We start from the raw sequence: 72089 nt of genomic DNA, 5'->3' as shown, positions 1-72089 counted from the left end.
TTTTATCTTGATTTTGAAAATAATGCTGCAGTTATATGAGAACAGCTTGTGTTTTAGGAAATAGACACTGAAACATTTAAGAATAAAGAGGTTTTTTGGCTGCTAGCTATTCTCAAATCCATTCAGGGGGAAATTATATAGAGACAAAGTAGAATAAAACAGATATGGAGAATATTCATTTAGCATTTGTTTTTTTGTTTTGTTTTGTTTTTCATTTTAGCATTTGTTTACCCTGAGTGAAAGGCATAAGAAATTTTTTTTTGTATTCTGGTCATGTTTCTATAAATCTGATGTGTCAAAAAAAAAAGAAAAAAGAAAAAAGAAAAAAAAGAAACGAGATACAAGGAGAGCAAAGATACCCTTTCACAGTTCTCCCCTGAAGGCAGGCTGCCTGCCTACTATAGGCCTGAGCTGGGAAGTTAGGGAAAGCCCATTTTCTGAATACAGATTGAAATATTGTTCAATATATTAGTCTTGACAATGCAACTTGAGTCAAGATTGTTGACAATGTATAGTGACCATAGGATTTTCTATTTCCTCCAAGTTACCAGGAAAGTCATAGGTCCTGCCAGGGTTTTTTCTCTAGCAGAGGAAACTTTCTCCACTGAATAGATTTTAAATATATGGTAGAAGACAAAAATAAAGTTACATTTAGATTGCGAAAATAAATACATAAAATATCTAGTACATGTCCTTTCTAGGCTCTGTCACTAAAGTGATAGTACTTTGGAAAATTTCCCTAAACTTGTGTACAAGTTGATGAATTATTCCAAAAGAAGTTGCTATAACTGTTATCCACACAGTTTATATTTTTTTTCACAGTTTATATTTATATCAAATAATGTGGATTAATTACTTTTCCCCCATGGAGTAATTAAATCCATACAGTGGAAATTTGACATTTTATTAAAACTAAGGTCCATCCATCAAGTCTGGATCTTTTAAGAAGGTGTTTATTCAGATATAGTCACACGTGTTACTATTTTAAAGTATACTTATGTTTCTCACTTCCACAGCAGGTTTGCCAAAAAAAAAAAAAAAAAGCCTCCTTTCTCAGAAAAATTCTCCTTAAAATAGAAAGAAGCAGTTTCCCACTCATTTTACTCATAAAGTAACTTAAGCAAAATTGGACTTTTCCAAGAGTAGGTAGAGATTGTCATTAAATCTCTTGTTTCTTGTGTTCTTGTTTTAAAAGTTGGTTTTGTTCTATTTCAATGTCCTATTTTGAATAAAATAACCTATATCCCAGTTGGTGACATCACCTTTAATGTTTATGTTGTGGTTTATTTAAATGCAGTTTTAAAATTGGGAAGGAAGCTTGAGAGATGGAGGTATCTTTAAATAAAAAGGATTTATTTCTGGATGTTGTTTATCTAAATGTAAAAAAAAAAAATTCCATGTTTTCATTAATTACTACATTAGCCATCTGTCCATGTCTTGGCTCAAAGCATTCATTTTCATATTAAATAAAAAATCTTAATCAGTTAGTTTGCATTCTAATTTTGTTTGATTCTTTTAAAGATTGAGGCAGTTGGCACATCAACAAGTCTTAAAATATGGGATGGGGAAAATAGACTAGCTCACACATGATTTTAAATATATTGTGTTCTTATTTACAATACTTTGAGGAATATCATTTTAAAAATCTCATCTGAAAAATAGGATAACTAGAAAGAAAATCTGGCATATTGATAATAAAATCCTGTTTAAAATTAAAAAATGTATTCTGAAACTCAAATCTTTTTAGTTTTTACAAACGTTTTATTGACAATATAGTTAGATTCTATCTTAAAACCAATATAAGGCTCTTTTATTTATTAGTACATGCAATAGTTACAACAAGAGGGGTGATGGAAGTATTAACATGGAAAAATATTTGGAATACCTGAATACAATTTCAAAAGGAAAAAACTTCTTGAAGAATAAATGTGCCACTTTTCCAAAGTGATCTGTATAGTTACCTTATTGCAATGGAACTCTTTTGGTAATCAAAATACTTATGGAACCCATCAATGAAAGAGGCTGTATAACTAGTATAGTTTTATAAATAAGATTTTGGTTGACAGTGCATTCATTGTTATACCATTTTGAATTTTGGTGGTGATGGTGTTCTGCTTGTAAAGTATAATTTTCCATATAATTCAATTAAGATGAGGTGATAATGGATAATTAGAAGTAGGCGTATAGTAACTGGGGCAGGCTGTGATCATCTGAATCCTGCCAGTGAGTAGCAGAGTCTACCCAAATGGTGCCAAGAAAAATATATCCTCAGCTGTCAAACATAAATAAATTCATACAGACAAACAAAGGAACATTTATTACTAGGTGATATGCTATTCTTTATTCTCAGAGCAGACCTTTAATGAGCTAGACTGGATCCTAGTGAAAAGTCTTTTTTTAGTTTAACTTCCATGCCACCCCATGTATACTAAAATTCCTTTCAATGCAATCACTCTCATTGCTTCCTGCTTTTGGAACACTACAATCTGATTCTGTTCTCTCTACCCCAATCCCCTTACATACACACACACTACACTGCAAATTTCTCAGACATGTTTGCTGATTTCTTCTTCTCTACCCAATTTCTAAATGTTTGAGTTTCCCACCTTGGAAAGGGCTATGCCCTGGACAGTTTTTTCATTTAGTTACATTCTTTCTTCTAAGATTACCCCCTTCTCTAGTTATCTGATATTAAATGCTACCTCGATGCATACAACTTCCATACTTTTATGAAGTCCTAGTATCTCCCTGGCATCCAATTTCCTAATCAAGTTCAATGCCAAAGAGATAACTTCACCCCCATGTTTCAAAAAGAAACTCTGGATGTTTTCCTCCTCCATACTATTCTCCACTATCCTGGTTTTTCTGTGTTTACCTGACTCCACAATCCACCTGGAAGTTTGAGCACAAACAGGAGTTTTTATTTATTCCTTTTCCTCATCTCCTAGTGACAGTCTAGTTCTAACAGCATTTAATTCTATTTTCAAAATATATCTCCTATCTGTCTTTATCTCTACTGATAAGATGCTAGTCCAAGCCATCCTCATCTGGACTGCCAGAGTTGCTCCTTCATTTATTGTCAACTTAATTGCTGTCAGGGTCCATGTTACATATACCCTGTATGTTACATACAACCTGCATGTAATGAGGTGTGAATATGGCTAAGGAATGGATAAATGTTGGAAAAAGATGTCTAGGCCAGACCAAAGTCATACAAAGCAAGGCAAGGGGGTGGTCACTTGAACCAGGTATGAGCAGTTAACTGTAGGAAGAGTCCCCATCTCCCCACCAACAGCAGTTGAGGCCTTTGGGAAAGAACTGGAGGCTGCAAGCCTCAGCTCAGTAGGTGTGTTGTTACAGAGAAAAGCTCCACCAATTTCTCTCTTCTTCCACCCTCTGAACTCTTCAATTAGCCAAATCGAATTGAATCTAAAGGGCTAGAGGGTCTGATTGACACTGGCTGTAAAGATCAACCTTCAAGGACATACTAGGAAGGAAATGGATAAGGAGTGTCAGAAAAATACCCAACACACTCCACCACAATCCTTTTTCCACACAGTTAAGTAATCTTTCAAAAACTCCATTCTTACCTTGTGTATTAAACATGTAAACAGCCTTTTGCAGTTAGAATGAAATTCAGACCTCTCATCATGGTTCCTTTTGCTTCTCTTTGCATTTAGACTAAGTAGGATTTTGTAGGCCATGTACAGATGTTGGCTTTTATTGTGAATGAAGTGGGAGGTTGTTGGTTGATTTTTATCAGGGGAGTTATATGACCTAATTTAAATTTAAAGCAGATTACCCTCATACCTGTATTGAGAATAGGCTATTGGAAGGCAAAGAGTTAGAAGCCTGGTGACTATAGTAGCTACTTAACTACTCTGCTCAGGTTAGAGATCATGGTGGCTCAGACAAGGAAGGTCATGAGATGCATTTGGATTTGGGATGTTTAAAGGAAGAATTGCAGTTTTTTGATGAATCAGATATGGACTGTGAAAAAAAGATGTCAAAGATTGGTCTGTGTTTTAGCACCAGATCACAAACTGTGCTTGGTTTATGTATTCTCTTTTTAATACTTTTTAAATTATTTCACATGAGTGGATTATTATCTTCAATATCATAGCATCTTGAAATAAAGGTCTTAATGAGATTGGCTTCAATTGCTTCTCAAAGTATCTGGCACCTCATAGGCACTCTAATTATTTGCTAAATGGGTGAATGTGCTTTTTTTCTTTCTTTTTAATGTTGGCCTCCCTTCTAACAGTCCTGACATATCAGTAGGGCTGGCTCAGATTATGAGCTAACAAAGAAACAAACACAAATTTTCAGTTGATATAAAGAGAAGACATGGCAATTGCCAGCTCTTTCAGGATATAGGAATTATCCAGTAGGGGAAAATGATGCTCTAAAAGTATGACTTTTTTGTTTCTCCTAAAGCATCCAGCAACATACCTGTCTCAGAAAAGGAACTCAACTATTATTTGGTTGCATTTAAATAAAGGAGTTAATATTTAGAAGTTTTAAAATGTTTTCAGCACATAGTCCAGTGAGTTCCTTTGAAATAAATTTTTTGGCTTCTTTCTGGATCTCTACCTGTGACTCATACTTTGTATTTAAGTGCTTAAGGGACAAGCAATGCATATGTCATCCTGATCTGATTATATAAAATTAGCATTATGGGTGAATGCAATTGTAATAGATGAAGAGAAATGTTCTATAAAAAAAATCACATAGATATTCTTTGGAAAACAGAAGATTCTAACACTTTTTTAATCTGAGAAAGTTATTATAGCCATTAGTGAAACACATCAATGTATCTAAGATTTTCTTCAAAGTATTCCATGGTAACTTTGAGTTGTTAAAAAAATATACTTTCTACTTGGTGCTATCGAGTATATAAGCCTCTTAAAAATTTTAAAATTCTGTCCCATCTTTAAAAAGAAACTATAGTCTTAAAACTATACATAGTTTAAAAATATAGAGTTATATATGTACAAACAAAATATACACAAAAATACATATGCATATAACAGCAAAAGAATATTGTACACATATTAATGTTTATTTTTTATATAGTTAATTCAGAAATCATGTAAATGACATTTCAATTTCAGTTAAAATTGAGTCATTTAAAACAAAAAGACTTGATGTGTAAATGAGTTTGGATTTAGTTCTGTTGAATAGAAATTAATAATACATAATACATTTTTGTTACTCAAAATAATCTCAAGAGTTTTAGTCTAATATAACAAGCACATACAACTCTTGTTACTAAAATTACATGAGATCATTAGTTTATTTAAAATAAATAATAAATACTGGCAGTTATATCTCTTCACTATTTTATTAACTATTTTTGATAGTATAAATACAACTAACTTGAAATTTTCAGTACACAGTATAATGCTTTTCCTTTTTAAAACATATTTATTTTCATAATGCAATTTTATCATATAGCTATGAGGGGGGATTCATTTAGTGCCAATCACTGCTTACTATTGATTCTAGACCAGAGACTTAGTGAAGTTACATGTGAATGTCAAGATTTTTTATCCCACAGAGATGCATCATTTCTGTCTGGCAGGGCAGCAAATCCTAAAGGTTGTAGTTTATGACTCTGGAAAATTTAAACAGTTTGGTATCTAAATCAGCAGTCTTATTCTAAGATTGTCTATTAATATGAAGCTTCACAAATGCTCTTTGACTCAAGTGTGTATGTATGTGTGTGCCTGTTTCTTCCAATGAAGCTATATTTATGAAGGCAGGCAGTGGGGTGGATTTGGCCCATGGGCTGTAGTTTTTCAACCCCTGCTCTGTAGTATTTCACTGTAGCATGAGGCTTTTAGCAACCATGTGAAAGTATTCATCTCACTGCCCAGGTTTTTTTCCCCTGTTACCAAGCAGGTAGGGTACTTTGGCTTTCTTCTGGACTCACAAGCCCAGAACACAGTCCCTTCGGCAAAAAGGTGTTGGGTAGCTCTGGGTCACCATAGATTTTTAGACACTAAATCTCCAAAGTACCTTGTGTTAAAGTCTGTCTTGTCTGATCATCTCAATCCATTTCAGCTGTATGAGGGCAGTGTCATCTGTCCTGAAGCTTGGAAATATCTTTGAACCAGTTTTAACATCTTATTATTTCTTCTCTAGATGAGTTAAATAAAATATTTGATGTAGTCATTGTGCATTTACTTAAGATTTGTGAACTTACCTATTTAAAGTTATTCTGTGATGCTATTAAAATATTGCAAACTTTGAAATAAACTGTTGTAAAATGTATCATGCATAATCTTGTAATAGATAGCCATTTTTTTTTTTTTTTTTTTTTTTTTTTAGGATTTTTCTTTTCCTTTTTCTCTTCTCTTCCTACCATGGGTTGAAAGTGTCCTACCAAAATTCATGTCCATCTGGAACCCAGAATATTCTCTTTGGAAATAGGGTCTTTGCAGATGTAATTAGTTGAGAGTCTTGAGGTGAATTTATCTTGGATTTAGAGCGGGCCCTAAGTCCAGTGAGTTGTGTCCTTCTAAGAAGAAAGAAAGATGCAGAAGGAAAGCCATATGAAGGCAGAGGAACAGAATGAACCAATGCTGCCTCAAGCCAACAAACCCAGGAGTCTTTCCTTGAGTTTTTTTCAGAAGGAGTGTGGCCCTGCCAAAACCTTAATTTTGAACCTCTGGCCTCAGAGGTTGTTTTAAGCCTCCTCAGTTATGGTAATTTGTGATGGCAGCCCTAGGAAACTAATATACTTTCTATTTTGATTCTTTTTCTTTATGTAGGTTTTGTCGAGAAGCTTGAAGAACTTCCTTCTCTAAAATAATCCCTACATACCTCAGGATAGCCACTTTTCACATTTAAAAATGACTTCCACTTATCTTCTTCAAATAAATTTTTATAGCCCAGGCTTATAATTGTGAATTTATATATAATTATTAATTTTTATTTTTTTAAAATGAGTTTCTCCCAATAGTATTGAAACAATTTTGTTTAATATCATTTTAATATCTATAAACTAATTCCTCCCATAAAGTTACTTTAGTTCCTTTATTTTCTCCTTCTTTTGAACATTCATAGTTTTGCATTATTTGCTCTTTTAAGTAATGTCAAATGCCTTTGTCTGCCTATTTCCTTAAAGGGATATTTAGAGAAATAGAAAATGCCCAGTCAAGAAATAAGAACACATTTTTTTGTGGTCTCTTGATTTATGATGAAAAACTATTCCCATATATATATATATATATATACCCCGAATCATTCAATATTAGCATTTTAATTGCCAATTTATTTTATGAAAAAAGAAAATTGAGTTACTTAAATATGCATTTAAAAATTATTAGCAAACTTCAATCATTTAAAGACCTTCATTAACTATTTGTATGGGTTATTTTTAAAATTTATCTGCTTGTGTCTCATTTGTGATTTGGGATTTGTATCTGTTTGCTGCCCCCAACAAAGTATCATAGGCTAGATGGTTGGGACAGTAGAAATTATTGGCTCAGAGTTCTGAAGGCTAGAAGTCCGAGATAAAGTTGTTGACAGGGTAAGCTCCCTCTGAAGACTGTGAAGGAGAATCTGTTCCATTCCTCCCTTCTAACTTCCAGTGGCTTGCTGGCAATCTTTGGTGCTCCTTAGCTTGTAGAAGCATCAACCCGACGCATGACTATGTGTTCATAAGGCCTTCTTCTTTTAGGCATATCTGCCTTTGTGTCCAAATTTCCCCTTTTTATAAAAACACTAGGGACACCTGGGTGGGTCAGCAGTTGAGCATCTGCCTTTGGCTCAGGGCGTGATCCCGGAGTCCCAGGATCGAGTCCCACATCAGGCTTCCTGCATGGAGCCTGCTTCTCCCTCTGCCTATGTCTCTGCCTCTCTCTCTTTTTCTCTGTGTCTCTCATGAATAAATAAATAAAATCTTAAAAAAAAAAAAAACCACCAATAATATTGGGTTAGGGCACACCCTAACAATCTTATTTTAACTTATTACCTCTATAAGGATCCCATGTCCAAATAGTCATATTCTGAGCTAATAGGAGTTATGGCTCCAACATATTTTTTTTAGAGGGACATACTTCAGTACAGAATAGAGTCTTAGCATTTTTGTTTTCCTTATAAATATTAGACATATTAACTATCAGTAGTAGTTTTCCAAATATATTTTCCAGACTTGTATTATTTTTTACATTCTTTTTGTAATTGGCAATTATTTTGTTCTATTGTTGCTTCATTACCTTATTTATATATATTTTATTCAAAGGTGTTTTATTTTTTCATTGTCAAATTTACTTTTTCTTTATTGTTTTATCAGTTGATCTTAGAAAGTCCTAGTTTATTTAGAGATTTAAAAATTATTAATTTCTATTTTCTACTTTGTAAATAAAATTTTAGTTTTTGTTACATTTAAAATTTACCTTTCTGTTCATTTACAACATGAGACCCTTTTTTTAAAAGGTGATTTTCCTGAGCATATTTTAATATATAAAAATTTATACAAAGCAATATTTTTCTCTGTCCTGTACAAAATCAAATGCCCTTAAAGTTAAAATATTTTCTTTATTAATAACAAATAGAAGCTCTCTTCCTTTACCCTACATTATATTTTTTAGTCCATATTTCAAATGAGCTGACATGAGAATTTTCACCTGTTCCCATGTAGGTGTGTGATTTTGAGTAGGTTATTTAACTTCTATGGATTTTGATTTCTTCATTTGAAAAAAATGTAGACATTAAACAGTATTTTCACTAGGTATCTCTCAAGACCAAAACCTCTATGACTCTACAAAGCCAACCTCAGGTAGAATGGAGATCGTGCAATAGTCTGTAGCCAAATGCAGAAGGAAGCTATTGTGAAATATGAAAGGATTGGAGTCAAGTGGCAATTTCAACTGTCTCCATATCAGTTTTCAGAAGGGATATCCCTTTTAGAGCCTCATCTCTTCCAATTTAATAAGTGGAGCTGTTTAAAATATAATCTTGGGATGCCTGGCTAGCTCAGTCAGAAAAGCATGCAACTCTTGGTCTTGGGGTCATGAGTTTAAGCCCCATGTTGGGTGTAGAGATTGCTTAAATAAATAAACTTTAAAAAGTATATTATGACCTAAGCAGATTAGGAATATTACTGGAAAACATGGGGAAAAGGAGATGTGATGAAAGCATTAAGTGTTTTAATATCACTATGGGATGGTTGATAAAAAATTGAAACTGATGGACAGTAGACAGAAAAAAGACATTTTCAACATTTTAACGGTTGAGTTCATTTCAGCTACAGAATTCATGGGTATTACACTTTAGGGTGGCATATTTATTGTAAATATATTTCTCCTGTGTGACATTATTGGCCAAATGTAAGCAATAATAAACAAAATTCAGTGGGCAGATTATGCCATGTCTGTCAGAAAAGCTATTAGCAATTATGAAATTAAAAATTCAAATTACATAGATTTCCTCTAGTTGCTGAAGGGAAAAGATACAAATGTGAATATGTTATCTAAATGGATATTCATTCTGTTTTTTGTCTTGTCACCGTTAGAAAGAGAATCTCAAACTTGAGGAGCACCTTCTGTGCTCTTCTAGGAGTAGGATCTCAGCATCCCAGCTTTATCACTGGCTGTCAGTCCTGACTCACTTCCCCTGGTAAAGCCAACTCCATGCTCTTCCCTGGGTTTTTTCCTCATGAAAAGGGTGACTCCATGGAAAGCCCTTCAAATAGAATAAATGTGATTAAATGGAAGAAAAATTTGTGCTATGATTTGTTACGTTTTCTCCTTTCCCATTTGAATTTCCAATTATCTCTGAAATAATATTTCTGAATTTTTTTTTTATTTTCATCCACTCAAGTGATGGAAAAGATTGATAAATCAAGTAATTCCCATTTGCTCCTTTATTTCCCTGGGCACATGACCTACTCTTTCATCACCATGAGATCCATTATTTTTTTGTGGCTGGTGAGTTGGGGGTAGATTAGGATTTATTGAAGCAGAAATGAAGAGAAAAAGAAATAATTCATATTCAGCTTCAGACACCCAAAATGGGATTTTCAAAAACTTTAGCAAGAAAATCGGCTTGGATTCCAGGGTGTATAAATGTGACTTCTCCTCTAGTAAATGATAAACAGATTTAAACTATGGCCTTTTGTGTTAGGGAGGTTATATAGAGAAAATAAAATCATGTCTGCATAGGTTGTAGAAATGGAAACTAAGTTAAATTTTGGAATTAATCCTATTTGGGCTAAATTATGAGATAGTAATCCCTAGAAACTTAGAGATATTTTAAAGTGATTTGAGAGCACACATCTTCCTAGTTTTCTATAGGGAGTTACAGCCTCCAAGAGAGGCCGCTGTCTGGAGACCCTTCCACATCTGTGCAGAAATTTAGCTGCCTCTCATTAAGACTGCTATCTCAGAGAATCTGAAGCACTGCCTTTGCACCTCTAAGGCTGATGTGCAGTGTGGAAAAGGATCTTCAATGCAGCGCATACCCTCTTGATAGATGTTGGGGGACTAGAGATGGCTGGGAGAGCAGAGGAGGATTGGGGTTGCAATAAAGAGAATAAAGTGGCCATAGTATTAGAGATCAAGGACTCCTGTCGTGGAGCCAGCAGGTTGTTTCCAGAGGCCAGGTAGGACTATTCACACTAATTTATATCAGGAGCCCTCCAGCTCAGAAAGACCCCATAGATACTTGAGGGATCTTTTTAAGCTGGAGCTGTGAGTTCACATTAACCACACCCAAGGGAGGCTTCAGGCTTTGTGTGGCCTGAAATTTAAATGATTTTTGGAACTTTCCTGGAGGGAATAAAAAAGAAGTAAAAACTTAGAGAATGAAAATGAACATGTACACTGGGAATAGAAAAGAATTTACAAAAATACGCTTTCAAAAGCTATCAAATGCTTTTGAAAAATATAGGAGGAACTGGATATAACTTTTATCAATTAGCTACATGACTCACCTCTGTAAAACATTTCATCCCTACATTGTCTACTGCTTTTACTTTAATTGCTTCTCCCTAGGCATTTGTAGCACCCCTCCATAGAGAAGAGAAAAATAACTCTGTCCTCTGGCATGGATAATAGAAATTGGCTTTTAAAAAATTAACAATTTAAAATTAATTTCTTAAAAAATAGTATTCATTTAAGGAAAGTTCCTTTGGCTTTACAACTTATCGTGAGTAATACTATATGCATTTTTACCATTGCTGTAAAATCTGGGAAGCTCTCTGTCAAGCTTATGTCATATGTGCACTTTAAAATTTCAGGACATTTAGAATCTCCTTAAATACTTAAATACTGTTTAAACGGACTACTTATTCCTAGAAGCCTTCCAAGACTAGTGGCAATAATTTAATTTACACAGAAATGATTACAAAGTATGAAAATGCTTACTCTAAATTTAGGCTATATGTATTTTCAATTAAACATCCCCATAGGCTGATTGCAAAATTTCTCACACCCATGACAACCTACCAACAAGAGGGAATCCATGACAGAAGAAATCAGGGTAGAAATGGCTACTAACTTCTTCATCATTTGTGGTTAAAACTTTTAATATTGCACATTTTGTAAAATGCATTACATTGCTAATAGATTTCAGAGGCCTGGAAGCCACCTGTGCAAGGAAGGGACTTCGACATATAAGCTTGGTGGCTCTTGTTGTCACTGCAGGTCTAGCTTGAAAAGGAGTCCACAAATTTGCAGAAGGTCAGGGGGATAGGGAAAGGTAGAGCTGAGAGAACCAAATAACCTAAAAAAGAATATGTAAGTTTAAAATACTTTCAATTTATTATAATGGACCATGTTCTAGTGAAATAAATTTACTATTATCTACTTTGCCTTAATAATCCACCCATTTTCAGTCTCCCAGGAGGTGGGGCTCAGGTAAACATCACATCTGTTAAGACAAAGAAGCTGCACTTTCTTTGTGCCTCTTAGTAGGAATAAATATGGGATATTATTACATGTGGTTTTCAACTTAATATTTATTTACTTTTGATGTGATTATAATATTTAATTATAATTATAGTATCCAATAAATTTTTTAAAAAATTATTCATGTATTTGTTTCTTATTATTAGATTTATAGGAGAAAGGCCTTTTTAAAAAGATTTTATTATTTATTTATTCATTCATGAGAGACACGGAGAGAGAGGCAGAGACACAGGTAGAGGGAGAAGCAGCCTCCCCAAGAGGAGCCCAATGTGGGACCTGATCCCATGACCTGGGGATCATGCCCTGAGCCAAATGCAGACACTCAACCACAGAGCCACCCAGGCATCCCAGGAGAAAGGCTTTAAATGGTTCAATCAGAATTTCCTTAGATTATTCTAGAGTCATTGTCAAGGGCTGGTACCAAATAACATACCAGAATTGTGGTGGGAACTGACCTTGAAGATACAAAAAGTCCAATCAGGCCTTGATGAATTCATAATGTAGACCAAATTGTTTTGCCCAACTTTTCTCTTTGCTACTCTGAACTTCTTTGTGCCCATGGACTTGACAGGTAGTTTAGACTCCAAAATACAAAGATAAGCTTGTAAGATCACGTAATTCTCAGAAGTCTTTAGCTTGGGCTGTTGGCTCAGCACATTCTCTTCACAGAGATAATAGTGTGGGGATGGATTCAGTTAACAAGCTTACATGTGCTCCTCTTTATCAAGAATTGACTCTCCCCAATGATGGGAGAGTAGGAGATAGAATTTTAAGTTTATTTTGTTTGGGGGAGGACATGATGTTCAGGTAAGACCTGCTAGAGCAGGTATTATCTAGGTTGAGCTGGAAGGTGGAGGAATTAGGTAATAGGAGAATATATGATTCAAGGCAAAGGCAATAATAATATTGGAGAAGCATGGGGGTGCCACCATGACACATTGCAGTTATAAAACTTGGACAGTGTTTCTTTACTTACTTGATTAAGTAACTAAAGAAAAAGCAAGGTAACACTTATAGCTTGCCACTTGGTTGTGAGGATCCTTCTTTACCTTGAAATCCAACATTTTTCCACATAGTTTAAAAAAAGGGGGGGTTAGGATATATTTTTTTTTCATGAACTCGAAGTTCCCTTGATATTGGTAGTTTACGTAACTTGTGTAGCATTTGGACAGATTAGCATTGTTCAGGAAAAAAATATAGAAACCTCATACCAAACAAGCCTATTTGAGGCTAGGTACTTTCACATTCATTATCTCATAATCCCCACAAAAAATATTATGAATTACTATGAGATTTTCTAGATTAGCAAAGAGGCTTAAAGAGATCAAGCATGAGGTTAAACAAGCCCAACAAAGAAAAATGTAAATTTTGAATAATGTTTAAATTAACCTGATACCATAAAGCAAGTCTCTAGTACTTGACTTTCTTGGTGTTTTATATGCATGTGCTTATGAACTGCAGAGTGTCCATAATAATAAGATGCCAGTTAAATAATTTTTGAAATGTTTGCATTTTGACTGCACAACTGCAAATTCAAAAGAAATCTTAACTAGAGAAAAATGCATTATATATACAAGGCTGAGTCGGAAATTTCCAATTATTTTGATGCAGTAGGCACTCTGTCTTCAGAACAATCAATTAGACTCTTGCCTCCGATGTGAATATCTGAATACAAATTAAAAATGAAGGGCATGTACACAACATCAGAATATAGATCAAAATCATTACCCAGGTTAGTTTGTAATGTTCCATTTAGAGGATAGATAATCAGGGAAAAAATTACATGTACTCTTGGGAACAATGACAAACACCTGTAATCACTTTTGGAAAGCCATAGTTATAAATTTGGAGCTATTTCAAAGATGGCTTAAAGTTCTCAGATAAATGACATAATGTAATACTTAAATGTATATATTAAGGAAGTTTCATAAGATATATGTCATTGTAACCTATTTCTTTAATCATTGGGGAAGTATTTATTTCAACTATGAAAAATATGAGACTATTCATAAAATTCAGTGACCTGGTGTGCCTAAAGCACCTCTACTCATGTCTGGCATACAGTAGTCACAATAGAGCTAGTTTCCTTCTAGCTTGATAGATGTTAAGAACAACATTTAAAAATTATCTAAAACTAACAAACTAAATAATAAAAATCATCTCAACTACAAAAATAGCTCAATTACAAAATGTGTTTAAGAAATTGAGTCTCTATGTAGAATTCTATCATGATGAAATTTATTACCTAAAGTTCAGGCCCATCTCACACTCACTTTATTTTACTTAAGAATTAAAGACAGCTTGAAAAAAATATTAGCCATAAACATAAGCCCGATTAATATTTTACTGTGTCCTTATGTTTATTTATTTTTTTACATGAGTCTGATGTGAAAGGCAACCAAATTTAAATGGCTTCTTCTAACTTTTCATTCTCTTCCTTCAAGCTATTCAAAGTCAGGTAATTCAGTCAGTACAGATAGGCTTCTCTGCTGCCTAATACTGGTAAGTCACTTCCGGACCATGTTTCTTCATCTGTATAATGGGGATTGTACTAACCCGATGCTGATGAATATGCAACACAGTATGTTGACTGGCATGAAACAAGTGTTCTCTAAATGGCTGCATTTGGTGCCTTGACATGGTTCAGAAATAAAGTGTAGGAGTGCCTGGGTGCTCAGTCAGATAAGTGTCTGCCTTCAGCTCAGATCATGATCTCAGGGTCCTGGGATCAAGCCCTGAGTCCAGCTCCCTACTTAGTGGGGAGTCTGCTTCTCCCTCTGCCCCTCCCCCCTCTGCTCATGCTCTCTCTTTCTCTCTCTCTTCCTCAAATAAATAAACCCTTTAAAAAAAAAACTCTAAAGAATGTCTGAAATTCACTGTATCCTTCTAGTAATTTTTTTTTTAATTTTAGTAATAAACTGTTGAGGATTAAGCCACCTGTGTTGCAGGAAAGTAACCCTGCTGGCCTAGCCACAGATGATGGGGTCAGGACAATAATACCTGATTTAAAGATGGCCACTGACAACTACTCTTGAAAAAGGACAATTGATCCTATGGTAGCCAAAATGAAATTTTGCTTAGCAATATGCTCCCTATTGAATGGAATAAAAATGATCCTTCTTAAGAAATATAACTACTAAACAAACACAGAGAAGGCAGGCTACTTGATCTCACTCTGAACAGTTCAGTGCATATCTTATCTCTTATAAAAACTGTGAGGCAAATCCAGAATAATTGCACAGCTAAAGAGACCTATCAACATTCTTGGACACTCTTATAATAAATCTCCCATGCCAAAGGCACCCAGGTTTTGTCTCTTCCATACAGTCTTTATGCAACATTTTGGTAGTATCCAATAGTGAGGTTTTCAAGGAATAGACCTCAGGCTTGAAATGGAGTTGGTGGAAAAAGAGGGAGCAGTAGGGGTCCCCATTCATTTGGGTTTGGGGAGTAAATCAGAAATTAAAATATCAACCCATTATGCTGTAGTTTCAGGATGACATACCCAACAAAGTCAAGGCTTCAGGCCACATAGTCAGCACCATATTAAGGTAGTTTGGAGGGATTAGGATGCAGAAGAATAATAGGATGAGTAAGCCATTCTGCTGACCCTATGTTTTCTATATGGAGAAAGCAGTATACCCAGTCTGATTGTAGACAACCTAACAAAACTGAGTTCCAGTGTCGTGTCAAATATACCCAAACTAATAACTTCTCCCTTTCTGCATTTTTAAGATCTGATCTTACCAAAGATTAAAATGACAAATACTTACTTTTCCTGCTTTATCTACGGCCAGATCATGGCTAAGCATCTCTGCCCACTGAAGCTAGAGCCTGGTTTGGACATGAAGGGTAGTCTGCTTGGCTTATATTTTCGTCTATAAAATTATAAATCTTGGATAAATACCTCTTTCTTTTGACTGGAGACTATATTGGCTATCATGATGCTTATAACTGCAGTGGCCATCTCCTGGCCCTAAGGAGTGAAAGTAGAGCCAGTGGGCTGAATATGGTAGAGAAGGAAGATGAAATGAACCTCAGTCCTTAGTAATGCAACTGAGCTCTTGGACTAACACTGGAACCCCTTTACTTCAGATTGTCATTGTATAAGACAACAAATCCCCATTATTGAAGCTCATTTAGTTAGGTCAATAGTCCTTTGCACTTAAAGGTGTCCTAACTGGTATAACCAAGTGATTATGCAGAAGGAAATGCTTTCAGCCTGAATTCAGTGCTTACACTACTCTTGTCCAGGTAGCAATGGCAGAGGGCACAGAGTATAACGTAAGGGAAAGCCAAATTCCCAGTTGCATTTGCTTTTTATGGTTAAAGTTAGGGTTCTGATTGGTAAAAATTATGATTTTGCTTTCACTAACATGTGGACTTTTACTTGGATTAAGTGCACTTCAGGCTTGAGTACCTGATATAGCAGGACATTTCTAATGATTTCCCTACTATCAGAATCCTTCCCTACACCTTCTTTTTTTTTTTTTTTCCCCAGTTGAAATGAACTTCCCAATTATGAGACCTATTCATTAACTAGAGTTGGAATTTATCACTGACCTTAACATCACTATGCAAAACCATACTCGGAAGGAGTGGAAATGTACTCAGGAGTTGTACAAGTTGCCAGAGTACTGACAGAAGGTAGAAGAGATGAAGTGGTCTTTGATTTTAAAGATACTTTGTCCAGGGACAAGAGCACATACTTGAAATATGCTTCATTTGTGTTTTTTGGACCCATCGAGAATGCACATTAAAGCATAGTCATGGACAGCTCTCAAGAGTTTTAACAGCTTGTGGTTTTAACTGATGTGCAATTATACTAAGCCTTGATTCATGATGACTGCTGTGAAGAGTCAGTGTTTGACATAAGTTAGGCAAAGAAATTCAATGGATTGGAGAGAAACGACTTATAGAGTAGATCTATAACCTATTGCTGGAGCCCATATGATGTTCTCGCCACAGTGCTTCCTTACTATTAGTGGCCAGAAAGAGAGAGTAATAAAGGAAAGTGTCAAGATGCCTAAAATGACCTTTTATCCTTTCTCCACTGGTGGAAAAGGCTGTAACCACCCAAGAGTTGTTAATTATAATAGGAAGGGTCAAAGTTGGTAGGTACAGGTAGTGACTATCAGCAAGAGAGAGAACTGGGTATAGTACTTTAAGAAATAATAATACTGGAGATTGTTGGCTGTGATTTAGATAGCAGAGGATAAAATTTTAACGTATTTCCTAAGACTTCATTTGATATATACAATCAAGCAAATTGCACTGGCCTAATAAAAATGGGAACTGTCCTTCTTTCATACCAACAAGACATCACATCAACAGTGCAAATAGCCTGGGTTCAAATACTGCCCCCCCCATCCCTTTTACTTGTTATGTGATTTAAGGCCTAAGTTTCTTCACACAAAGTGCAAAATAGGATAAGACTACTACTCAAAATAGTTATTAAGAGAATAAATATAATATATGTAAAATGCTCCAGAAAATTCTGGAAATATTAAATCTCATTAAGAAAGGGATACTTGGTCTCCTTGGTTATAAGAAGACTGGAGATAATTAAAAAATAAAAAGAGGATCCCTGGGTGGCTCAGCGGTTTCATGCCTGCCTTTGGCCCAGGGCACGATCCTGGAGTCCCGGGATCGAGTCCCGCGTCGGGCTCCCTGCATGGAGCCTGCTTCTCCCTCTCCCTCTGCCTGTGTCTCTGCCTCTCTCTCTCTATGTCTATCATAAATAAATAAATAAAAATAAATCTTTAAAAAAAATAAAAATAAAATAAAAATAAAAAGAGCCAGAGAGTGAAGAGTGTGTGGTAAAGGCTGATATAATCATTTTTACACATACTATGCCTCTTTATTCTTTTTCAGAAACAAAAAAATTGTAAAGACACAGGATTATTATTTAGAGAAGGGACACTTTAATTGACCCCAGTGGTCCACCGGAGGCTTACAGTATCAAATGATAAATGATTGTGACTGAGTTTATCCCACAGTAGGTGGGGAAAATGGTGTATATTTTATTTCCAACAGCTGTATTCAAATTCAGGAGTATATACTTGGGAAATGGATTTATTAATTTAAAAAAAAAAGAGTGATGGTTCCCTAACGCACAGAGTAAATGGTGTTGGAGTTATGATGCTGTTGAGCAGGAGGAAGCCCTTGGTACTTCTACTTACTCTTTTGTGAACCAGTCACACTCCATCTTCTGAAATATCCTTGAAGTTTCAGTCACTACCAAAGATTTCCTGGGTACTGTGATTCTATTAGCTCTCTTTTATTTCTCTAGTTTAGCTTGGGAAAACATTGAGTTCTAGAATATTGACCTTGTTTTTTTTTTTAAGATTTTATTTATTTATTCATGAGGGACACAGAGAAAGAGAGAGAGAGAGAGAGAGAGAGAGAGGCAGAGACACAGGCAGAGGGAGAAGAAGGCTCCACGCAGGGAGCTCAATGTGGGACTCGATGGGGGACTCGATGTGGGACTCGATCCCCGGTCTCCAGAATCAGGCTCTGGGCTGAAGGCGGCGCTAAACTGCTGAGCCACCCGGGTTGCCCAATATTGACCTTGTTTAACAATGATTTAACTTATGTGTAGTTCTTTATGCAGGTGTTTTTAGACATTTCGTTTCTGAACAGTGTTAAATACCAAACCCATATTATGGCAAGGAAATATATCATAAATTAGTGATTAAAAAATGTCCTCTCCAGGTCATCACACTTCTCTATCAATATGATGATGTCATATTTGGCCCTAGACAAATGTAAGTTGTAAGTATTCTAAATTTAAAAAAAAATAAGTGATGTTAAAAATGAAGCTTATAGAAATATATTTCTTAGTGAGGTTTTTATCTCTAAATATATGGAGTTAATTGTAATCTCCTCCAAGGTTAAGGATGGCTTTTACTCCATTTAATTCAGAAAGAGGTATAGCATTTAATTGATTTTTTTAATTTTGAAGGTGTCTTATGTTTCATCCTAGATATACTTCACTACTTAATAATTTATTTCAGCTTTTCTACCATACTTTACTTTGTATACTTTATAGAACCATTGAAGAATTTTAGACTGGCCTACTATGAGTTGCCTGTCCAGTTCATATTATACTGCTAATTTTGAGAGGTCTGAAGACTCTAACAGAGCAGAATTCTTAAGTGGTAAAACCTCAAAGGACACTTAAATGTGATCCCTGAAGTGTATCTGTATCTTCTATCATCTATTTATTTTTTTTAATATTTTATTTATTTATTCATAGACACACAGAGAGAGGCAGAGACACAGGGGGAGGGAGAAGCAGGCTCCATGCAGGGAGCCCGACGTGGGACTCGATCCTGGGTCTCCAAGATCACACCCCAGGCTGCAGGCGGCGCCAAACCGCTGAGCCACCGGGGCTGCCCCTATTATCTATTTATTATATGATCCACCAAATTATAAGTTTGAACATGCCCAGATAAATTCCATTATTAAATGGAAGTCTATTAAGGATCAGGCCCCTGTGTACATGAAGTCAATAAATTCTCCCTATATTCATTAACTCTGTGTAGGTCATGTTTCCGTTCTTCCTCACTCAACCTATGCCTATGGCTTGATAGAAAATTCTGTGTCCAACCTAAAGAGGATAAAAGACTTAAGAGATACTTGTAGGGAATTCTGAAGGGTATGTAAGCCCTACCTAAAAGTGGATTGCTACCGCATTAGAAAGCTCTTTAAGAGTGAGTTTGCAAGATAATGGAGTGAGAAAATCCTCCTATTTGGCAGAACTTCAAGTAAGACATTTTGAAATTTTTATGCCTGGAAGGAAGACTAGATTGTGACCCAACTTTCTTGATTTGGGGAGAGCTGCAGCCTTTTGGCTAAATTGTCAAAGACTTGGGAGAAGTACAATTGGAGGAGTTGTGCCCTAGGGTTTTGGATAAACCGTGAATGAATCTCTTAAAAGAGAGGTCTGAACCTAGTTATTTCACCCAAAAAGAATAGAGACCATGTTTGGGTCTAGTGACTTGTCCTTTCCTTACTCTAAGGTAATTTGACTATAGCCATTACTAAGGACAAAATTTGCCAGCAACAACAAGATTTGAATTTCTAACAAAGTGTTATACCCCAGTTGAAAATAGCTAGCTACTGATAGCATCGGGATTTTTGTAGCATTAATATGACAATTGTTTACCCTCAATGAAAAAAACACTATTTGGAATCTAAGTTTGCTTCCTGTGGCCATCTTCTGTTCATGACATGAACTTACGGAGTATTTCATGTACACCAAGTTTTTCCATCAATATGGCTTCTGTCCATGGCACTCACTTTCCAGGAATAGAAGCAATAAGTTGAAGCCTGTGAAAGGAACAATTCCTATCATGCTCACACCATGCATATGTAGCTGGCCTTAAATAACTTGATCTATTGAAAACTCATTTACATTGTTCTTTCATTGACCATAATGCACTGAACATTGCCTTGTCTTATGTGTAATACATGATTTGAGACAACTTATAAATAATGCTACATCTTTCATAGTTAATTTCAGAGGTCTGAGAATTGAAGAGCAGTACAAACGGTATTTTTTAAAATCTTACCTGATAAAAAAAAATAAAATAAAATAAAATAAAATAAAATAAAATAAAATAAAATAAAATCTTACCTAATGACTTTCAAAACATTTTTTGAATCTGTTTCATGGGCATGAAATTGATAATATACGAAGGAAGCACACTGAGAATTAATTTATGTAAAATATAAAAATGGTTCCACTAAATTGTAAACTGTGGTTGGCATGTGGCAATCTTGGATATCCCATGTCATAAGAATAGTTAGTGGGATGCCTGGGTGGCTCAGCGGTTAAGCACCTGCCTTCAGCTCAAGGAGTGATCCTGGAGTCATGGGATCGAGTCCCACATCAGGCTTCTTGCATGGAGCTTGCTTCTCTCCCTGCCTGTGTCTCTGCCTCTCTCTCTGTGTGTGTCTCTCATGAATAAATAAATAAATAAACCTTAAAAAAATAGTTAGTAAAAAGGATCATCACCATATCAGCAAGAGCAATACGTTTTTCACCCTACAATCAACTTTGGAAGAATTACAGATGAACTAGGAGACTTTGGGGGCACCTCTTTTTATATACTGTTTAATGGCATTGAGAAAATATGATACCCCTAGACCTCTTAGAAATGATTGTTCATGCTATCCCATGAGGTGAGGATCTCAGGCCAACTAAGAAACTAGCAAAAGGCAAAAGAAATAATAGAAATCTAACACTAAAAACTGGCCTGGTGATAACAAGTTTACATAAGTAGGTATTATCTAAAAAATTTGAAAGTAAATGGATGTCAGGAGAGTAGATTGTGACATTAGAAATTAGCTTCAAAATAAGTTGAAGATAACATCTTTGGTTGCAGAAATAGTGACAGTTTTCATTGTTACTCATTTGGGAAGGGGATGGGTGTGATTTTGGTTAGATGTGAGCTAGCTATATTATAAAAAATTGATGTCATCTTTGGAGGTGTAGACTTAGAAAGATACTCAGTCCAGCAAGTGAAGTTTTTCATGTAAAAGAAAAGATGAAATATCCACCAATTACACTGCTCCATTTTTAGGAAAAACTCCAAAATGGAACTCTTCTGTTTAGGCAACTAAGATTCTTGTCATGTTTGTGTTGAATGAATCCAAAGTCATAGTCCTAGGCAAAAGTGATTTAGAAGGGTATCAGAGTGAGATTAAACTTGATTCAGACAAATTTGATTCAACACCATTTCTCTGTATTGGTTGGCTTTAATGTCATACAGGTTCTCTTTACCTAATGAGAAAGGTAGCTAGGAGTTAATCATACCTTCCTCTACGACACTGCACTTTTCTGGTTTGCCTCCCCCCCATCAATGGCTTCTTCTTTATCTTTTTACTTTTTCTTCCATATCTCCTTAATCTCTTATTGTTGAAGGATTAAAGATTCAGGTCTTTGTCCTTTCCTCCCTCTTTCATATCATTTTGGTCTCATAGTTTAGACAGTTGACATCCAGATATCTCCTTCACCTCTTTCAAGTCATTGCTCAAATGTCACCTTCTTAATAAGAGCCATCATAACCATTCCACTTAATATTGTATGCTGTCAATCCTATTTACCTTGCTCTATTTTCCCTTTGTCTAGGGCTCTTATTCCTTTCCAACATACCAAATGTTACTTTTACATTTTATTCATTGTGTATTATCCATCTCCCTCCCCAATTAGAAGATAAACACTATAGGATAGGAATGTTTTCCCTGTTTGATTTTACTGTTATATTTTAACAGGCCAGACCAGAGTCTGGCACATTAAGAACTCAGTGACATTTGTTAAATGAATGAAGCAATTAATGAAGAGCCTGAAATTCACCCTGCCCCCCTAATACTCTGCCTTTCTGATAGTAAAGTTCCTGTCAAGGATTCCACCTCCTAGGATATGGCCACATGGTCATCTCTGGACTAATCAAAGGCCAGGGATATTGGTTGGGCCTAGATTGCACAACTACTTCTGCCATTGGGGTAACAGGGCCAATTATAGCCAAACTAACAATATAGAATGATTTTACTAGGGAAGCGTGGGAGGAATGACACCGCAAAGAAAGGATACTGGGCAAACACCTTTGCAATCTATGAGGGTTAACTATCTTTAAGGTAGCTTGAATGACAGGGCATCTGGGCGGCTTAGTTAGTTAAACATCTGCCTTTGGCGCAGGTCATGATCTCGGGGTCCTGGGATAGAGCCTACATTGAGCTCCCTGCTTAGCACAGAGTCTGCTTCTCCCTCTGCCTCCGTCCTCCACTCATGCTCTCTCTTGTTCTGTCTTCCTCTCTCTCAAATAAATAAATAAAATCTTTTTAAAAAGGAGTTTAATGAAACTTTATACTGGTACATAATATGGGCTGGTAAAAAGAAAAATTCAGTTAAATTATCTGCCCTGAAAGTTAAAGTAGTAGATGAACAACAACAAAATTAAGGACTCTGGTAGTAACCTAAATATCTCCAAATTAGTCTTTTAATTACTCACAGAGCTTGTTATACGCTTCAGACTCAGAAACAGGGTCTATGATGATATTACCAGAATGAACATACAAAAAAGTATGTATTTTATTGTATTACATATGTATCTTGGTAATATCTAATACAATAAACTGTGTCCCTTTGAAACTTAAAGGAAGATATTCTCAAGGTAGTCTCCAGATTATGTTTTAGTTTTAAAAGTCTACAAATTATGTTTTAGAGTTTTAAATGACTTATTTTTATGCATCCCTTCCTTACCACACCAAAATCTCCCATATTCTTTGAAAACTAAAGGAGTTTATTAAAGTTCTTTCGGTGATGATCTTGCCTTGGAAGGTGAAGAAATGTGAATTTTACAATTTATCACATATTGAACGTACTAGGATAAAACAACAACAACAACAACAACAACAAAAAACTGGTCATCATGGGTTGCTAGCAATAACCTGGGTCTCTAAACTTTATCTCATAAATTAAGATAAATCCGTGGGAGAAAAAGATAAATCAGTGAGACAATAAGAAGCAGTTACTAGCTTCTAATGAGTCAGCCTTAAAGATAAATAGAACAATTGGGAAAAAAAAAAAGATTAAAAAAAAAACTGTTATTGCAGTGATGATCTCACTTTGGGATAAAGAGATCATGGAAAGTTAATAATGCTTTTGGCTAGAGCACTCTTTTGAATAAAGGCAACGGAAAAATGTTTTACTCTTTAGCAGATGCCTCTGTAAAAGCTTTAGTTTTGCTGAATTTTCCTTTATTATTCAAGATAAAGCAGCTGAATGCTAGTAAGTTAATCTTAGGTTGAATAAGCCAAAGAGGATCACACTTCCCATCCTAAAATATCAGTCTTACGGGAGATGGACCAGCCCATGATGCTGATATCAGAAGTGAGATAGAGATGAAACCAAGGGTCAGCGATCTTTTTATGTAAAGAGCCAGAGAGCGAGTGTTTTAGACTTTCCAGGAAGTCCAATTTTTATCTCAGCAACTTAAATTTATGTGGCATGATCATAACCATATTTGCTATATAAATGAATGGGTTTGGCTGTTTCAATAAAACTTATGACATTGAGATTTGAATTTCATATAATTTTCACATATTATAAAATATTATTCTTTTTGACTACAATCCAACCATGTAGAAATTGAAAAACAATTTTTAGCTAACAGGCAATAAGAAAATAAGCAGCAGACTAAATGTGTCCCACTGGCCATAGACTGCCAACCTATCAATTAAACCATGGATGGTCTCAGGCAGAGAATGATTGCACATCCTGCTTGTTTGGATGACTTTCCTAACTTGAAAAGATAGGAGTTTGAGATATACACATTATTTGTGCAAGATGAGTCACTGTTTTCCTGTTCATACTCAGTTTCTTTCCAAAGAAAAATGTTGTGGAAGCAAGATGGGGAATTGAAGGAAATAGGTAGCTTCCACTTGTTTGTTTCCACCACTTGTCATTCATCCCCTCCATCCATACGACAGGGCTTTGTGTTGAAACCAGGTACCTGAGTGCTTATTTTGATCAGCTGTATGGGAGGCTTTGGCATGCCTTTAATTTCAGGTTTACTCAGAATGCTGAGAAAAATAGAGCTCATTTCTGATTATTTATATGGTCAAATCATGCAATTCTTTGCTTTTAAATATAAGAAACATTATGCATAAAAACTAAATAGGAATGTAAACAGAGGCTATCTCTGACTATTAGGATTATGGTTCTAGGTTTCTATCTTTCTTTTTTTTGCCCATTTTTATTTTTATTTTTAGTTCAATATATACTGGCTAGTAATCATTAAATTAAAGAATTAATTAACCAAATTTGTTATACTCCAAAATATCAGGTTTTTTCCAAAAGTTAGAAATCTTTCACATATTTCTGACAAAATAATAGTTGTTTTTTTTTTCTCAAAAGAGAAAGACAAGCACCCTTACCCAGAGGAAAGCCAAGCAAACTATATTTTATTTTGACTTGCAAATACCATCTGCACAATATCTCATATCTTAGTCTAAATTGAAATTGATCTCAGCAAAGGGGGAAAGAAGCCCTGGATGCAAAAATGTAGTCTATTAAATTTTTTCAGAGAGATTTTTCAGGTATTTAATATCCTTTCTTAAAAGTGAAATACGTGCAAAGTTGTTATCTGGGAACCATGAAAGAGATAAGGGTAAATAAGACATGGCCTTTGTTGTGAAGGGATTTTTCAATGTCATGAATCATGATTGATTAATTAGGTAGCTCATGAGAGCTTCCCAAGCATTATTGTTTCTGAGCCGTAGAAAGTGAAACTGCAGAGAAGCAATCAATAACACTTTTCATTTTCACCATTGTATAGGAGTTTTTGTTTTTAGCTCTATTAAGTTATTTATTTGTATAGACAACATGTATTAATTTTCAGAGTTCAAGTCTTTATGTAGTTTTCTCTAATGTTTGTAAACACCTTCTGGAAAAATAGGAGCAATAATTAAAGAGATATACTTGGCTCTTGAACAGGAAGCTTCATTCCATTAAATGGTAAACTGGTTTTGGAAGGTGTATGTTACCTTTCGATTCCTTTGTTGTAACCTCTTTATTTTGCTGGATAAAATCTTGAGACCCTGGGTAGTTTTAACAATTAACTTTAGGTCAGTGAGATAAAATGAGAACAAATACGTCAATTAAGAATATATGCTTTAAGAGTGATTACCTCAGAGTGATGAGCTTCTAGACAGGTTTTTTAAATTTTATTATTTCTATTCTTTAAAATCTAGATGTTTTACTTTAAATATATTAATTTTATTAAAAATATACTTCATATATAAACCATAATTACAATTTCAAAAAAGTAGAGTCAATATTTCCCTTTCTCCTTTAAAAAAATTATTCCAAAGCATCAAGGAGAACAGAAATATCAATTCTAAATTCAGATAAAACTAGGAGACTTCTGTAATTCTTTTATTCCAATGTATGATGATGATAGGCAGATGGGAGCAGATACATGATTTATCAAAGTTCCTGCTATTGCTGGACTGGTTTGGTGAGAAGCAAGGCATCTGCTCCATGGAACCCTAGAAAGCCACAGGAGGTTGATAGAACATGCAATGCAGAATATGAGACCCTGTAGGCACCTTCAGGCTTCTGCTCTAAACATAGTTAATTAACATCCCGTAACAGCGCCCCCCCACCTGATTATAAATCTAGACATAAAGAGATAAGCACACAGGAGGGCAAAGAGCAAAGTTGTATACAGAGAATTTAGGTATAGATGTGCATACAAAATCATGAGAAATTTTCCTCTCATTCCTAAATTATCTTTAAAACTTCCTGTGATAATACTAGGTCTTTCTCCGAAAAATCATTGAAAGGAAGCAGTGTTTACAAAAAATTACATGGGAAGATAGAAAAAAAGCCAGCTGTTCACACTGTCAGCTGCCAGCGAAGACTTGTAGTCCATGAAATTTATCCACTGATACAGAGCTACTGATTAACTCTGGTGTTTCAATCTTCAGTATAACGAACACCATATTACCAGACAATTAAGGAAATCCCTCAACATCGAAGATTGCTACAAAATAAGTAAACATAAAACATGTTTGAAAAAATGTAAAACAATTTAACTATAACTAATACCCTTGAGAGGTAAGAGAAAATCTTGCATCCATTAGAACAAAAATGGTATAAAAAAGGAATAATAACAAAATAAAAATCACTGAAAATTATAAAAATAATTTACAAATAAGGACTTGAGTACAGAAAATGAAAGACAAAATTAAGTCAGCAAAAAAGAACAAATCAAGAAATTAGAAAAAAAAAAAAAACAAAAACAGAAGACAAAGTTCTGAACAGTAGAAGAGGCCGAGTCATAGATTTTTGACTTCAAGCTCAAAGGAGAAAAAATGAAAAGAATCTCCAGGATGTCTCAGCCTGAGGAAAAAGAAGCTACTTTATCTGCCTGTGTCCAAAGTTTGTCTCCTTTTCTTAGTAGACCTATTGATGTTGAGTACCCAGTCCCTCCACTCTGGCAGGAATAGATCCTATAAGACAATCCTAATACCTAATAGTAAATTTCCCTCAAATCTACCATGTTCAGGATTGACTCTGGGGCATCAACACTCATTGGTTTAGAACTGTTGTAAGAGTAATTGGAAGATGTCTGTTTAATAGGTGTATATTTATAAAAATTTAAAGTACATCCATTTTCCTAATTCAAAAGTGTATGCCTGGAATCTCGAATGAGACTTTTCCAACTTCAGCCATTTTAATATTCAATCCTAATCAGGCAACTTGCCATATTAAATACAAGCAAGAAACTTTTTATAATATAGTTTCTAAACTAGGGGTGAGTTTTTTTTTTTTTTCAAACCTAATTAAATTAAAAACAGTAAAAATCTCCCAAATTTCCCATGTTTTCCACCTCACCTTAACCACTCTGGTACCTCCAATAAGATGGCTCCTGGAAAGAAGAGTGTAGCTTTTACAACTTCATGGAGGAAAGGAGAAGTAACAGTTCCAGGGATTTGTGTATTCTGGCCTTGTATCATATTGTATTTCAAAGATGGCCTCACCGTGATATATTCCATCACATGTGGTGATCTCATAATGTTCCCTCTTCTTGAACCAAGTGGACCTTTGAAATTGTCTTGACCAATTGTGTTGGAAATGAAATCAGGTGACATCTAGTGGCTAGTTCATAAAGCAAAGTGGGTTCTTTCAGGTTCTGTCTGTCTGTCTGTCTGTCTGTCTCTCTTGATGCTTGTCTAGTTCATAGAACTTAGCCATGAGGTTATAAGGAAATCCAGGGCACATGCAAAGGTCACATATAGATCTTCAAAGTGACGGTCCATCTATGCCTTCAGCTCACAGCTAACATCAGTTACCAGACATGTAAATACAGGAGCCTTCAGATGATTACAACCTCTAGCCTCAAGTGTTAGATTTCAGCTAGGGCTCCAGACAACAGGAGCATAAATTATCCCTTCTGTGCCTTTTTTGAATTCTAACCCTCAGAAACTGTGAAAAGACAGTGAATGATTTTTGTTGTTTAAACTAAACTGTAATTCGTGATGTAGCAATAGAGGGAAAAAAACAAACTCTGTGCTCTCTTACTTCTCATAGTAGCTGCTTCTCTGACTGACACATGCATTGAAGTCTGTGGCTGACTTCAGTCTACCACAGTCTAGTCTACCACAGTCTAGAGCACTGTGCAGTCCTGACCTAGGCAGCTGCCCTTGGGCTCCCGTGAATCCTGTAGGCCTAGCTGTGACTTCTGTTCAGCTCTGACCTTACTGAAAATCTCTGATATATATTTCTAAGTACTTCATGTACTTTGTTGCATATTGATCCTTAAAACACACCTGAGAGGCTGCTATGACAAGTATTATTTATCCAACTTTAAAGCTGATGAAAAGGGTTGGTAGATGTCAATGCATTACTTGAGAGACTCTAGTGATAGATGACATTGCAGGAATTTGATCCAGATCATCTGACCTTAAACACAGTACTTCCTCATCTATTGCCAACTCAATAAAACTAATATATTAAAATACTAATATATTAAAATACTGTATTATGAAATAGTAAAGTCACTACCATTTACCTTTACTTTTTTAAAAAATATACTATGTCTTACACTTTCTCATCAGTAAATTCCTATAAACAGACTTTAACAGTTTAAGTGATGAGAAATAAATCTTAAAAATGTGCATAGCCTTGGACCCAGAATTTGTACATCTGGGGATTTATTTGAAGAAAATAGCAATGTATGAAAATATTATGACTATAAGAATGTTTTGGGGCTAAAACATTAAAATTTGAATAATAGTTTGATAGTTAAATCAATTATGATCCAACCCAGGCTCTATAATGACATTAGAAATTACTGATGAGGGCAACCTGGGTGGCTCAGCAGTGTAGCACCACCTTCAGCCCAGGGCCTGATCCTGGAGACCCGGGATCGAGTCCCACATCAGGCTCCCTCCATGGAGCCTGCTTCTCCTTCTGCCTGTGTCTTTGCCTCTCTCTCTCTCTGTGTCTCTCATGAATAAATAAATAAATATTTTAAAAAATAAATTATTGATGAATAATTTTGGGAATTATAATATATATGTTCAAAAGGTTATAAAACACTAGATATTGTATTATACCAATCTTAACATATATTTATATCTATATACACAAAGTCTGGAGACCTATACTAATATTAGTAAATGTTTTTATCTCATGTTGAGATTTGAGTGTCCAAACTCACTGCACATCTTTGCTGCTTTGACTAATGATTCCAACACTATAATAAAACCAGAAACAAATTGTAATGGGCTATATTAAAATTAGGCCAGAGTCCTAGCCTGTGCTATGTCATATATTATATATTTATTATTACATATTATAGTTGTATCTGAACTTACAGTTTGACTCCAGGCCCTTAGAGTTGGAGTCAATAAGCCACCTGAGCTCAACAGCTATGTGACTTTGTCTAATTCCTTATTTTATAGCTTCAAACCAGACATCCCCCAGAGCCACATGATCCACTCAAAAGTGGATCGTAAACACATGTAGTGAACTTTATTTTTAAAAGTCTATCTTTATCTTAACCATGGGAGTTTGAGGTTGAGTAAAAAGGTTTTAAGGATTTTGACCTTTAACCATACACCTACAGGTGGACATCACTGCACTGTCCAGTTTCCCAGGTAACTCTCTTATCTTCTTCATACTGTACATGTAATTTGCAATTTTAAAATAATTTTATATTTATTTTGGGGGTTGGAATTTAGCCTTATTCTGAATTTTAGATTTCCTGTCTGGATTCTTCTGTCATCCCATTGTATCACATTCACTGCTGGTAATCTTCCTATGTGCCCTTTAAAAATCCAAGCTCATCAGTCACAAATATCCCTATTTGTCTTTTGGGTATTCACCCCAGTGTTTCTTCCCCTCAGACCGTTCTTGACTGAATTTATCTCCATCTCCCTCATTTTTGTTTGGATAAGCTCTATATAATCTTGAACATTTTTTTCCCCTTTGGAACTTTGGTTCATCAGTTCAGACATATTTTCTCATGAATTTTTGAAATTTGTGTCTAAAGCCAGGCACAGGTTTAGAATTGAGTTAGAGTAATATTAAGCTATTTCAGTGTAAAAAGTTTATTTCAAAGGAAAAAAGATTAAGCTAAAATAAATGTCGTAATTGCCTAATTGCCAAATATAATATTTTCCTAATCAGCTTAGAACATACATTAATAGATGGGAACAGCTCCAGAATAGCCCCTAATAAGGAAAATAATCGAGGAGTGTGTATTTTTGGAAGTCATACAATGCTTAAACAGGTAAGGTTTTTGGGAGAAAATGCAACTTAGAAATTTTTGACAGGTGAAGGTTTTGAACCAGAATGTTCTGGGATATGAAAGCTTGCTGCATTGGTAGAGCTCCTTCAAGAATAAGATCATTTGTGGACAGGAAAAAACAAGAGAACATTAACTTAAGTCATCTGTGTGTAGCTAGGTAGTTTATGCCTTTCAGTCAAATTCTGTATTTTATTTTCTCAAATGTAGTGGTTGTTATATAATTCATGCAACTAACTGATGCTAATTTAACAATAACTTCCAACTCATCAAAAATACTTGTTGATCCCAAGCAAAGCTATGTTTAACAGACATACTGCCATGAGGGAGAATACCACCTTGACAGACTCAGAAATTTTTCAAGGGAGGAAGAGTCAAGGAAGATATTAGGGCCCGGGCTAGGAAATTTAAAGGTCAGTTTACAAGGTAAGAACTACTCAGGATTGAGACGCCTGGGTGGCTCAGTGGTTTAGAGCCTGCCTTTGGCCCAGGGTGTGATCCTAGAGTCCTGGGAGGAGCCTGCTTCTCCCTCTGCCTGTGTCTCTGCCTCTGTGTGTGTGTGTGTGTGTGTGTGTGTGTCTCATGAATAAATAAATAAATAATCTTAAAAAAAAAAAAGAACTACTCAGGATTTAGTAGATTTTATTACATAACAGCTTTGAACCTGTGGACACAAACAAGGTAATGGTCTTGAAGTCACTTTTGATGAGTAAACTGTTAGTATTGGAAAGTAAGCTTTTTTGGTGGGTTCACAGACTTTTCTTCTAAAAACAAATACTTCCTGGAATAAGTAGCTAAATTATTTTTGCTTAATCACAGTATCCCTTAACATAGGGATAGGAAAGTATGCCTGGTCCCAATATAATTTAACATAGGGAGAAAAAATTTTGTTGGTTTTAGTTCTCACTTGTATTCTTAAGAAAAGTTGGTCTACACATCAGAATCACTTGTGCCACTCAAAGTGTGGGTGTGGCCCCTTTGTGAAGATTGTGATTCAGTAAGTCTAGATAAGACTTCTGTATGCTTAAAAACCTCCATACTTAATTCTGATGAATGACCACAGTTGAGACAAGCCAGATACTGCAGTTGGTGAGCTATAAACTAAGAAGTAAGCTCTCACCCAACTGCAAATCTGCTGTTGCCTTGACAATGGACTTCCCAGCTTCCAAAATTGTAAGCCATAAATTTCTGTTACTTATAAACTACCCAGTCTGTGGTATTCCGTTATAGTAGCCCAAAGCAACTAAGACACCAAGCCATACCTAAGATTGCTGCAGTATCTGGATATTCTCAACTCTGGTTTTTCATCAGAATTAAGTATGGAGGAGGCCCTAATCCCATTCATAAGGGATTCCACTTTCATGACCTAATCACTTCGCAAAAGCTCCACCTCCAAATATCACTGGGCATTAGGATTTTACATATGAATTGTGGGGGGCCACAAACATTCAGTTTATAGCACTGGGTGTCAGCTAACTCACTTGCAGACAGACATGGAGACCAATCAGCCTCTATGAAGTATGCTGCCATGGCCAGGTGCATTTAAGTGATGATGTATATAAACTTGAAGAAAGATATATTTTGAAATGATAAGTACTTCACATTTAGTACAGAAGATATATCAGTTGCAATAACATAAGCCATTACTGGCATTCCTTTTCCTAAAAATTAAGATGAAGATAAATGATAGGTGGGTGTTTTCTATAATTTCTTTTCCAGTAAGCGTGACAGAAATTTTATGAATCAAAACATTATGGATCAACTATCATTCCATTCTTTCATAATATTTACCTACTCCTAAAATTTTATCAGCTTCTGCAATACAAATTTTTTAGTTTTTCTTCTTTTAGAATCTGACTTTATTCCTCCAAACCTAAAGATCACCTACAGAAAAATAATTAATGAATACTCCAGATTTCAGAAAAGATGCACATACAGTGGTTAAATGTTCTCACCACTATGTTGTTATACGTAATAAGTATCTTAAAATCTATTTAAATGAAGTGACTTGGTTTAATGCCAAAAGTTCTCATCAACTAGTGTTTCCCATTCTTTTTTTGTAATATGTTCTATAATAGCAAGGCTTAACGTGCTGCCTCTAGCAATTATTTTATACTCTCTCAATAGCCTTACCCAGGTTGTAAAATGTTATACTCTTGGAAGGTATAGTCCTTTCAAATCTACAGAGGGCTGAGAATTGAATTCTGTGAATGAGAGTTGCTTAGGGCCTATTCACTTCAAATTAATTAGTAATGTCTAGCATATCTACTGGGAAAGGGAGCTTAAGGCAATTAGAAGCTATCTGCCCGGGAACTAGTTGCTTGGAAAAAGACAATCACAGAGTTTTCATTCAGACCAGAGGCTTCATGCTGCTACATAATTCTTTTCTCTTTCTGTTTTGCCAAGAGGAGAGGGAAAGAAACAAGGACATCAGAAGGAACACAGCAGGGATGCTTGGTATTCAGCAATCTAATTGAGAATGCTAAAGAGACAAGTTCATGACTACTCTGATTAAGATGGAACTGATCAGTTCTCTCCCTCCAGTGAAGGATAAAGGAAGAGAAGCTACTTTTAGGAAGTTGAAAACAGGTTCTGGGGACCTGGAAGAAGTCAGGCAGAGAAAGGATTAGGAAATAAGGATACATTTTAAAAGTTAATGCACTTAAACATGTATAGAAATAAGAACGTGATTTAAAAATAAATGAGTGAAATTCAGGGAGTACTTAAGTATTCATATTTTTACAAAGCTTATTATATCTGTTTGAAAATGAGTAATTGTTCTATTAATAAATGTCTGTTTTAACAAAATAGCACCATATCCTTATTCTAGTTGACATCTCATTGTTGTTTGGGTCCTCTGCCCCCACAATGCTGGCTCTAGTGCTTTACACATAGCAGAGGTTCAATGAGCATTCTTTTAAGTGTTTGTGTGTAAACTTGACATACAGTCACATACATATAGATGTTAAACATACAATTCAATGAGTTCTCAGACGTATACCCTCACCGAACCAACATTCCAGTCAAGAAACAGAACAGTTTTATCACCAAACAAGTTCCTTCCTGTCCCTTGCTAGTCATTCATCACCATCCATAGGCAACAACCACTTTTCTGGTATCTACAGCCATAGATTAATTCTGCCTCTTTTTGAGCATCATCTAAATGGAGTGATTAGTATTTTTTTGTTGTTTTTTTCACTCATAGGTTATTGAGTTATATCCATAGTATTGTTTTCATTAGTTCTTTATATTTTATTGCTGAGTAAAATTTTGAGGTAAGATTATACCACAACTTGTGTTTTCATTGCTTATTGAGGGCTATTAGTTCAGTAGTTTTGGGATCATTTTAAATAAAGCCACTGCAATACTTCTTGTATTTTGCATATGCTAACACATAGTTTCATGTCCCCTTAGTAGATAGCTATGAATGGAATTACTAGGTGATAGGGTAAGTTTATGTTTAACTTTATAAGAAGCTTCCAAAGAATCTTCCAAAGAGGTGGTGCCATTTTACCTTCCCATTAACAATACAAGAGAGTTCCAGATTTTCCACATACTTGCTAACATTTTTTTTTTTTTTTTGGCCGTTCTAGAGGTTATGGCATAATACTGCATTGTGGCATTATTTTTCAAACCCATGATGACAAAGATATTGAACACCTTTTCAGGTGCTTAGTGGCCATTTCAATAACATTGTTTTGGCAAGTGTCTTTTTAAATCATCATCTTCTAATTAGTTTATTTGTCTTCTTGTTACTGAGGTATAAAATTTCCTAATATATTCAAGAAACCAATCTTTTGTCAAGTATGTGTATTTAGGTGATTTTTTTCCTATATGTGCCTTGCTTTTTTATTTTCTTAATGATAATTTTTATTGAACACAAGTGATTTTTTAAAAATATTCATTTATTTGAGAGAAGAGAAGAGGAAGGGCAGAGGGAGAGGGAGAGTCTCTGCTGAAAACAGAGTTCAGTGTGGCACTCAATCCTAACAAGCTGAGATCTTGACCTGAGCCAAAATCAAGTGATGCTTGACCGAATGAACCACCCAGACACCCCATGAGCAGCGGCTTTTATTTCTAATAAAGTCTAATTTAACATTATTTTTCACTGATTATAGTTCTTCTTGTTCCTCTCTAAAAATCTCATAAATTTATTCTATGCTTTCTTTTGAAATAATTAAAACGTTTTTTATCTTTGGGTCTATGCTTTATACTGAATTAAATTTGTATATGGTATGAGTTAAGGAAATCTACTTGATCCTGTACCATTTGTTAAAGAGATTCATTTCTCCTCTGACTTTGGGTCAGTGCTTTTGTTGAAAATCAATTAATCATCTTTTTTCTCTTCCACAAATCTATATCTATTATGTATTTTGCCAACATTACAATGTCTTGATTACTGTAGATGTATAGTAAGCCTGGAGATCAGGAAATGTAACTCTTCAATTCTGATCCTCTCTTAGAGTTGTTTTAGTTACTTTTTTATAGATTTCTTTTCTCTACTAATTGCTTATCTCTTCATTTATTAATTTCTTTTTATGTACCCAAAAATGTTTATAATTGCTTTTTGAAAATATTCATCAACTATTTTTTTTTCTTGTCTGCTACTTCTAACATCTGTGTCATCCCAATCTCTTTTCATTGACACCTATTCTCTATAATTATGGGTCACCTTTTCCTCTTTGAATGTCTAGGAATTTTTATTGTAGACTAAGCAGTGAAACTGATTCATCAAAGAGAACATTATGTTTTCTTTAGTTTTAAAGCTTGCTCTTACAAGCAATCTAATTACTAAAAATGCTTTCAAGTCTCTGGTTTGATTTTACTCTTTGTTAGGGTAAATCTATTTCAATTCTTCTTAGTTCTAGGGTGTAGCTCTTTCTTCAGGGTGTGATTCTCTAAGGCATTTTTTTGGGGGGCGGGGGGGAGGTTCAGCGAAATGCCCAACTTGGTCAGTGAGGAATCTTAACTCTAACTGAGTTCAGACTCTGATCTCTTTTAGTCCTATTGTCTTCTGGTATTCAGGTCAACTCTCAGATCAACTGTAATCACCCTATGCCAGGCATTATAGAATCTTATTCTGAATATGTGCAACTGGCTCTCAGAACTCACAGAGGACTCACATCCACATTTTTAGAGCACACTCTACGAGGATTGCTCATCTTTGCTTTATATCCCACATAGCCTAGCCACACCCCCAGCCCTGAATTCTGATCTGTGCCTCCTCCTCCAAAGGAAGAATTCCACTCACTGCTTGAGACTAGCCCCCCTTGTGCAATTTGGGAAATTGCCCTCAGGTAGAAAGCTTGGGTGAATGTGGACTTTATTTCTTTTATTTCCATTCTCTTAGAAACTAAACTGCCCACATTGATTGCCTGTAAACTAGAGCCTCATATACTTTGTCGAGTTTTTTGCTTTTTATCACTTTAAGAATAAGTCCTTTGCCAGTGACTTTCTTCTGGTGAGAGATAGATTGATAAACATTTTTAGCATTTTAAGTGAATCAGTGCTCTACTTGCAAATGGAGACTCCAGAAGAAAGCAGCTAGGCTTCTAGGATCATCCATTACAAGCACATTTATAAAATAGCTTAGTGTCCATTGGACTTGTCTTGCTTACCCTAGGCATAATTCTCTAGTATATACTGTTTATCTAGAAACTAAATTTATGATGTAAATTTATCTTTGCCTTCAAGACTTAAAACTGAAAGTCCATCTTCACAAATATCAATAATGACCACTTTCTTATGTTGCATTATTCTCATTTTTCCCTTCCCTACAAGTCATAGGACTGATTTTTATCTGTTTCATACATGGGTGGTTGCAAAGTTAAACTGCAAAGCCATAAAATAAATTTGCTTTTTATAGCCTCTACTTATCCATCAAGAGTAGCCATCATATAGAGTATTTGTCAAGAGGGTAGTCTAATTCTTTCTCATTCCTATGACCAATGTAATAATTTTGGATGCTTCCTTTGGCTAGAAGCAAGTGGAAGCAATTCCCTGTGTTTAACTAGTGCTGATAATTAGAAATTCAGAAGTGTTTATCACTAGATTGCACCTTTCTCTAGAGCGCAGATGGAGATTTCTAAATATGCTGGATGTTCTACTGGCATATTTAACTCAAAAGCCCAAAACCAAAATTTGCTGTTTCTACTTTCCAAAATTGTCTTTCCTCCTGTGATTTCTATTACCTCTCCTCAAAACTCAAATTAGAAATCACAGAATCTTTTTTTTTAATTTCCTCCCCTCTTGCAGTGTGATTTATTCATTGTATTTTGAATTATTTTTTCATCCATTCTCTTTCCATTTCTACTGACATAGTCATATTTGAAACCTTATCACTACTCTCAGCAGGATCATAGCAATAATTTCCTAAATAAATTTGTACCTCCATCTTCCACATGCTGCCAGAGTTATGCTTCTAAAATAGATTTATAATATCTCTTCATATAAAAATCATTGCTAGCTCTATGTTATGGGGAAAAAAGGCCAACTTCTTGAGCATGCGTATTATGTCCTTTGTCATCTTGCATACATCCCACTTTCAGGCTCATCCACCTGGGTACCCAGTGTTCCTTTCCCTGTTTGCAATGACACATTCTTGGCATGCCTGTCATCAGTCTTAATTTTCACTGCCCAGAGCAAGTGTTATGCATCACAGCACACTTTTCTGTATTCTAGGAATCTGCTGTCAATGAGTTAATTTGCCACTACTTGTTTTGTTACAAACTACACCCAGGCACTCTACCCATTCCTCTACTCTGGTTAAACTTGTTCAGTTGATGCAAATGTTCTGGAAATTTTGCCACTGCATTTCTACTTGTGCTGTCACCTTATACCAACAGTGTTATTTCCTCCATGTATTCCTCATCTAAACAACTCCATAGTATTTTTAAATGTTTATAGCTTGTTTATGGTTTTCATTATTTTTTAAAACAATAATCACTACATTTATTGAGCTTCACGTATATGTAGGTAATATACTAGATGCTTCACACACTTTTATTATTTCATTACATGCTCAACAGAATTGAGGGCACCTCAGTGTCTCAGTCAGGTAAGCATGTGACTCTTGATTTCAGTTCAGGTCATGATCTTGGGATCCTGGGTTGAAGCCCAGCATCAGGCTCTGTGCTCAGTAGAATCTGCTTAAGATTTTCTCTCTCCCTCTGCCTGTCACCTACTTACATTCTTTCTCAAATAAATAAATAAATCTTTTATTTTTTAAAAGATTTATTTATTTATTTATTCATGAGAGACACACACACAGAGAGAGAGGCAGAGACACAGGCAGAGGGAGAAGCAGGCTCCCCACAGGGAGCCTGATGCAGGACTCTATCCTAGGACCCCAGGATTACACCCTGGGCAAAAGGCAGACGGTAGAGCACTGAGCCTTGCATTTTTCTTTTTAAAGATTTATTTATCAAAATCTTTTTTAAAAATGCAAGATACCCTCATTGCTTTTTATATCATAGTTTCACTAGTAAATGTCTTTATTGATTCCTCAAAAACAGGATTCATGTCAAGTTCATATTTTTTCCTCATTGTCCATTGTATGTTGTAACATTCTGACCCCAATTTTTTCTCCCTCTTTTTCTTTGCTTCTTTTTGCTTTCTCTCTTTCCCTGTATAATTTTTTTCCTCTACCCTTAATATATTTACCATTTGTGGGTGTTGTTAATTTTAATCAAAGTTTCCTGTGGTTTCATGGGATGCAATCTATGGGTGCAACTCAAAGCATTTTTTTTTTCAGTTTTATTGAGAAATAATTACATGCATTGCTGTATAAGTTTTAAAGGCCTACAGCACAATGGTCAGATTTACATATATTGTGAAATGACTTCCACAATTGGTTCATCTTCTCATAAAGATACAATAAAAAGAAAAGAAGTAAAAAAGGAAAAAGGAAAAATAAATTCTCCTTGTGATGAGAACTCTTAGGATGTATTCTCTGAACAACTTTCCTGGATTTTGGGCAGCAGTATTAGTTACAAATATCACATTGCACATTCTATCCCTAGTACTTCTTTATCTTGTAACTGGAAATTTGTACCTTTTAACCATCTTCCTCTAATTTCCCCTCCCTTAACCCTCTGTATCTGGTAGCTACAAGTCTGATTGATTTTTCTATGAGTTTTATTTTCATTTCTGTTTTTCAGATTGCACATGTAAGAGTGTGCAATTTTTGTCTTTCTCTATCTGACTTAATTTACTCAATATAATTTCCTCAAGGTCCACCCACATTGTTGCAAATGGCAGGATTTCCTCATTTTTTTGTGCCTGAATAATATTTCATTGTGTATATATGCACAACCTCTCTGTGCATTCATCCATCAGTGGACACTTAGAAAAATTCATGACTTGGCTGTTGTAAATAATGCGTAAAGCCTAAGTACAGATATCTTTTCAGATTAATGTTTTTGTTTCTTTTGGATATAATCCCAGAAGCTGAATTACTGGATCATTTTGTAGTTCTATTTTTATTTTTTCGAGAATCCTTCATGTTGTTTTCCATGACGGCTGCAACAATTGCCACTCCCACCAAAGTGCATAGAAGAGCTCCCTTTTTTACCATATCCATTCCAAAATTCATTATCTCTCATCTTTTTAATGATGGCCATTCGGACAAGCATGAGTTACCATCTTATGGTAGTTTTATTATTATTATTATTATTAACATTTTATTTATTTATTTATTATTTATTTATTTATTTATTTATTTATTTATTTATTTATTCATGACAGGGAGAGAGAGAGACAGAGAGAGAGAGAGAGAGAAAGTGGGCTCCACACAGGGAGCCCAACGTGGGACTGGATCCGGGGTCTCCAGTATCACACCCCAGGCTGAAGGCAGCGCTAAATCGCTGGGCCACTGGGGCTGTCCGTTATGGTAGTCTTAATTTGCATTTCTCTACTAACTCATGATTTCAAAACTCTTCTACCTATTGGCCTTTTCTGTATCTTATTTGGAGAAATATTTGTCATGGTCCTTTGTCCATTTTTTAATTGGATTATTTGTGTTTTTGACATTGAGTTTTATGTGTTCATTATATATTTTGGATATTAATCCCTTATTATGTAGCTGGTTTGCAAATATTTTTTTCCATTCCATACAACCTGAGAAACTTTAAGTTGATAAATCATTTTTCATTGGCTCTTACTACTTCCTGATTGAAATCACCAATTTCTGGGAGTATCAGCAAAGACTTCTCAGTTTTTTAATAGTCCTTTCATGTTCTCTATTATTTTCTTTGAAGCTGTTTAGGCACAACTTTCTACTATAGATGTTTCCAGAATGTTTCATTTCCTGACTCTACTCAAGCCACAAATCTTTGTTTTGCCAGTATAAGGCTGCATTTCTCAATCTTTCAATGTGGTGAAGCAAAAGGAATTCTGAGAAGATAAGTGGAAAGTATGTTCTACTCTATCTGTTAGGACCTACTTTATCACTTGACACTAAAATGGCACAGCTTTTGCTTCTTTAAAAAAGTGCCCTATTATAGGGCACCTGGGTGGCTCAGCTGGTCAAGCATCATACTCTTGATTTCAGCTCAGGTCATAATCTCAAGGTCATGATCTCAGGCCCCATATCAGTCTCTGCACTTTGTGCAGAGTCTTCTTGAGATTCTCTTTCTCCCTTTCCATCTGCCCCTTCCTTCATTCACATACACACACACGGACACACACACACACACACACACACACTCTTCCTAAAATAAAAATAAATAAAATCTTAAGAAAAAAAGTGCCCTATTAGAGCAGCTACTCCACCTACCTATTACTTTTTCTCCATAAGGTATTATTCATAGACAGACATTTATTATTTGTTTCCCTAGCCTCCATTCCACCATTTTCTGACTGTAACCCCAGTTTTTAGATGAAGATCCATGCTTTAAAAACCTTTCAGGGGGACGCCTGGGTGGCTCAGCGGTTGAGCCTTCGGCTCAGGTCATGATCCTGGAGTCCCAGAATTGAGTGGAATTATTGGATCCTATGATAATTCTATTTTTAATTTTTTGAGGAAACTTCACACTATTTTTTTATAGTGACTGTACCAGTTTACATTCTTATCAACAGAGCACAATGATTCCCCTTTCTCCACATCCTCACCAACATTTATTTATTATCTTTTTGATAACAGTCATTGTAACAGGTGTGAGATGATACCTCATTATGGTTTTGATTTGCATTTCCCTGATGATTACTAACGTTAGGCACCCTTTCATATATCTGTCAGCCACCTGTATGTCTTTTTTGGAAAAGATATCTATTCAAGTCTTCTGCCCACTTTTATTTTTGTTTTCTGCCCACTTTTAAATCAATCTTTTTATTTATTTTATTTTGCTATTAAGTTCTATGAGTTCTTTATATATTTTGGATATTAGCCCCTTATCAGATGATTTTTACATATTTTCCCTAATCCCATAGGTTGTCCTTTCATTTGGTTGATGGTTTCCTTTGCTGTACAGAGGCTTCAGTTTAATGTAATCCCACTTGTTTTTCTTCTGCTGCCTCTGCTTTTGCTTTCAAATCCAAACAAACAAACAAAAAATCATTGCCAAGATTTACGTCTAGAAGCTTACCACCCATTTTTCTTCTAGGAGTTTTAAGTCTTTTAGGCCACTTTGTGTTCATTTTTGTGTATGGTGAAAATAATGATCTAGTTTCATTCTTTTGCATGTGCCTGTCCAGTTTTCCCAACATAATTTATTGAAGAGATTGTCCATTCCCCATGATATGCTTTTCGCTTCTTTGTTATAATTAATTGACCATATGAATATGGATTTATTTCTGTCTCTCTGTTTTGTTCTATTGTTCTTTATGCCAGCATTGTAATAAAGTTTGAAATTAGGAAGCATGGCATTTCCATTTTTGTTCTTTTTCAAGATTACTTTGGCTCTTGGGTTATTTTGTGGTTCCATGCAAATTTTGGGATTATTTACTCCATTTCTATGAAAAATGCATTGAAATTTTGATAGGGATTGCAAAAATTCCTTATTCTTATAAATGCCTTACGCTGCTCTCCTGCCCTCAACTCCCAGATAGACATTTGTACGTGAGTTTAGTACCTGATTTAAAAATCAAGCAATGATAAACCCTTTCCAGAATTTTTAATTAAATACCAAACAAAGTGAAGCAACAGCATCCTCTGAGGCAATTTTTTTCAGCCATATAGCACAAGCCAATTTAAGTGAATAAAACCTGGAAGTCCACAAGAAACAGCTTTAGAAGCATGTGAACTTTTCAATAAATTTCTCCTTTTTTTCTTAATAGCTTGAGTACACATTAAGATAAACAACAAGGAAGTCATGTCAAATCCAGATTGTTGGACTCCAGAGTACAATCATACCTCTACTGTTATGTATTATGATACTTTTTCTTTTTTTTTTATGATATTTTTTCTTATGGTCCCTTAGTGTCTGGTATTGTGTTTTATATAGTGAATACATTTTTGTTGGTTAGACTCATAATAAATTCGTATTTGATAAATACTTTTCAAAGAGATTTATTTAAAATTGAAGAGGAATCTCTTGAGCCAATGCGACTTTATTTGTTGTTTCTTATAACCAACTTCATTGAAGAAGCTGCTTGGCTATAAAAGGATATCATTTTGCGTCTGTGCTGTACTGAGAATGCCCTGTTTGGCCTGTTTGCTCCCCTGTGCTGTAAGCTGGATCCTGCTCTAGGTAAAATTTCAACTATTGAATAGGATGAAATACATCTATTGAGATACAAATCCATGATAATGAGAAAAATGTCTAGAAAGAGAAAGATCTCCATGCCTGGTGCTGAAAGATCATAAGTTTTAATAGAGCAGTATTTCTTCACAAATCTTTTTCTCCTCTATAAATAATTTTTAAAGGTGCCTTCAGTCTGAACTTCCAACTGTGGCAGATTCTTCATGGATGTGCATGATTTTTATGCTCATGTTTCTGAATCCAGTTATAAGGTATAATGTAATTTCTGAAGGTAATTTTTTTGTTATTTCAGTCTGTGATGATTTGGTGAAGAGAATTAAAAACTCCATTTACTTTAAACTTCTAACCTACATCCCTATTGATATTCTCTGGAGAAAGAAAGAAAATCACTGGAAATGACAATGATTAATGCTTCCAAGAAAGGCATATTGAGGGGTCAGCTCACCAACAGGCATTTTTATAGGAAAGGTCTGGAATATATTTTCACAATCTCTTCCTGTCTCAATTTTAATAGTCACAGATCGGGTTAAGTAATATATTTAGTCCAATAGGTGTAGACCTAGTGTCTCTTTATTTGCTGTAGCAACTTGTAAATGGTTTTGAAAATGAACAGAAGTAAATATAAGTTCTATATTTCCGGCCACCTGGGTGGCTCAGTAGTTGAGCCTCTGCCTTTGGCTCAATTTGTGATCCCAGAGTCCTGGGATCAAGTCTCACATGTAGCTCCCCACAGGGAGACTTCTTCTCCCTCTGCCTATGTCTCTGCCTCTCTTTGTGTCTCTCATGAATAAATAAATAAAGTCTTAAAAGAAAGCTCTATATTCCCTGCCCTTTTGATTAATAATCCTCACCCATTCCTACTTAAGAAAGAAGTTGTCTCTAAGGAAACCCTTTTCCTCTCTAAGAGGGTTAGCAATAAGAGTGTAGAGTCTGGGGCTAACAAGTTAAAGTACAAAAGCTGACAGGAATCCTCAGGATGGGATCTCACTTTCCATGAACTTATCAACAGTCAATGTGTTGAGTTGATAATTTGAAGATAGTGTTTGATGGAGGAAAATCTATGAGGAAGGAATATTATCTAACAAATTTCAAAAGATAAGACTCATATTTTCTATATTTTTCTGCCAAATTAACTTTGAGCAGGCTTGATGTAAGAGATAACACGAATTAAAAGAACTACTGACTTGAACAGAAACCAGGATATATGTGTAGTTTAAAGGGAATGTTCCCGTTTCTCATTGCTGACTAATCTATGTTAGCTACTTATTTAATATCCTCTTTCATTAAGTCTTGAAATATCTCTATTAGTGTAACTGAAATGAAATTATAAAGAAGAAGATATTAGAAGAGACTTTGAATGTGCTACAGAAGCTATTTTCATTGTTGTCAGATCTTCAAAAAAGGAATTGAAAAGTAGAGATGAGAAGAACATATTTTTGCTTTCTGAATTCTTAACGTCTGCATCTTAAAGCAATTAATTTTCACCTAATGGCAGTTTTAATTCTGGCCTAATAAAGATCATAAAACTAATTATTTACTGTTAAACTTTAAATTTTCATAAGTCTCCCTTAAAACAGCCTATGTTGCAGTATGCTTGCTCAGTCCTAATTTCTGCTATTATAATTTAGAATTAAAAAATACAGACTGGGCAAGAACATTAAAAACAGGCATTGAACTCTTTCACAACTCCTACCTCCAACAACCCCAGTCTACTGACAGGATTAAAGCTATGTTTCTCTCTGGAGATGGAAAATTAATAAGAAGATCTGAAGGCACATATTCAATTCCTTCTGTGTCACAACCCTCTGGAAGAACACTCAGCTGCACTTTTTCTCACGCAAAGGAACCAAGGGCTTCACTGAAGCCAAAGCAGGTCAGGAATGGGGAGCACATCTGCCTCCTCACTGTTTGCCACTGCTCATCTTGACTGGGGGTTCATGGTGAACCTCCACTGCTAGAAAGTGGAAACATGTAGATTTCACCTGCCCACCTGCTGACAATCTCTTCCAGAACCCCAGTCTCTTCCAGACATTTTAGGGACTTAGAAAATTATCAAAATGTGCTAAAAGAACTCATATGGTTAATGGTAATAATTCATATATATTTTTGTCTAGAAAGATATTACATATAACAATATTAGCTAATATTTATAGAGCTATTGCTATGGGTCAGGAAATGTTCTAGCATAAAAAAATTAGAGATTTTTAAAAAAGTATTTGGAGTTTACTACTTGGCATGACTAAGATTAATATGGTCAGCATCCATCCCGCCCTCTTTTAGTGGTTTTCTGTATTGTTGAGCCCAGAAAGTTAAGAACTACTTTTGCCACATACCTATAGCCAAAGTTTTGGATGAGAACTAACTTCTACCAGTAAGATGCATTCCTATGAGACTATAAAAGCATATTTGAGGCTGAAGTCTTATTTTTGTTACTGCTTATACAAGCAAACCAATTGTGGGGATCTATATATTAATGACAGTTGTTCCTTTGATACTTGGACTGTTGTCACAATGGTACACTGCTGAATTCAGGAAGTCCAGTGGTACCCTCCTGATCCCTACTCCTCCAGTCTTATAAGCAACTTATTCTCTGTATTAAATTCCTTCTTAATGATTTCAAGTGGTTTCTACTTCTTGAACTGGAACATGAGTGATACCATATTTGAAGCCATAAATACCTACATACAATAGATATATGAGGAGAGAAACTAGTAATTGTTCTCTTACCTGGTAGGATCTGAAGACAACAATGATCTGCTTCTAGTGGGAAAATGAAATACAAGTACACCTCAGAGATATTGCAGATTCAGTTCCAGATCACCACAATAAGAATAATATTGCAATAAAGTGAATCAAATGAAGTTTTTGGTTTCCGAGTGTATTTAAAAGCCATTTTTATATTATACGTTTGTCTATTAAGTGTCCAGTAGCATTATGCCTAAAAGCAGTATACTGTATTGATGGTCCATAGATGGCAAAGGCAAAAATATTTACTTAAATTATCATTACAGAGTTATTGCCTCCAACAACATGTCCATGGAAGGCAGGACTTCCTCCACTGAGTGATGGCAAAAATAGGACACAGTATGAATGAAGATTACAGACACTGTGGAGGGGGCAGACTAATTCTGATAGCACTGGGTACATTATAAAGTACTTAAAAATAAATTACTTTAATAGAATGAGAAAACAAACCACAAATTGGAAAAAAAAATACTTCCAAAAGATACATCTGAATAAAGGAATTTTATCCAAAATATACAATAAATTTTTACAATAAGAAACTGAACAACCTAATTTAAAAATTATCAAAATTTTGAGCGAAGAAGATATACCAATGGCAAATAGATGTATGAAAAGATGCTCAACATTCTTGACCATTAAGGAATTGCAAATTAGAACAACAATGATATACCACTACTCATATATTAAAAAGGCTAAAATTCAAAACACTAACAATACTAAATGCTGGTGAATACGCTGATTTATTGTTGACGGGAATGCAAAACGGTACAGACATCTTGAAAGATAAAAGTAAAGCTGTGCAGACAGTGAAAAGATCAGTAGAAGGGAGAAAGGGATCAATAGGTAAAGCAGAGAGCTTTCTTGGGGAAGTGAAAAATATACTCTAATAGTGGATTCACATCACTATGCATTTGTGAAAACCCGTAAATACCCAACTCAAAGTGTGAACTCTAATGTAAACTATTACCTTTGAGTGATGGTAATATATCAATGCCGGTTGATTGGGACAAATGTACCATTCTGATACTGGCTATCAATAATGATGGATGTTGTGCATGTCTAGGGCAGGGGCCATATGAGAGTTCTTTCTTCTTTCTACTCAATTTTGCTGTGAATCTAAAACTGCTATAAAAACGATGTTAAAAATAAAATGAAACAAATAATAAATAAATTCTTACCTATAGGCATGATCAGAGGACTAAGGAGCTTCTATTACTGGACTAAAAGAATTTCAGAGCTAATATTTCTGCAAATGAGATAAGAGTCTGCTCCTATGGGTTAATTAAATGCTATTTGAATTCATAACTTCATTAGATCTTTTATTGCAAGTTAGGGCATCAATTGGGAAGGATAAAAATGTTGAGTAATGGAATTTGAATATTTTTATAAATTTAAAAAAAATTGAATACTATGAACTTAAAAACTGTATTGAGTAAACCTTGCTAATAAGAACAGGGTTTGCTTGTTTGTTTTCCCTTTGTCTTAGCATGCTAGTCCTACTTTGCTTAAAGACTCATCGGTGGCATTAAGGGCTATGTTTATTAAATGAGACATGAGTATTCCTATGCCATTCCTTATGTTGGAGACAAAGAATTACTTCTGCCCTTCAAGATCCTTCTAGCTGGACTAAGAATTAAATTGATATGAGACAGATAAATGTGAGAACATAAAATTTAGTTTCATACATACGGAAATCCACACAGAGTTGGAAATCCCAAACTCAGACTAAATGAGGTATATTTATCATTCTGAATTGATAAGGGGATAAGAAGAAAGGGGATAAGGTCTGGGACTTCAAAGGGAAGGAATGTAATTCACAGGAAGATGAAAAAGAGTAAATGTTTAGTACACAAACATTTGCTGGGTCACTTAGAAATAATAGTTCAGAGACGACTTTGATCAAACAGGCCCTGCCAGGTTCATCCCTGTCTACCATACCTAGTTCATATCATATGGTGAGAGCTCTCTTCCTGGGGCAGGTCCTTTAAATTCTTTTAGGCAGTGGAGGGAGAAGGTGAGTTTTTCCTGAATCTGCCAGATTTAATTGCTTTTTAACTCAAAATAATCTTCATGCATCTTGGGGTGGCCTACCTTTGGCCCATCTCATTGCATCAAATAAGCTCTCACACATCCACACCAGAGGCCAAATACAAAATTTGGCCCAAAAAAGAATTGTAAGAGTTTGCTAATTTGTATCACTAGAAACTTGGGAACTGTAAGTGACAATAGATTCTAAGGGTGCTAGGCCTAGAAGAAAGAAACATATTTTTAGATTAAGTTGAATTTGTTGGTATTGGAGCATAAACCAGATTTATTTGGAATTATTGCTCTATCCCAGGTTACTGAGAGTGGTTCTGGGTGCCTGACTGGTGAGTGAAGCCTGCCCTAAATGTTGACCTACATGAAATGGAGCTCAACTGTGGCACATCCCACTAGGAGAATTGCAAGACAGACCCAAGGGTTATGGAAAAAATCCATGAGTTCTTTGTAGATAATTATTTTGCTTTTGAGAAATAGCTCCTGACTTGATACGAAGCCCTAGGAGAAGCCAATTCCTTTAATGTGGGACATTAAGTTGCCATGTGACTGAATGGGGCCACTATCTGACCCATAAAAGTCACAGAGTTAGGTGTCAGCAGCACTCCACTATCAAGTAAATCAAACAAGCATTTAAAAGTTTGTTTAACCAAATAACAGGAAAGTTACAGAAGCCAGGATTCAAAACTAGTAGTTTGACCCAAGAGTTCCTATTCTTAAAATCTCAGAATGAAATTAAGAATACTTTGTTCTGGGATGCCTGGGTGGCTCAACAGTTGAGCATCTGCCTTTGGCTCAGGGCATGATCCCTGAGTCCCCAGATCAAGTCCTGCCTCGGGCTTCCTGCATGGATCCTGCTTCTCCCTCTGCCTACGTCTCTGCCTCTCTCTCTGTGTGTGTCTTTCATGGATAAATAAATAAAATCTCTTTTTTTTTTAAAAGAATATTTTGTTCTAAGAGTGAATAGGAAAGAAAATCATATTTTATTATATTACAGGAAGAGGCATCCTGTCCCCACCCCAGAGAAAAATCTTTTATTCAGATGATTGCAAAGTCTTTGTTAGAAAATTTGCAGGAAACCAGAGCCAACCTAGTCACATGATAAGATTGATAAGTTTTTTTTTAAGATTTTATTTATTTATGAGAGACATAAAACACTGATTTTCTAAAAAGCTGGTAGTTCACTGGGACAGATAGAGGTATACAACTAAACCAAAGTGCAAAGAAGGGTTGGAGCCTAAGTAGAAGACAAGTGTGTTTTCCCAAGAGGTCGGATTTTGTTGATAATAGAATGAGAACCCATAATCAAGGGTTGTGATTAGATTGACAAAGAAGTTGAAAGGTTGTGAGGAAAGTGATGAAATTAAAATTGCAACTGGAAAGAAGGAAGCAAACAGTCACTAGAAATTGAACTGTGTAAATAGAGAAAAATTCTAGAGTCAAGAATCAGAATTAGAAAAACCTAGATGAAGTATATTTAAACTCATTTAAATAATGTAGAATTGAAATATAAACATTTATGCAGATAATCAAAGGACCAACTGTATTAGTAGTCTATTGCTGCTGTAATAAATCATCATAAATTACCACATATCTAGTGATTTAAAACAGAACAATTTTATTGTCTTATAAAATAGAGCTGTATATCAGAAATCTAACATAGATGTCAGTGGGCTAAGACCAAGGCATCAGACAAGATTGTGTTCCTTTCTAGAGGCTTTAGGGGAGAATCTACTCCTTGCCTTTTTCAACTACTAGAGACCATCCATTTTCCAGGCTCATGGCTCTTTTTCTCCATCAACAGGGAATGAGGCCTCACACTGTCATCTTCTGGTTTTCTAACATTTCCACTTTCAAGCCCCCTCCCCCCAGATAACTCAGAATAATCTTGATATCTTAACATCAGCTAATTAACAACTTTAATTCTGTCTGCAAACTTAAGTTATTTTTGCCAACTACCAACATATTCACAAGACCAGGACTTTGCATATGGATATCATTGCAGACAATTATTTTGCCTTCCATACCAACAAATGAATAGACTTTGATCTTTCTGTCCTTCTGCCTAAGTATACAAACAAGGACATTCAAGAAAAAATCTTGAATTTCTCTTATAAAACTGAAATAAAGTGATATTTAAAATAATAGATCAACTAATAATTATGAAAATAGGTGAAAGAGTACTTTTGAAAAAAATTGTACAGAATGCATTGTTTATGTATAAATGAAAATCACGTAAGGGTTTTGTTTGGGTTTTTGCAAGATGTTTAGAGCTCTAATATCTTTATTAACCAAGCTAATTTTATTCTGATTCTAAGAGTTTCATACTGAAGACTGTTCACAAAGAAAAGAGAAATAAAAGTCTATGAGTCTTGAAAAAAGGAATTTTATAATGTTGAATCTATTTCTCTACCAACGCCAGCAAATCTCAGTTATTAGTATATAGAATACAAAGGTTAAAGAAAGCAAATTTCAACATGGGCATCTGGTAATTTCCAGGATTTGTTTACTGTGTCTTCTGGGTAATCCACCCTCTAAAAGTGTCACATAATTATATTTACATAAAAAATAGGCAATCAGATGAATTTAGTCCATATAACGCATAGTAGAGTCATTTCAACAAGTCTCTTTATCAAATGGCATTATAATAACAAAAATTTATATTAGTGTATATATTGGTAAATAAAAGTAATTATGTAGCTTTTATAATTTGAAGTTCTGTCTGAAAGAACCCATTCCTAAATCATGGTCAAATGGAATGTGGTTGAGGAATTTTAAGGAATTTGAGTTTCTAGAAGTTTTATTCCAAGGAAAAGTAAGCCATATGATCTGATCAGCATAAAAGCATATGTTTAGAATTCTTGAGGGTTGTTGGGTGGCCTAGAATGGAAAACTGTAGGATTAATATGTAATAATTTATGTATTAAAGAGGACATAAGCAAAAATGATAAGATAATTATGGTTTGAAAGTTGGTTTAGGAAAAAAAAAATGCAGTGTGTCCAGGAGAAGGAAGAATTTGGTTCAGAGAAATGGTAAGTACAAAGGCTAGTTTGAGTTTTAATGTATTGAGGGAAATGGTTTCCAGCTGAGACTAGGAAGTAAACCCAAATCTCAGTATAAAAGAGCTAAAAGAGCCATTTCCCCTATAAGAACAAGAGTTGGAAAATGACACATTCTCTCTCTCTCATGAGCAATGTTTTCAATCTGTGCCCAGTAAATTGAGCAATAGGTGACTGTTTTTGTAAATTATCTAATCTATATTCTATAAATTATTTTGCAATCTAGTAATAAATGACTAAGTGTGCCCTCTGTTCTGCTATGGACAAGTGGGAGGAGAGGTCATTTCAAGAAATCAGATGGGAGATACATTATGACCAATTATTATTTGTAATATTACCTGTTTGCATAGGTTTTCATAGTTTAAGGCACTTTTGCAGTCAGACTCTTGGGAAAACAAATCAGCCCTAACACTCCAAAATTGTACTAATATAAAGTTACCTAGAAAACTCATGATGGGAAATTTGCTAGAAAGTCCGGAAGGAAATTTTTAGGGGTACCTGAAGTCAAGTAACATTGGACATTGGTCTCTCAAAAGAACCCCTTGTTTGTTCAGCAGTGACTTCAGAGTTGTCATGTATCCAAAATTTGGAAGTTGTGGCCTCTTTTTCTATTTCCACTTTCCCCCAGCTCCCCACCCCTGATTATGCATTTTTCCTTTCCTTTTATACACATTATGGTACATGGTATGTGCTGATGAAGCCTCAGGGTTCAAGATGAAAAAGAGCCTTAACATACTTAGTGGAAGTGTAAGCTGATACTTTTTTTTTCCTGAAGGGCAATTTGTCTGTAGATGTTAAAAATATTTCAAATGTTCTTATGTGTTGATCTAGAAATTACTGGGACTTTATCACCAAAATAATCAGAATTTTTGGTAAAGTTTAGGAACAATGATGTTCATTATAAAATTATTTATAAAGCCAAAAATTTGGAACAACAAATGTCTAATAGAGGGCAAATTAGAAAGTCAGGAAGAAACTATGATACATCGGTACATTTTGATACCATCTAACCATTAAAATTATGTTTTAGGTAGAATACTCAGAAGAATGAAAAGATACTGAAGATGTTAGAGTGGAAATGTGAGCTTACCAATTAATATGGGTACATGATTAACATAAAAGCCTAAATGTATGTAATACACGAACATAGAAAGAAACATACTTGAAGGAAGTGTGGCAAAATGAATCCAGAGTTCTCTCAGAGCTGTTTTCTTTTCTTTTTTTTCATTTTCTCTCTTTTGATTATCAGCATTTTCTAAATTTCTTATGAATAACAGATATTTTCAAAGAGAGCATATAAAAAGTGAATATTAAAAAATATGATAAGAAGCCAATTTAGAAATGAAATCTTATTGATATTAACAAGTTCCTTGAGACCCATCCATGGTAGGTATATAGAAAATATTTCCCCCTGGAAGGATTGTGGCACTTACTCATCAGTTCATTGGAACAGGGTGCCCATAAATTCTTCCAAATAAAGTCAAGGTAGCAAAGCCATGACCAAGTATCTACACTGACTCTCGATTGCCAGTGGCGATGGAGACATTGAGTGGGACTGGTGTGAATTAAATAGAAAGTGGTATTTTGTAGTAAACAATGCACAAGATTTCAATAACAGTTACCTGTAATTAATAAAGAAGAAATATGCCAGTACCACATTCATCTTAACTGACATAAAATTCAGTTAAATAAAAAATGGTTCTTGATTATTATTTCCATTAGAATGAAATGTAAGACAAATCTTAGCATACACAAAGGCAAAATTAGCATTGTACTCACAAGAAAAAAGCGACCTATCTCTTAATAGTGTCTCAATTGTGATTCATATGGATTCAGATGAAATAAAAAATGAGTTTGATTATATTGCTATTTTCCACCCTTTATTGAAAACATAGTTGTCAGTTGAAGTTGTTTGTAATGAGGATAGCCACAGTTGAGAAGATTTATCCTCCAGAAATATCTCCATAATAATATTGTTAAGGTAAATATTGGAAGATCTTATGTGGTAGAACCACTAAAAAGATAAATAAAATAGAAATAAGAATATTAGAAGCATAAGAATGTTTTTTAACATAAAAGACATTAATTAAATTTTCTAAATGTTAAAGAATTATTGTGGTCATGAAAATGTGATTATATCACTCTTTCGTACTTCATTGTGTAACTTAAGTGAACCTTAGTAATCAAGGTACTATATGTGTGCAAACCAGTCTGTGTGCTCGGAATAATCAGGAATAAATAATTCATCAGTGATGCCTCAGATGTCAAGGACATCCTCTATTGTGCCTATCCTGTAACAAAAACAAACTCGAAAGCTGCTTGATTTACTTCCAGTTCCTCCTCCAAAGAAGAGTCCAGCTAGGAACTGTGATTGATTTTTTTAGAGCTAGTTGTGAAGACAGATCAATGTCAGAAAGAATAAAAACTGATCTGAACTTGAATACTGCAGAAAGTGTTAGTTCTGAAATTAATAGGTCTTATAAACATTACTAACACCCATAGGCATTTATCTTACTAATATGGTACTAATGTATAAAGCCAACTCAGTAATAGTCATGGGAATACTTTCTTTGCCAGCCAAAGCTGAGTGTTAAGTTTCTACTTACTCTCTTCTGAAATTCTGATAGTATTTTTATTTCAGTTGGTTTGTTCTTTCACATTTTTACTATTGATTTACCTTTTGGCTCAATATTAATATAAGTTCTTGGCTTGCCATTTATGGCAGGCCCAGTAGCATAAAACACTAGCATAGGACAGACACTTATGGGTTAGTTGTTAGCTCATTCTTATTTATGTCTGGAGACTTCTAGATTTAGAGAGGTTAGATCACCCATAAGCCCAAGTTCACAAGGCTGTTGTTAAATGATGAGTTCATATTTACTTAATTTTAGAGACTTTTTTAAATAGAATTATTTTTATTTGTGAAATTAATGGTTCTTACACATTTATGTTTACTTAGTATTTGCTGTATCTGTATGTGTGTGTGTGCGCCTGTGTGTATTTTGTGGGTGTTATTTCACCCTTCCTGTCAGCCGGTAGGGAGGGTTTTGGTTGACTTAGGTAGGAAGAGCAGAACCTTGACAATTAGGTGGCTGGCCAGGTTCACTCAGATTCTGGTATTTATCACAATACCAGTATTTCCCTAGCACTTTCCCAGCCCTGCATCTAGATGGAGCTCCATGCCTACCTCATGCCACTGAGATCTAAGCAGAAGAAATGTGTGACCTACAGGCCAAGAGGATTAAAAAGAATGCTTTCTCCACACTTATTTTTGGACCATTTTTCTGGCCTGTTACAGGTATGGAGAACATATAAGCTGTGTGACAAATCAGCAGAGTCACAAAAGTTAAGGAAAATGGGTCCTGAAAAGCCATTTGCAGGGGAGCTAGACAGCAGTTGGGAACACTTGTTTTGGGTTTTCCTTTAATAAGAAACTGCTATCTGTTTAAGCCATTATACATCCTGGAGTTGATTTGTTATGGTAGCTGTCACCACTCTGATTTGTACCTCAGAATATTGTCATGCTATGCACACTTTGTTTTTGCTTCAGGTTGGTGGTCATCACTGAGTACATCCTGTCCCCTCATTTTGCACAGTGTTTGACAGAACCCTTTGCTGTACCTATTACTTAAAAGTGATAGCTATGCGGAGTAGTTTTGGGGTCTTATTTTTGCCTGGTTAAATAGAGATTTTCTTTAATTCAAATGAAATTGTTGGATTTTGTGACGAGGTTGCCAGGAGCTCCACCTGATTAAACAAAAGAAGCCTTGATCCCTCCTTTCATTCATACATGCTTTATTCCACAAATAGCAACTGAGCTCCTGCTGTATGCCAAATATTGTACTATGGTCTAAACTTAAAAAAAAAAATAGGTAAGACAGAACTTTCCTCCAAGAGCGAACAACCTAATATTCAAAGTGAAGAATCATAATAGAACATTCTGGGAAGCCAGCACTGTGAGCTCTGTATTGAAAATGACTGAGTTTTAATTTCGGCTTCTTGACATATTCAGAGTGGTCTGAGTAAAAGTTATGAAGCTTCTTTGTGCCTTTGTTTCCTTATATGCAAAAGGGAAATAATAATAATAGAGATGTTATAGTTCTATGGAGGCCTGGGTGGCAGAGTCAGTAGAGCATGTAATCTTGATCTTGGGGTTGTGAGTTTGAGCCCCACATGAGTATAGAGATTCCTTAAAAAATGAAATCCTTTAGGGGTACCTGAGAGGCTCAGTCAGTTAAGCATCCAACTTGTGATTTAGGCTTAGGTCATGATCTTAGGGCCCTGGTATCCAGCCCTGCATCAGGCTCCATGCTGAGCATAGAGCCTGCTTAGGATTCTCTCTCTCCCTCTGTACTCTGCCCACCCCCCACCATACTTGTGCTCTCTTTCTCTAAAAAAAAAAAAAAAAAAAAAAAGTGATAGAGCTATGTGAGGATTGAAATTTTTCTAGAGTTACTGGCATAATTTTTAGTATCATGCTAGAGATCAATAAATGTTAAGGTATATATAGGACAAACATTAGGGTTTATATGAATCACCCTGGCACTCATCAAAATTCAGAGTTTGATTTAGAGATCTGGAGTGGGTCATGAAAGCCTGCATTTCTATCAAGCTCAGATAATGCTGGAGGTTTCCAGTCTAAGGACCACTTTTTGTGGAGCAGTGTAGATGAGTGCTGTCCAAAAGAACTTCCTGTAATGATGAAATGCTTTATTTATATCTGCTATTTCTGATTTGGTAGCTGCTAACCATGTGGCTATTGAAAGGTGGCTAGTGGAACTGAGGAACTGAACTTTTAAATTTTTATTTAATGTTAGGAAATACAAATTTAATTAGACATATAAAGCTAGAGGCTATTGTGTTCAACAACAGAGGTCTACACCAGTGATTCTTAAGATTGGCCACATGATAAAGCAAGGATCAGTAGCTAAGAATAAATGTGGAGGATCAGGTTATACATACATCACCATAATGAAAATCTCTCCAGAAGTTTGAAGTCACATGATCAAGCAAGGATCAGTAGCTAAGAGTAAATGTGTAGGATCAGGTTATATGTACATCACCTTAATGAAAATCTCTCCAGAAGTTTGAAGTTAGCTTGAAGACTGCCAGGATAACTGTTATTTTTTAGAGATTCCATTTACACTATTTTGCTCAAATAGCAGACCAGTTTAAGTCTATTTTCTTTGTCAAACTATCAATTAGGAAAGCCTTCAGCTCTGAGCAATTGAAAACCCAAATGACTGGCTTAAACAAATAAGTTTCCTGCCACTCCTCAAATAACAAGTGGTTTAGGAGCAGGCAATGCTGATGTTTGATCGGGCTAATTAACAATGATCTTAGATGCACAGATGCTAGGTTTCTTCTCCAACACTCCTAACCTGTTAGCTTTTGTCTTCAAACTTATAGCATCATGACCCGCAATCACTAAGTCAGCTTCCAGAGTCCACATTCAAGAGAAGGTTGGAAGTGCTAGTCAACTTGCATGTGTATCCTTTTATAAGGGTACTTATATACTATTGTCTAGGGAGGTTGGACAAATTAATATTTAGTTGGGTGCAATGCTGTTCCAAAAAACCCTGAAAATTTGTCTTTTTTTTTTAAAGATTTTATTTATTCATTCATAAGAGACACAGAGAGAGGCAAAGACATAGGCAGAGGGAGAAGTAGGCTCCCTGCAAGGAGCCCGATGAGGGGCTCGATCACAGGACCTGAAGATCATGACCTGAGCCAAAGGCAGACACTCAACCACTGAGCCACCCAGGTGCTAAAACCCTGAAATTTTGGTAGCAAGTAAGAAGGGGGAGTTGATAATGGCTAGGCAACCAACAGTGTCACACACACCAAATTATTATTCATATTTGAACATGAATAAATACATTTTCCAAATAAACAAGACCTCAGTAAGATATACCAGTCATCCATATGCAGTATGAATTAAAAAGAGAAACTCATGAATAGCAAAACTATGGCATGAAAGGATTGGCGGTAAACATTGAATCTATTTGAATAATAAATAAATATAAATAAATGAAATGATTATGGTTACTACATTGAATACAAATATTAAAACTTTTTATAAAAGGCTTCCTAATGTCGAATAGGAATCAATTTTTTTTCTTTTTTTTTAAGATTTTATTTATTTTTCATGAGAGACACAGAGTGAGAGAGAGGCAGAGACACAGGCAGAGGGAGAAGCAGGCTCCATGCAGGGAGCCCGACACGGGACTGGATCCGGGACTCCACGATCACACCCTGGGCTGAAGGCGGCACTAAACAGCTGAGCCACCCGGGCTGCCCAGGAATCACTTTTGATAGAATGGGGAAACAATTACAGATCCAACCAACCAATATCAGTGGATTAGTAAAATGGTAGGGAGGAAAAATGTTACTCATTCTTTTTGGATGAAAAACATGTTTAATGATTATTTTAAGAGAGGAAAAGTAAAAGCAAATATGCGACAGGGTTTGAGCAGCTCAGATCAGGGTTCACAGATGGATCCAACGTTCGAAAAATAGAAACAAACAAACAAACAAACAAACAAAAAAACAAAAGTAAGGAAGCATTAAGCCAAAAGCTTGACATTAAATTACAATACCAAAAGCCCAACTGCTATAACAACAAATGGAATAGGAAAATAGACCATAAAATTACTCAGCTTGACTCAAAGAGAAAACGTACGGTGTATGTAATAACCGCACTGCAGAGACTTATATAGACATAAAAGAATAAGAAAAGAATATATATATAATGAATGATATTTAGCATTTATATGCTATATATAATAAAATATCAACTGGGATAAAGCTTTTTTTTTAGAATAAAGTTATTTTAGAATGATTGTGAGGTGACATACCAAAAATAATAAGTATCCTGATGTTTTATGTACTGTTTGATATAAACTGAAATATAGATTACAAACTACTAAGAATACAGGAAAAATTTAGTAAAAACAACATTAATGAAAACTTTTTTATTATTCTCTTCTTAATTTTTAATGAATGAAGTAGATAAAAGGTCAGCAACAGAAAAGAGTTCTGAATATTTTAATTGATGATCTCATAGGTATGTATTCTGGAAACAAAGACACATGACAGGATACACAGAGGAGAATTTAAGTTACTCATACTTATAAACATATAAAACAATATCTCAGGGCACCTGACTGGCTCAGTGATTGAGCATCTGCCTTTGGCTCAGGTCATGATCCCGGAGTCCTGGGATTGAGTCCAACATCAGGCTCCCTGTATGGAGCCTGCTTCTTCCTCTGCCTGTGTCTCGCCTCTCTCTCTGTCTCTCATGAATAAATAAATAAAATCTTAAAAAAAAAAAAAAACAATGTCTCACACTAGAAAAAGGTTGTTTTCACTACAATTTTATAAAGTCAAAATAATAAATGTTAAGGGAAAAATCTTCAAACCACTGGAAAAAAATTTTTTAAACCACTGGAAATTTAAATGTTCTTGAGAAAACTAGAATCAAAGGCAAAAATAAAATTGCAATGTGGAGTATACAGAAAAACTAAATATGAAGAGCGTATATATTAAGTTTATGAAATAAACTGCAGAATTTATTCAGAGGCAAAATGAGTAGTCACAGTTTTATTACATGTCAAGAAAAAAAGTGCATTTAGCACTCAACCAAGAAGGTAGAAAATAGATAAGAAAAGAATATTAATTGTAGGATAAAGAAAAAAATAAAAGTAAAAAAAGCTAATAAATTAGAAAACAAAAAATTATAAATTAGATATGCCATGAAGACCCAAAATGATAAAACTACTTATTTCCTTCTTTCCTCTTAATGGCAGAAAATATATCAAAGTATTGAATTTGATGACATTTTGCTCCTTATTTGTACAGGTTGGAGAGGTTTCATAGTATTGTGAAATTATATAAGATTTTATAAATCAATTCTCTGTTATCCCATGTTTCAAAACAAAGCAGGTACTCATCTTAAATTTAAGGAAATGCCAAGTTGTTTTTTCAGGGAAGATTTATTATTGCGTCTCACTTTATCTATCATTGCGCCTTGTGATGCACAGCAGAGAAGTCTGTAGACCAGTCCCCAGCAGACCATAATTGTTACATGTACTCCCACATGGGGCATTGACAATAAGAAATAATTTTGTTCTGAACAGTACCTGCTATCATTTGACAATAAGCATGCTGAAGTGAGATTTTCCTTCAGCGGTCTGGCTTTATTTATTTCCATTCTTTATTTATTTCCATTTCTAACTTGATAAAGAACTCTCTTCATTATTTTTGAACAAAATATTTTTTATTCAATACCTTGAAATCTCTTGATATCTTGCAAATAAATCACAGCAAATGACATTAATGGCTAATTGGTAATGTTGAGAAAATGGTTAATGTGATCAAAATGATTTATTAATGTTAAACATATACCAGATTAGATATCTGATATATGTCAACTAAATAGTCATTAGAAACTCTTAGCAAAGTAAAGCCACAAGGTACATCAGGCCATTATGTTTTTGACAGTGTGTACCATGTGACTTCTAAATGTAGAACACTCAAAAAAGCACTTGCCATTCAAAACACTGGGTAGCCTTCTTATGTTCTGTATCTGGAGGTCAACACATGATGAAATAAAGAACCCTGGTCTCCAATTCCAAGTTTCCATTTCCAGCCTGACAAGGTCTCTTTATTTAGAAGACACAGCTAAACTTTTTCCCAAACTATAGCTCTGTTTCATATTTTGGAAATGGAAAGCCACATTACCCATCTGTGTGATAATGTCTCTGTTAGTAATCAGGGTTAATAATTAATGTCAGTGAATGTACATTAATAAGATAGTTCGCTCATTGTTACGTGCAGGCAAGTTCAACTTTTTGAGACAAGAATGCTATAAAACTGTTTAATGGACATGAACTTCTAGTAATATACATACTTGCAGTAGCCTAACATGAAGAATTGACTCTTTATATTGTATTTATGTTCTTAAACCAGACTTTTGTAAATGATACGGAGTTTATCACAATATAAGAGAAAAAAAAACAGTAAGTCTAAGGTCAGAAGTCTGAATTCAGCCTCAATTTTACCAATTAGCTCTGTGAACTTCTATGAACCATTAGATTCTTTATATACAGTATTGAGGTAATACTCTTAAGCTTCCTGTATCATTTATACATACTGGATTTTCCAAACTCTAGTAAACTGCTTGAAACTGTTGCTTTTGTTAGTGATAGTTGTAGGAGTGGTTGTCAGCAGAACAATGGTACTAAATGTATTGTTCAAATAAGATTATGTCATTAAAAAAAAATCAGCCTAGACAAACTATAACACTGAGGTTAATTTGATTTTAATACCAATGTCTTAAGGTTTATAGCTATAGAATGAAAGAGCTTAACCAACATGAAATGAAGTTTTCCAGCCTAAGAAACATAATCACTAATAAAGCCAAGATCTTTTTCTTTTTCTTTTTCTTTTTCTTTTTCTTTTTCTTTTTCTTTTTCTTTTTCTTTTTTTTTTTTTTTTTTTTATCAAGAGTCAGTACACTCCCTTAATTGTTGGGTCTTTTCTCATCTGGGCTGCCAGTGTGCTGGCAGCAGGGTGGGGCAAGTAGGGGAAATCAAATGAGGGAGTACAGTGAGTGTCCTTGGCGATGCTCTGGAAAGAATGTTCACTGAAGACTTACAAAATGCCAGGTTGCAGGTGCAGCCAGGTAGCAGGTTCTCTGGAGAGTAAACACTGAGTTTGAATTTAACTAAAAATGTTTATTGAAGTTTCCCTAGGACCAATCTTTCTGAAAAAGAGGAAAGGCAGCAGCATTGAGCAATGGGAGATGAACTATAAATCAGACTTAATGATAGCTTCAGGAGAAGCTCTGGAGCTATTTGGACTTTCAGAGATGTTAGGATTTGCATGGACATAACCAGACCTCTTTATCCAAGGATTGGTCCATCAGTATTTGTGCACTGTCCTGGGAAATGTGTGACTTTACTGCAATCAACTAGCAGTAGCTGAGGTAATCCCTGTAGGGGCCAGATGCTGTAGGCTCTCTGCCAACAGCCACCCCTCCCCCCTAGCAGCTAAGACAATCAGTTCCTCCTTGAGAGGGAATCTGGGCACATCACAGCATCCACAACAAGCCCCCACTAGCGTCAGACAAGTAAAGGAGTGGGAGGAAAATAAAACTAATGATTATTGAATATTTATGTCCCAGGCACTGGATTAGACATTCTCTTAGTTTATCTCATTTAACTATTACAACTCTGTATGCCTAAGTGGTTACATTATTTTACACATGAGAAAACTAAACTTCAGAAAAGCTAAGTCGTTTGCCCCAAATCACACAGCTAGTGGTGGCCAAAAAAGGGTTGCTTGATTGCAGGGTTCACATCATTAATTAGTACCCACAAGAAGACAGACAGCACTCTGTTGAGTCCAAAATTAAATAGGATTAGCTCATAAACGTTCTTTCTCATTTATCACAATGTAACCAAACACCCTTATATATTTATTTAAGATTTTATTTATTTATTCATGAGAGACACAGAAAGAAAGGCAGAGACACAGGCAGAGGGAGAAATGGGCTCCCTGCAAAGAATCTGATGCAGGACTCCATCCCAGGACCCCAAGATCCCAACCTGAGCCAAAGGCAAACGCTCAACCACTGATCCACCCCGGTGCCCCACCCTGATATTTTTTACTTGAAAATCATCATTGAATAGTGAACAAATGTTTAATGGCCATTCAGTGGACCATATGTTCTGGAGTAGCTTTAGCATGCCTTTTACAGTACAAAGAATTTCTAAAATTGCTAAAATTGTAATAAAAGATGTTATACAATGTTATAAACCAGGATAAATACCTTGGTTTTTTATAGTAATTCGAGCAAAGTCTAGTGGAAAAATATTGATGGAGAGGTTGATTCAAATACTCACAGTCCAAAAGCCAATTAATATTGCTGTCCTTGTTTTCACTGTTTAATACAGCAGAGCAGTTTTATATTTCTGAGGGTAGCTATGTTTTATGAAATGAAAAAGATTCTTATCAGTTAAATCAAATGAGTTCCAAATTGCAAGCTTCCAATATATTACGGTTTTCATAATATGTCTTCAGTAACACAAGGAAATGGGAGAGGAAATATTTCCATATGAAAATTGCAGTAAACTTCAGCAACTCAAAATAATTATCTCTCTCAAAAGTTGGTTCAATGCCAGATAATAAACTACTTCAAAACTGCACTTTTCCCATGTATTTTATTTAAACTCATCATTTATCATGCTAATGAAGGATTTCCACTGAGTCTATTCTTTAAAATACCCAAATAAGAATTATTAACACAAAGCTCCCAAATGATACGTTGAGAAACATAACCTTAAAACACACAAAAATACATAAAAACAGAAACACTTCTTCAAGATGTTAGTAAAGAAAAAGAAAAATGTCCTCACCTTCCTAATACTTCTCTTGCTATAGCAGTTCTACCAAGTTGGAAGTAAGGATGGCACCAGTAGTACATTATCTGTCTTCATGTTAATTAAATGTAGCATCTTTCATATTCATTGTATGAAATAGTGACACACTTTGCCATACAAAGCACTTGTGTTTCAAGGGAAGTCAACTCTGATTAATGGAAATATAACTGAACATGAAACCCAAAGACATCAGCTTTAAGCCTGGCTCCGCCACTTACTAGTTGTGTGACATAATTGATGTGGCATCTCCTTGAGCTTCAATTTTATTTTTAAAACGGACATATAAAATAACGAGCCCTCATGGATGTTGGGAGGGTACGTTTAGTTAATACTTGTAAAATGAATTTGTAGACATTAAATCTTAACGCCTATGATAATGTAAATTGTTTTGCAATGGGAGAATACCAATTAATATGGCCAGTAACAGTATATGAGAGTCTCTTGCCAATACAGAATATAACCAGAACTTTTCTATTTGCCTTTCTGAAAAAAAATGACTTATTTTGCTTAAATTACATTTCATTAATTTTGTGTGAGACTAGGCAACTTTTACAGGTTTAAAATGTCTTTTTGCTGTGACCTGTCTGCTCTTGACCTTTGTTGGACTCTTGTCTTTTACACCTTAACTTATAAGAGCTTTCTAAAGATTAAGAACATTAACATATTTGCCAAAGGCAAATATTTTTGGCCAATTTGTTTTTCTCTCTTCACTTTGTGTATATTATTCTTGTCACATAGATATTTTAAGTTTTATAAAGTCATCTTTTCTTAATGGTATCAAATTTTCATATCACTTAAAAATGATTTCTCCCATTCTTACAAAATATATTCTCCTAGTTTCCTCAAGCACTTTTGTGGTTGCCTTTTTTAAACTTATATCATGTACCAGAAGCTTATGTTGACAGCCAAGATGAGAGTTCATCACAGACTATTTCCCCCATTGATTGTTACTAAAAGCTATGTAGAAGATACAAAAGTATGGTACTGGCATAAAGAGATGTATATTAGCCAATGAAAGAGACTAGAGAGCCCAGAAATAAATCCATGAATATATGGTCAACTGATCTTTGACAAAAGTGCCAACACTACACAACAGAGAAATGATAGTCACTTCAACAAATGGATGGGAAACCTGGATGTCCACATAGAAAAAATGAAATTGGAATCATCTCTTCATATGCAACTCAAAATGAATTGAAGACTTAAATGTTAAGACCTGAGACCGTAAAACTTAGGAAAAAACACAAGGGAAAAGCTTCATGATGTTGGTCTTCACAATAATTTCCTGGACTAAAGGCACAGACAACAAGAACAAAGCAAAACAAATAGCACTGCATCAGACTGAAAAGCTTCTGCCCAGCAAAGGAAATAATCAACAAAATGAAAAGGCAAACTATGGAATGAGAGAAAATATGTGGAAGCCATAAATCTGATAAAGGGTTAATCTTCAAAATATATAAGGAACTCCTTATGACTCAATAGCAGAAAATATAATAGCCTGATTAAAAAATAAGTTAAGGGTTTGAACAGACATTTCTCCAAAGATATACATATGGCCAGCAGGTAGATGAAAAACTGCTCAACATTAGTAATTATCAGGAAATTGAAATCAAAACCATAATAAGATATCATCTCAGGGGATCCCTGGGTGGCGCAGCGGTTTGGCGCCTGCCTTTGGCCCAAGGGCGCGATCCTGGAGACCCGGGATCGAATCCCACGTCGGGTTCCCGGTGCATGGAGCCTGCTTCTCCCTCTGCCTGTGTCTCTGCCTCTTTCTCTCTCTCTATGTCTATCATGAATAAATAAATAAGTCTTTAAAAAAAAAAAAGATATCATCTCAGACCTGTCAGGGTGGCTATCAAAAAACAAAAAGACAAATATGGCTGGGGATGTGGAGAAATCGGAACCTTTATGCATTCGTGGTAGGAATGTGTAATAGTGAAGCCACTATAGAAAACAATATGGAGGTTTCTCAAGAAGTAATACTAGTAATAGTTAGTAATACTAAAACTACTTTAGGATCTAGCAATCCCACTTCTGAATATTTCCCCCCCAAAACTGAAATCAGGATCTCAAGGAGAAATGAGCTCTCCCATGCTCACTTCAGCATTATTCATAATAGCTAAGATGTGGAAGCAACTTAAATCCCCTTCTACAGATGAATGGATAAAGAAAGTGTAGTATATACACACACAATGGAATACTATTTAGCTTTTTTAAAAAAATATTTATTTATTTATTTGACAGAAAGAGCGAGAGCACAAGTAGGGGGAGTGGCAGGCAGAAGGAGAGGGAGGAGAAGAGGTTCCTCATGAAGCAGGGAGCCCAATGTAGGGCTTGATCCCAGGACCCTGGGATCATGATCTGAGCTGAAGGCAGACATTTAACCAACTGAGCCACCCAGGTGCCCCACTATTTAGCTTTTATAGTCTGTTATATGCAGCAGCATGGATGAACCTTGAGGATATTATGCTAATTGTAGTGAACCAATCACACAAAGACAAATACTGCATGATTGCACTTATATGAGATATTTAAAATTGTCAAATTGATAAAATCAGAGTAGACTAATGTCTTATGATAGCTTAGGAGAAGAGGAATTGGAGAGTCAATAATCAAGAGGCATAAAGTTTCAAGTAAGCAAGATGAATAAGCAAGCAGCTGGAAATAGTTTAGAGTTTACTGACCCTGGTATTGCTGACCTAGAGACAGCAGCAGGCTTAACCAACATATTTAAGCATGATCCATATTTTGGTAATGTCTGGAATCCCCACAGACATCAAAATAGGCAACTCATGTGGTTCCATCTTAAATGTTGGGGACTAGTTGTGGAATTGAAAAAGTTTAAAGTGAGTAGAGAAGCTGGATTAAAAAATTAAGAGAATGAAATAAAACTTTTCAAGTTTTTATCTAAATTCCAGTTAGTTGACATTTGGTGTAGTACCAATTTCAAGAGTAGAATTTAGTGATTCACCACTTATATATAACACCCAGTTCTCATCACAGCAAATGCCCTTCTTAATCCCCATCACCTATTTCACCCATCCCATCCCCCACACACACCTGCCCTTGGGTAAGCATCAATTTATTCTCTAGAGTTAAGAGTCTGTTTTATGGTTTATATCTCTTTCTTTTTCCTCCCGTATTTATCTGTTTTGTTTCTTAAATTCCACATATGAGTGAAATAATACGAAATTTTTTTAATGACAAAAAAGAAAGCCAGGCAACAACCCAAATATTCTTCAGCTACTGAATTGATAGATTAAGCTATAATCATATAGTGGAATAGTACTCAGCACTAAAAAGAATGAATTGTTTATAAATTCAATGAATCTCCACTATTTTCTGTTCAATCAAAGAATCCACACTCACCAGGCAACATCATGTATTATTCTATTTATATGACATTCTGGTAAAGGTAAAATGATAAAGAACAGATTACTGGGTTAGAAGCTGGAGACTGATTACAAAGGGCAACCCAAGGACATCTTTGAAGATGACAGGATTCTTGATTGTGGTGGTGGGCTTACATGGGGCTACATGACTCTGCATTTATCGAAGCCCATTAAACTGTTTACCACAATTTTTCCTTTACGTAATTTAGAAAGAAAGATTAAAAGACCAAAACTTATTAGTGACCTTTTGGAATTTATTTGGGTATAGGTTAGTAAGCTAGTTCACTGTTTATTTTTTCCCTCTTTAGCTATCAAATTTTCTCAACATCTTTATAAAATATTCACTATTTCTCTATTGAATGTCAAAATGTGGACTTTCATTTAAAATGTATGCATCGGACTTTTTTTTTTTGTGCTTTCTATTCTGACCCTAATTGTTTTAATTCCAATATTTTCTAAGCATTTTTAATAGTTTGTAGAGCTAAACTTACTAGTTATGCTTTTTTTTTCAGATTTTTAGTTTGCTATTATACCAAGCAGTTTTTGTTTTCCTATATGAAATATATAAAAATGTTTGGTTTAAAATATATCTGATATTAGGCTAGTAAATGAAATTACGAATAACCTTTATTCCTGATCACTGCATCAGTAGATTTATCTATGCTCTGTATTTAGTAAATAGAAGTAACAATCCATTTAATGAAGTCTCCTGAGGATTGTGGAGACCAAAACATTATTGCTTGCATAATTCTGACTCTACCATAACCTCAAATTATAGCAAAAATCTCCAAAAAAAGAAGTAGAAAATTATGAGAAGAATAAAATAAGTATGTCTGAATCATAAGATAAACTTTTCAGATGTAAATTTATTTATTTATTTATTTATTTATTTATTTATTTATTTATTCAGACGTAAATTTAGAAGCAAGTTCCTACACCTACACGTTGGAGCAATGTTTCTTTAATTCATGCATTTTATTTACTGTTTGTTTGCTTTTGCAGTAAAATGTGCTTTGAACACTCTCAGGGTTCAAAATAAGTAAGTCATTGTGAAATATAGGAATTAATAGAAAGATATAAAATTTATACATACACACATTTTACATATACTATTGGAAAGGTATTGTTAAACTTTTTAGATTTGCATACCAAGAGCCAGCAGAATAAAGTCATTGTTAACAACTTGACCGTTAAGGCAACATTTCACTTTCAAGAAATGTATTGTCAATGAATTGTTCCTTTAAATAGAAACTTAACTATTAGAAAAATGTTTTCTCCACTTGCGTTGCTTTTGCAATAGTTGATATATGCATTTAACACTTTAATTGAAAAAAGACTGCATTTGTAGCAAATGGGTCCCTTGGGCCAGATTGGGCATGGGTCCACAGGCCAGGGGGCCGGAGTTTGCAGAAAGCTGCCACATTAAATCATCCAGGCAGACATCATTCTTAACTTACAAGCAGAGGTCCAAGAATAAAATATGCCAAGAATGAGCTAATTTTGCATGTGTATGAGATGTTTAGAAATAAAAGGAAGCGACAGGATTTTAGAAATAGGAGATCTGAAGGCTAAAGGGAGACTTTTACCTTGCTAATCTGGAGACCCTGTGTTTATCTATGTAAGCAGTGTAGGTGCAGTAAGGCAGGCCTAGAAACAGAGCCTATGGGGCCTGTGCAAGTGCAGAGGCTTGTGGAAGACAGGTTGCTCCAGTAAGGAGGAAAGTCACATCAAAGTCAAACTTTTTTAAATGACCTCGCCATATTTTAGTTACCCACAGCATTTCATTAATTTTGAATATGCTTTCAAATATTTTATAAGTATAGATTGTGACATATAAAGATTATAAAATCAGGATTTTATTTTATGATAAAAGCAGAATTATATTTATATAATAAATATTATATATTGTATTATACACATTTATTATATCTTATGCTATATGTTGTATATTTCTTATGTATCAAATCTGTTATTTACATATAAAATCTTAGTACATACAATCGTGTGTGTATGTATATCTATATATATGTATGTGTATACGCACACATACACATACATACTATTGCAGGTTGAAGAAGATATGTTGAAGTTCTAACACCTGATACCTGTGAATATGAACTTACTGCACCAAAGATCTTTGCATATATAATCAAAATCTTCATTGTTAGGACAAGACTCCTACAGAAGTAGGGTGAGCTCTTAATCCAATTGCTGGAGGCCTTATAAGAAAAGACAAGACAGAAGCAGACACCGAGAGAAGAGAATGTCATGTGAAGACACACAGATTATTATGTATGGATGGAGGAGGCAGAGATTGGAGTACTGCATTTACAACCGAGGAATGCCAAAGATTGCCAGCAATGCCAGAAGCTAAGAGAAAGGCATAGAACATATTTTGAGTCAGCAGAGCAGGGCCCCACCAATACCTACTCCCCAGAACTAAAAGAATAAATTTCTATTGTTTTATGCTACCTAATTTGTGCTACTTTGTTATGTTCTAGGAATCTAATATATATGCTAAGGTAAATATGTGTTACCCTAATATATAATATTACAATTATATATATTTACATGCTATCTGTAAATTATACTTTTATATACATAAATGTAAATACATTATACATAAATATATAGTAAAATTATCATTTGTGCATTTATACATTTATAGTATATATACAAAGATACATGCTAAAATTTTTATCTTTTATGATGATATGTTCACACATCATACAAACACTATGCTACTTGCTTTCATGTACATTTGCTTACACTTTTTTTGTCACTCTACCCCATTTGAAATGTTTTCTGTTCAAAGGTTTATATTTTATTCATTGAGGAATATCAAGTTTTATTTTAATTGATGATTATGAAATATTTGTCACACATTCACTATGATTTTGTTCTGATGGACTCCATAGTCTTTGGCATGTAATGCATAAAACTATGTCACACAAGCTCATTTTAATATTTAGTGGCTGACCCCACCCAAGTTTCTTTCAGTCATGGAGTCACAGTAATTTCTTTTTTTTTTTTTTTTTTAAGATTTTATTTATTTATTCATGAGAGACACAGAGAGAGAGAGAGAGAGAGAGAGAGAGAGAGAGGCAGAGACACAGGCAGAGGGAGAAGCAGGCTCCATGCAGGGAGCCCGATGTGGGACTCAGTTCCGGGTCTCCAGGATCCCACCCTGGGCTGAAGGCGGCACTAAACCGCTGAGCCACCCAGGCTGCCCTAATTTCTAAGTTCCATTTTAATTAAAACCCATCTATTTCTTTGTGTTGAATTTATAATCCGTGATTGTTTCTAAATTGGCTTTATGATACATTAATACTCCAATACTTATTTTTTAATCAATAACTCTCAAATGACTGTTGGTCATTTTTTAAATGCTACTATTCTTTCTAAATTTGCATAATTATATTATTATAAATGGTGTAGGACTGGCTGCCTTGCCAGTTAAGAGCCTGTCAGGTGTGAGAAAAGGCAGTCATCCAAGTTCAATATATAAGCTCCAACAAGTGGAATGAGGCCAAGTCAAGTTCCAAAACAATATACTAAGAACTCTAGCCGGTAGTACTTGGAATTAGAAAGGATCTTGGTTAGGGGAGTCTGGGTGGCTCAGTTGATTAAGTATCCCACTCTTGATTTTGGCTCAGGTCATGATCTCAGGGTGGTGAGATTAAGCCCTGTGTTGAGCCCACATCAGGCTCCACACTGGGCATGGAGCCTACTTAAAATTCTCTCTCTTTCTCTCTTGGGCACCTGAGTGGCTCAGTCAGTTAAGTGTCTACCTTTAGCTCAGGTCATGATCCCAGGATCCTGGGAGTGAGCCCCATGGCTGGCTCCCTGCTCAGTTGGGGAGTCTGCTCCTCCCTCTCCCTCTGTTGCTTCCCCTGCTTGTGCTCTCTCTCTCTCTCTCTCTCACTGTTAAATAAATAAAATATTTTTAAAAAAATTATTTTCTCTCTTTCTCTCTCTCTCCCCTGCCCCCACATCACCCCCACCTGCCCCACCACCTCTCCATCCCCCCAGCTCAGGCAGACACACTATCTTTAAAAAAACAAAAGCAAAACAAAAACAACAACAACAAAAATAAGGACCTGGGTTAGAAAGGCTTGATGTGACACGGGAAAGTTTAAAAAGAAATTCTAACCTGAGTGTAGGGCACTATCACTTGTTGGTCATGTGAGGCTATCCAAACTGAGAAATGTGGCTAATTCCAATGTTTTAAATACTCCTGGCATGTTACCACGTTATATAAATATGAAAATTGATATCCTGTTTGGTAGCAATTTACTCTAGTTCATCCTAAGTGGATATTTTAAAATATCTTGTTTATAAAAGGACCTTAAGACAGATTTTTAAACAAACATTTGCGGGAAAATAAAGCCCAATCTCGTAATGTTGAGAAAAGTCCTGAGAGTCATTGAAAATAAGGTGACCTTACTTAACATATTGTTCCATTTGGCTCAAACAGGCTCTCAGAAAGGTACATTTTTTTGTTCAGTCTAAAAACAAAATGTCACATCATTTATATTAGTCCTCTTCTTGTTTAAAAGCCTTGTTGACACGTCTTCATTCTTTGGGTGGGGTTTAATATTTAGAATTCCAAGATCTAATGATAATCATGCCATATTATACATAGATAGCATGATAAAATTTATAAAATGCAAGGCTAAAGATTAGGGTTTTTTTTAAAAGATTTTATTTATTTATTCATAGAGACACACACAGAGAGAGAGAGAGAGACAGGCAGAGACACAGGCAGAGGGAGAAGCAGGCTCCATGCCGAAGCCCAACATGGGACTCGATCCCGGGTCTCCAGGATCACACCCCAGGCTGCAGGCAGCACCAAACCACTGCAACATCCAAGCTGCCCAAGATTAGTTTTTCAACACTAAATCCCACATAAAATATTTTCCATACTGATCCCTCTAGGAATGAATTGTTGGATAATAAAATTGTCAGTTCTTTTCTTCCCATTGAGACTTTTTCTCCTCACTAAATTTGTTATTTCTAATTTGCTGTGGACTGGGAAATTAGAAAACTAAGCTTCATGAAATTTTTGGTAAAATAAGAATAGGTAGATACTGAATGCTGATCTTAGGAACTATCCTATGACCAGGATATGAACTACAGGATATGAAGATCCTAGGAACTATGCAATGCACATGTATTTAAGATATTTGTTGTCTGCTTAGAAGAATTTCAGGGCTGTTATCAGATTCCCCAGACAGTTTCTCTGTTACTCCACCCTGCTAGAGAGCAGACACAATTTGCCCCTGTGATATTTGATTGTACCTGTTTGTCAGTCTTTTGTTGATCTTAGAACCATTTTTTTTTCAGGCATATAAGAAAGCCAGCATTGAGGTTTTAGCTGTACTTCATTTTGTTCCTTGTTCTATACTGTTCAGCTACAATTTTAAAAGGAACTGCTATGCATAACGCTGCTCTAATACTCTCAGTGATTCTGCAAAATAAGAATAGTTTCCTCCTTTCATAAATAAGAAAAACTGAGTTTCCACGATATTAAGTAATTTTCCCAGCAGGACACAACTAGGACGTGGCAGCACTGGGAAAGTGTCCAAACCAAAGCTCACATTCTCCTCTGCATTCAGCTCTATCTTATCATACCAGCTCCTCTGGATTTAGAGGGTATGCAGTAGCCTTCCATCAGTCTCTACTAACAGGAGAATATCTCTAGGGAAATCTTTAGAGAGATGTTTAGAGAGATGAATCTCTAAATTTTTCCTCTAAGGAGAAAAAAAAAATAAAATGTCTCAGATGTTGGCCAAGTGCTGCATCCTGTAGTGCCAGACCCGGATGTACACTTCTCCTGGAAACAACCCCAGAAACTTGGAAGAAGAGCAGCAGAAAAGTTGGCTGGATAGTAAGAATCAAGTACTGGAGATGCAAAGTACAAATAAGAGGTGGTGGGACAGAAGGCAGGAATCTAAGTAGTGGCTCAGGGTCAAGAAGATGAAACCAATAAAGAGATTGGATTAGACTAGAACTGGTCAACAATGAGCAGGAGTGGGGTCCAGGGCTCTTTGCAGAAAAGTCATATGCATCTGCTGCTGGCAGGAAGATCCTTGAGAAAAAGATTATGTCTCTTTTTCCCACAGCAACCAGAACCGTGTCTTGTGCATTAATTATTGTATGTAAGGGCCGCCGTGGGATTGCCCTGGACTATAAGCAAACTGTCAAAATCTACTAGGCATGCAGCATCAGTGACGGAGAAGAGTAGACAGCATGCTAGAGAACAAGAATGTCTGGGCAGCTGTGGGGTGGGGTGAGAGCATTCTGCTTCCACCTTTTTTATTCCGTCGTGCTCAGACATGACAGGGTTACACTGACACTAACATATCAATTTTTGGTAGCATTCATTGGGTTTTGGAAATCTTCCTCATCCCATCATAGCTGGTTTATCAATGAAGACTGATTTTTTTTTTTGCTTGCTTTTGTTTTGTTTCTTCTTAAAATGAAAACAGCAGTTTGATGACTAGAGAAACTGCAGAGCCTTGCCTAAGCTTGCAGTAGAAAGAATGAGTGGTCAGCTTTTCCTTCATGTCAGTGTTGGTGCCCTGGGCTATAATTTGTATTTTTGCTAAGACTGTCTCAGTCATTTTTCTTGTCTCAGCTTAGCTCTGGACCCACAAGCCTTTTATGACATGTACAACTCTTTGGGATATTAAGAAACAAATGCTTCTGCATGAGTTGTCTTCCTGGGATGGGTCTTGTACACTAATCTCTCTGGAGTAATTGACTGAAATTTAGGATTACTAAATTTTCAAAAGCTATCAAATGATCAAGTATTAGATGTGATTTTGTTGCTTCATTTGGTCAGATGCGATACCACCTTCATCTGTGTGGCTGGAGTCTGGCTTTTAGCTGAAATGAAACAGCACTTCACAATTCCTCAGATCCCTCTGACGAAGTGAAACAAGTAAGGAGACGTCTTGGGGAAGTGCAGTTTTACAAGACATTCAAAGTAGAAAGACTATTTTTGAAAGCACATGTTGATAACTCATAATGGTCAAAAGTAATTCTCTATGTCAAAGTACAACTTCTGTAATTTACATGCACATTTTCCTGTCAACTGTGAGTTTGAAAACAAAATTATACCACATTGTGAGTTTTGAGGCTCTCTTCATTGCATTTTAAAATAATATTTTATGAGGAAGAAACTGGGTGCTTCTTTATGGTTCTGAATGAGTCACCAGGGTGTGCCCTAGACACCCATCATCTTCCCTACAATAAAGCGATGACATAAACTAGCATCATTATAATTTTATCTTAATTAGTTTTTTTATAGGCTTTAACATTTCTTCTTCTTATCATATTTTTCTTTAAAAAATACAATTATTATTTCCTCCATAGCATTTGTCCCATATTTTTAAATGCTAAGAATGCCCCATAAATAAAGCAAAATAAGCTTTCTCTAAGCTATTGTGCTAATTTGAAG

Source organism: Canis lupus, chromosome 7, assembly GCF_048164855.1.
Source record: "Canis lupus baileyi chromosome 7, mCanLup2.hap1, whole genome shotgun sequence".
Lineage (NCBI taxonomy): Eukaryota > Metazoa > Chordata > Mammalia > Carnivora > Canidae > Canis > Canis lupus.
This window is presented reverse-complemented; position numbering follows the sequence as displayed.